This window comes from Brassica napus, chromosome C1, assembly GCF_020379485.1.
Source record: "Brassica napus cultivar Da-Ae chromosome C1, Da-Ae, whole genome shotgun sequence".
Taxonomy (NCBI): Eukaryota; Viridiplantae; Streptophyta; class Magnoliopsida; order Brassicales; family Brassicaceae; genus Brassica; species Brassica napus.
The window spans coordinates 34,514,145-34,573,098 of NC_063444.1; the positions used below are offsets into that span (position 1 = coordinate 34,514,145).

Here is a 58,954-nt window from a genome sequence, read left to right on the forward strand (position 1 = left end):
TTTAGTAGAGTGTTAGGTAACTCGCAAGTGTGTGAGATAGAGTTGAGAACCTCGTGGTGGTTCTACTTTTGGCAGGTCATTGCTTCCTCAAATTGGTACCACTAAGCCGGTCGTGGTCCGGAAAGTGGTGGGCTCGGTTTAGCTTGGTTGATCACCAAGGCCGAGTGTCACATGTCAATGTGACAGCCCCCGGCGAGTCCGATAGAGGACCGGGGCACGACGATTCCGATTGAGGACCGTGACCGGGTGATTCCCGAGCGCCTACGCCTGTGTGGTGTAATAGTGAAGGGATTGCCGGTTTCCCTTGTGTGGAGGAAGAATGAATTTGTCGGGCCCAATTAGAGTGTCGTGTAGAGTAAAGGGTTGTGAAACCCTAGAGTGAGTGGTAACACCGAAATATAGTGTTAAGAGTAAAATTCGAGTCATAGTTAATTAGTGTCTTGTTATTGTGAATGATGTGATTAAATTAAAGATTGGTTGTTGACTTGTTTTCATGCAGATTCCCGTTACTTGAAGTTAGATTCACGGCAGGAGGCCTTGTCTAACTTAGTAACGGTCTGATTAGATAATATTTTAGGTTATTGATTTGTGATCTATTGCTTAGCCATAGCTTTGATTGCATGCTAAGGCTAGATTGATTGTTATTTTGGGTTGTCCGGGTTAGAGTCTAGGTTGCGGGTAGAGGCCGCCAGCTCACTGAGTGACGTTAGGTTACTCATCCAACTCCATTGTCCTTTTTGCAGGTAGCCTTAGGTAAGGATGATCGGATAGCTTGGTGTTGGACGTTAGGACCGCTGGTGTAGATTTTCATGCCTTTTGTAAATGGTATTTTGATATTTGTTGTGTTGACTCGGTTTGGCATTAGGCCGGGCGCCAGTCTCGAATTATTTCAATGTATGGATATTTCTTGAATCAATAAAGAATTTGTTTTATATGCGCTTCATGAGTACTCTGATATTTGGCTAGTCCGGTCTAACACAACGTTAGGTTGTGGTACGGGTTGAAAAGCCTTAGGCCTCGATCTAACGGAAAACGCTAACTCTAGGCATGGGTTGCAAAGCCTTGTGCCATGACGCAGCGGGACGAGTTAGTGGATGAACTGGTCTACGTGGTGGAGTAAATTTTTGACTCTGACCGGATCGTCCCTAACCCGTCACGTAGCGCTTCCGGACCATGGTGTTGGGTTGGACGGTCAGTCAAGTTCTTGTTTGATTGTTGGCTGGCCGGTTGGCCTTTCATCTCCAACCCTTGGTGTGGGTCGTCCGTCGGTCATGTTCTTGTTTGATTGTTGGCCGGTGGGTCGACCTATGCTTAGGACAGTTCGGGGGTGTTACACTCACGCTCATCGAAACGTCTATCTCCGCTGCCATCACCATCAGCATAACCGCAATGCGCAGTGACCCGTTAAGTAAATGACAGATTGCAATGTCTCAGCGGAATGCATAAGACGTGATCAGTCGGTGGATCGGAAACCAGAGTTTCGTATGGTCTCCAAAATAGGATTCGTAGACACACTGGTAGCCAATCGGAAGCAACCAAGGACGCTGCCCATTAGAAGGAATGATGTATGTAACGCCGGCGCCTCCATGTCGCCTAAAAAAATCCTTCACCGTCTTGTGAGAGGAGCAAGAATCGAACACGTTCTTTCACGACTGACCGTCAGACCGAGGATCATGCAAGGATTCCGGCGGAAGTGGGGAAAGCTCCTCAAAGATTCCACCAGGATGGTAAATCGTAGGCCTGCAGTCAATCTGATCAAAGCGAACCCTTAGACGAACTCGCCTCGGAGGCGTTGAAGCCTGTCTTTATGCTGCAGAGCCGTCATGTTCCGAACTTCTCGAACCACCACTCCGATCTTCTCGGTCACTACCTCTACTACTGCTCGCGTCGCTACGTACACCAACGTCGGTACGACCAGCGGTTTCTTTGCGAATTTGCCTCTGAGACTCGGCGACTAGAAGACACTGACATAGACTCATATTCTCCGTATCCCGCACGTCGCGATGGATCAGATCAAACTCATCAAACGGGCTGCCATTCGCTGTCAAGTCTTTAGCTGGGCTCGGAGTGTTAGCAATGTTCTTCCCTTTTTCTTCGCGTGATAGTCGACTCTTCGTAGGCGTACTTGTCATTCTGAGGACGACTAAAATGGCGCTCGAAGCGCTGACTCACCAAAAACAAATCTAGAGAGAGAAATAAAAGTAGAGAGAAGGGACATAAAGCGGAATACCTGAGCTTGCAGAGAGAAATAACGAAAGCGAAAGGGAATGACCTATTTATAGCAAAAACAAAGGCACGCTTCCCAAACGCAATCATTAGGTCTAAGAGGGCCTAAATGGGCCTCAAGGGCCGCCTATATATCCAGAAACCTACTCGTGACGGTTCATTTTCTCGCCTCAACCGATTTCCGGTTGAACAGCTAAACCAGATCAATCTCCGATTTTTGATTTGAACCGGTTCTCACCCAAACCGGTCTCCGGTTAAATAGCAAAACCGGTTCTACCATTTCACGGTTCGCGAGTAACCTTTCGCCCGACTTAAGCTTGCCTTCCATCACGAAGACATCAAGAGTGGGGTAGGCGAGTCGTGATGAACTTTACTCAAGCGACTAAATGCGTCCAACAATGGCCAGAGAAACAAGAGAAAGAGATACCTTCTGTTGACCCCGAGTAAAAACGACATGCGACTAAAAACGCCTAACAACGACGGGGAAGACCGACTAACCGCAAGGTGCCTCTCACACTAGAACATGTTATCCGAACGAACTTGACCCACAAATTCACTGAGACCGCTACACTGCTCACAAGTGAACTGGGGGGGAGACTTATTGTAGGAGATGGATTACATCCCTCCACAAGGCCCATCGAATAACAAGGTCTAGCCCAACAAGCTACAAACTTACTCGGCTCGGCGAGTAAAGCTGTCAGCTCGGTCTTAGAGTGCTTTTAGCCGACGACCAAGCCAACCAAAAGCATCCAGCTCGGAGGAACTCCATCAAGGCCCATATACTCAGCCTTCTCAAGTTAAGGCCCAAAGGGGGACCGGATCTTGGGAACACAAGGATGGAAAGCCTATAAAAGGAAAGGAGACAACAACAAGAAGGGGATCGACACTTTTACACACACACTGAGCGGCTAGATCTAGGGTTTTAGTCTCTCTTTACTCCTAATCGTTCTGTACCTTTTCCGGTTTGCTCTTCGAGCTTCGACATGTTTCCTTGATCTCTTGTCACTCTTGTACCCCCTTTTGATCAGATCTAATAAAACGTCTTTAGTCATCCAATTTTCGAGTTCTTTCAACCTAGTCGACTTAATCCCGTATAAACAACTATCTTGTTTATCTTGTCTCTGTTAAACTTGACTCTGGTCTTGACTATCTATTTTTAATCTCATTTCTGTGTTATAGTAGCTAGTTTATATTGTTAATAGTCTCTGTGTTACGATTTTGTTAATGGTTCTTTGTGTTATGGTTTAGTGTGTCATTCTCTGTGTGTTTCAGTCAGTTAGTCTCTCCATTTTCATATCTTCTGTTAGTTTAATAAACTATGCTATTCATCCATTTAAAGCTTTTCTTTTTATCTGTTTATGCTAATGTCTTTGAAATCCTTGTAGTATGCATCCACCAAGAAGAAGAGGTTTCCCCGCAAAAGCTACCGCCGGACGAGGTGGACCCAGTTTCGTGAAGAACACAAACCCATGTGCTCCACCGGGATATCCACTGTGAAGCATTGAGGAACTACTACAAGCACCTGCACGAAGAAAGCAGCCAACTCTCCACCCTGAGAAGAAAGATGGTGCTCTTTGGTAAGATATCCTTCTGACAGCAATTTTATAAATTTGGATTAAAAGTTTCACTAACTAATTGTTTTTTTTTGGTTTTATATATTGGCCATATATTACTGTTATGTTATACTTCCTAATGTATAAAGGAAATATGCATCTTAAGTTATGATGAGGATATTCGTATCTTAGGTTTAACCGACCAAGAGGTGTTGTATATATACGTTTGTACTGCAAAGGTTAATAAACAAGTCATTGAATATCAAATCTACATGGTATCAGAGCAATAAACATAAAGTTTATCGTCTCTAGTTCTTGGGAAATTGTATTCCTTTAGTAATGGTGGAAACTGGTGCAAAAGAAGATGAAACTCCATCAATTTCGCCATACTCGTTGTCCGCTTCAGACAATCCTGGAGCTGTCATAACATATGTTCAGTTGAACGGAGAGAACTACAACGAATCATCGTCAGAGATGCTTAACGCTGTGCAAGCCAAGCGTAAGATAGGGTTCCTCAATGGGACGTTGAAGACACCAGTCAAAGGGAGCCCAGACCTAGACAACTGGCTTGCAGGTAACTCTATGTTGGTAGGTTGGATTCGTACGTCTATCAACCAAAGGTGCGCTCAACGGTGACGTATATCACAGACGCTTGTCAACTCTGGTCTAACCTCAAGGAGCGTTTCTCGGTGGGAAACGCTGTGAGAATTCATCAGATTAAAGCTCAGTTAGCCTCGTGTAGACAAGAAGGACAATCTGTGCTGGATTACTTTGGCAAGCTCTCAACCCTGTGGGAAGAGCTGCAGATGTATCAACCCATTCATGTGTGCTCCTGTGGAGCGGCAACAGCGATCGCAAAAGAAAAGGAGGCAGAGAAGATTCAGCAGTTTGTGATGGGCTTGGATGATGCAAGATTTGGAAGCATCTGTACAACTATCATCGGTACGGATCCACTTCCATCCTTAGGAGAAATCTATAACAAAATTGTTTGAGAAGAACAGAGGCTAGTTTCAGCTCGTGGCCACGAGCAACAGCATGAAGCTGTTGGGTTTTTTACTCGTCATGATCCCTCACAGACGAACAAGTCGGAAGCAAGACAAGAAAATTCGCTTTTGAAGCCACGAAACATGCTCTGTTCTTACTGCGGGAGATCTGGACACGAAAAACGTGATTGCTGGCAGATTATTGGGTTTCCGGAATGGTGGCCTGATTGTAACAACAATGGAGGTCGTGATCGCGGAAGGGGTGGTCGCAACTCTGGCTCGGGAGGTTCAGGTCGTGGTCGTGCCCAGGCCACTGCTGCATATGCTACGTCTGCACATGCTACGAGTTCTAACCCGCCATCAATTCAAGGGTAAACGTCGGACCAGTGGAAATTTCTCACACAAATGATTCATGAAAAGTTGGGTAGCAACAGTTCAGACAAGTTGTCTGGTGCTTCACACCATATGACAGGGTATTTTTCTCTGCTAACAAACGTCAAAGACGTTGCTCCCTGTTCTGTTGGGTTCGCAGATGGTAGCAACACCTTTGCTACGAGTGTTGGAATTTTTCCACTATCTGAAACAGTTCTGTTAGATAATGTGTTTTATGTTCCTGCATTAAACTGCACGTTGATATCAGTGTCTAAGTTACTAAAACAAACAAATTGTTTTGCAACAATCACAAATACGATTTGTGTTTTACAGGACCGTTTTTCGAGGACTTTGATTGGAGCCGGTGAAGAGCGTGATGGGGTCTACTATTTGTTGGGTCAAAAACGGTTACGACGAAGTTAACGTCCAAATCCCCGAAGAAGAAAAACATAGAAAACTTCTTCGACAAATACTTTTTCGAAATAGATTCTTCTTTACGAAAACCTTTGCGGAAGAAACGCGAATCATTGGACAAGAGCTCGAGAAGGATCGTTACGCAGCGACCAAACACGTGCTCCGCTCGGTCGCTACGTATCGACCGAGTTCGAGCCAAAGCTCAGTCGCTAAGTAGCGACCAAACGCCCATTCCGCTCGGTCGCTACGTAGCGACCGAGCTCTTTCGAAACGTCGATACGACATCAGTCCTTGCATTCTCGTCTACCCTTCGATGCTATCTCCCGAATACCGTAGCGATCCCATCTCACATTCCCCGCCATTTCTAAGTTATCAATCAAACTTTACCGTAAAAACCGCGGAAAGTTAATTCTTTATCGAAAGAAGCCGTAATAAATGCTTCAAGTCGAAAGACGGCCCAAAGGGACCTAAGACATGACTCAAGGCCCAACTTACGATTTCTTAACCAACAGCCCGTAAACCGCATGTCGGTTTACGCTTAGTTCGCAAGGAAAGATAAATGTCAAGTTTCCGCGGATAAATACGAAATTTTGAAGATAATGACGAAGATCGGACAAAATGGAATATCTCCATTTTTATGCTATGGCGGCTTAAGGGCAGAAGAGGAAAAGCGTAAACCGACCTTGGAGCCAGTATATAAGGGGTCCTAGGCGAGAGGCATGGGAGAAGATTTTTTCACAGCAAACTTAGCACTTAGAGCGATTTTAGGCAATTTTCTGTTTTTGTTATTCGAGCTGCGACTCAATTAGGTTTTTTCCGTCTTAGGGTTTTAGAACTAGGAATCTCGCCGACAGCTCTCGTAGCCCAGGCACTTACCTTGTTGTAAACGCTCAAACGCAGATTCAGAATAAGAACTATCTTGCTCTCTTTTTCGATCTCTTATTTTATTACTGTTCTCGTTTCGTGTTCTGATTGCTTGGCGTGTGGTGTTAGCAGATATCCGGGACCTCTGGGAAATTAGGGTTCTCCTACTTTCCTCATTTAAAAGGAAATCGACAGTGCGAATTTCGGTTCCCATAGTTTGGCGCTAGAAGGATGGGGGGTACGGATCAACCAGGCATGTCAACTGACGACATGGATAACGTGCAGACTCCTCTTAACGGAGGCAGCGGCACTGATCTCCATACTCCCGCATTGGACGTATCCGCGGCCAACGCACCAGCCAACGCTGCGGCGCTCGAGGAGTTTAAAAAGATGTTCGCCACCTACGAAAAAAGGTCGGAAGAACAGGATAAGCTCGTGAGCACCTTGACCAAACAAGTTGAAACTTTAACGGCAAGAACTCGTGCAATCCGCCCCCGTGGAACCACTAAAGTCCGCAGGAAAAGACTCGACTTTGCAACCCCACTCAACAGGCCTGGAGCCGCCCAGGAACGACCTTCTGGTCAAAACCCTAGCGAGAAGTCTCCCGTCGAAAGGGGAAACTCCGAAAGCCCTCCGCCTCCCGCGAAGGCTTCAGAGGACAACGGAGTCAAGCAAGTCGACCTGGATCCTAGTGATGTCTACAACAATACTGATGAGGACGCCGACAGACATCCAAGAAGGACCAGAAGCCGATTCACTCGGGAAAGCTCACCGTTCGACAAACCAATGACAGAAGAGGAGGAAATCCTCTATTGGAACGAACAGGAAGAGCTGGCTGAAAAACAAATCGAGCTCACTCGCAGTAAACACCGACAAGCGCAGAAATCTGCTGACGAGACGTCGGATATACGCGATCTTCGCGACTATATCACCAAGTCTGCGGCAGAAGTAAGAGCTGTAAAATCTCAAATCCATCACGCTACGAGCGCGGCCCCTGAGATCGACAGACTGCTGGAAGGGTCTCGGAAGACCCCTTTCCCGCTCGCATCTCAGATACGAGGGTATCCGATCCAGGAAAAATCAAAGTACCGAAGTATGATGGTACGACCGATCCGAGAGCACACCTTCAGGCTTTCCACATCACGATGGGAAGAGCGAGGCTGAAGGACGGCGAGAGAGATGTCGGCTACTGCCGCCTGTTCGTCGAGAATCTAGAAGGAGCAGCCCTCGAATGGTTCGCGCGCCTTAAATGAAACTCTATCGGGAGTTTCCGACAGCTCGCATCGGAATTTCTCAAGCAATACTCTATGTTCATAGATAGAGAAACTTCTGATGTCGATCTCTGGAGTCTGTCCCAGAGGGAAGAGGAACCCCTTGTTGGGGTCAAAATCAGTCACGACGGAATCAATGTCTGAAAGTCCATGTTGGGGTCAAAAAACGGTTGCAACAAAGTTAACGTCAAAATCCCCGAAGAAGAAACCGTAGAAACCTTCTTCGACATATATTTTTTCGAAATAAATTCTTCTTTACGAAAAGCTTTGCGGAAGAAACGCGAGTCATCGGACAAGAGCTCGAGCTCGGTCGCTACGTAGCGACCGAGCTCTTCCGAAACGTCGATACGACATTAGTCCATGCGTTCTCGTCTACCCTTCGATGCTATCTCCCGAAGACCGTAGCGAACCCATTTCACGATTCCTCGCCATTCTAAGTTATCGATCAAACTTAACCGTAAAAACCGAAGAAAGTTAATTCTTTATCGAAAGAAGCCGTAATAAACGCTTCGAGTCGAAAGACGGCCTAAAGGGACCTAAGACATGACTCGAGACCCAACTTACGATTTCTTAACCAACAGCCCGTAAACCGTTTGTCGGTTTACTCTAGGTTCGCAAGGGGAGATAAATGTCAAATTTCCGCGGATAAATACGAAATTTTGAAGATAATTACGAAGATCGGAAAAAATAGAATATCTCCATTTTTATGCTATGGCGGCTTAAGGGCGGAAGGGGAAATGCGTAAACCGACCTTGGAGCCAGTATATAAGGGGTCCTAGGAGAGAGACATGAGGAGGAACTTTTGGAGAGCAAACTTAGCACTTAGAGCAATTAGGCAACTTTCCGTTTATTTATTTCGAGCTGCGACTCAATTAGGTTTAGCCGTCTTAGGGTTGCTAGAACTAAGAATCTCGCCGACAGCTCTCGAGTCCAGGCTTATACCTTGTTGTAAACGCTCATACGCAAATTCGGAATAAGACTTATCTTTGCTCTTTTCTTACGATTTATATACTTTATCGTTGTCATTATCGTGTTCTTATTTGTTTGGCGTGTGGTATTAGCAGATATCCGGGACCTCTGGGAAATTAGGGTTTTTCTAGTTTCCTAATTGAAACAGTAATCGACAGTGCGAATTTCGGTTCCCACAGTTTGGCGCTAGAAGGAGGGGGGGGGGTACGGATCAATCTAACTCCCAGCCACAAAACGCTTGATCAAAACAATGTCTGGAAACACGAAAGACAAAATCGTAGTTTGCAATAACGCTGGTAAGACAACTCCAGCCGCCACTGCGCCTACGGTGAACGCTTAGGCAAACACCACAGTTCTTGAGAAAATCGAAAACCTAGCCGCGACTCTTCGCCACAGGAAGTGCAACGAAACAAGCTCGCGATTTCTCTGTCTAAACGTAAAGGGAAACGATAAATTTTATCAAACCCCGTAAGTTTGGCTCATTTCCGAGCTAAAGAAGTTTCAATGCGTATGGGTTTTACCAAAACACTTTTTCCGAAAAATTTTCGGAAGGTAAAACTTGTTCTCCCAAAAACCGCAGAAAACCCCTAGGTTATTCGCGGAAAAAGGAAGCGCAGCAAATCAATTACACAGCTCGGTCGCTACGTAGCGATCGAGCTCTAGCTAAGCTCGGTCGCTACGTAGCGACCGAGCACGCACAAGGCTCGGTCGCTACGTAGGGACCGAGCACGCACACAGCTCGGTCGCTACGTAGCGACCGAGCACGCACACAGCTTGGTCGCTACGTAGCGACCGAGCACGCACATGGCTCGGTCGCTACGTAGCGAACGAGCTCAAGCCAACTCTCCACTCGCTACGTAGTGACCTGCAAGGCCTCAGAAAGGTCCTCCTTTGCATTCTCGTTTGAATTCTCATCGAAACGCTTTTCGTTTCGTCTCAATCGGAGTTTCAGTTAAGATTTTACGACGAAAACAAGTAGGACTCTTTTTGGCTTGCTTCCACTCGCTACGTAGCGACCTGTCTGACCTTCACTCGCTACATAGCGACCTGTCAGCCCTCAGAAAGGTCCTCCTTTAGGTTCTCTTTTGAATCCTCATCGAAACGCTTTTCGTTTCGTCTCAATCGGAGTTTCCATTGAGATTTTACGACGAAAACAAGTAGGACTCTTCTTGGCTTGCTTCCACTCGCTACGTAGCGACATGTCAGACCTTCACTCGCTACATAGCGACCTGTCAGGCCTCGGAAAGGTCCTCCTTTAGGTTCTCTTTTGAATCCTCATCGAAACGCTTTTCGTTTCGTCTCAATCAGAGTTTCCGTTGAGATTTTACGACAAAAACAAGTAGGACTCGTCTAGACTCCTTCGCTTGCTCCTACTCGCCCTTACCTCCATCTTTGTGTTCTCCTTCAAATCTCGATCGAAAAGTCTCATGTTTCGTCTTGATTGGAGTTACCATTGAAACTTTATGATAAAAAAACGGCTAAGACTTGTTTTCTCGCTTGGATTCAGATTAATTGTATAAAACGGCAACGGTTAACTTAACACCTTAGCCGCCTCAACTATACGATTACGTTGAACCTTTTTATAAAAATTAACGTCGTATCTAAGGAGAAGATAAAAGCCAAGTTCGGAAGATAAATGTCAAGTTTAAAGGATAAAGACCAATATCGAAAATGGCGAACATACACGAGAAGAAGAAGGGGAAATAAGCAAGCAAAACTGAGAAGAGACAAAACAGCGTCTTCGAGAGAACTAAGGTATTTCCGACTTGAGATTTTTGAAATCAGACTTGGAATTTTCAAATTACTAAGAAATAAAAATGCCTTTGAGACTGCCATAGAACTTTAGGGAACGTAAAACCTAGGTGGATAGTCTAGCGAACTAAGTCTTAGGCGATTTTTCTTGTCTCGATATATCGTTCCATAACTGTTCAGCCAGATCTTGCAAACCGATCTAAACTCTCCGAAAATCGAGAAACGATCGCCACACATATCCAGCTCACTTCCTAAAGAGAGAAAAAACTAGAGACATGAACGTCGTCTTAAAACCGATTCGTTTCTAGCAATTTTCTCGGAACCGACATATTCCAAGTCGTCAAAGTGGAAACAAACCAAATCACAGTCCAAGCGTCATCTTTAAATCGTCCAGGATTATTGATCATTTCAAAACTTAGAAGAAGAAACGTACACAACCATTCAAAGTATCGGTTCAACTGTTTTCTTTCGTAAAAAAAAAAAAAAAAAAAAAAAAAAAAAAGGGAGTAGGTACGTATACTATACTCGTATACTCCCAAACTTCAAAAACTTTTGCAAATCGCCAAGAAAATGATTTTGTCAAAGCAAATCTTCTCAAATAGGCAAACGGCAATCTAAAATTCGTCTAAACGCTAGCAACATATCCAGACGATCATGAACATAATCTCAAAGACTATACATCATTTCTTGTCGCAATCATGCGTACAGAAAACATATACCAATATCAAACTGAAACTCGACGATTAGCCAAAGTATTGAAGCCCTTTCCAGTTTTAGAAAGCCAGTTTCATTTAAAAATTTCTACGAGAAATCTTCATTCACCAAAGCATTTCTTTCAGTTTCCGTTGTACCAAGTGAGCCACGGAAAAGGATCGAAAACATTTGTGACGAAGAAAACTCGAGAATAGATGTAGCATCGTGCACAAAGAGACGCTTTCCTCCCGATGGTGGCTAGATCCACCTCTGGTCGACCAATTCGTTCCAGAAACGAATGTGTCATGAGAATTCTTTCATAAAACCTATGAAAAACGTTCTGCGACTAGATCATAATGAAATAAACTTCGGTAACACTCCATGAGTAACTCCAAGCAACTTTCACCTAGGATCGAAATCATGGCAGAAACGTTTCTCGTGAAACCCACAGAAACAACGCTACTTTAACATATGTTTACATATCACCGATCTACAACCTTCGTAAAACCGGTCCCCGTTACTTACGCGAAAAATCCTTCGTACTATCAGACCAAGTCTTACGAAGAAACTTTCTAAAGTTAACATAACAGGCTTTATGAAGAACCATGCGGCTCGCTGGCTTCTGCTTTTCTTTTCCCTCGGTCACATCCGAGAAGGCAGTCGTCCCGCCACTGATTCCACACTGGTTATGTAGCAAACCTCTTGGGCTTCGTCTTCCTCGAGCAAAAAAAAAAATCGATTTTCATAAGACTATAGGTCACATTATACGAAATATTCGTCGTATAACTAAAACCTAGAGCGGAGAATCATTTTCTACGACTATCGGCCATATTAGCATGGATAACCCCGGCAAACTTGGCCTATCAATCTCGACAAGCGCTCATTGGCCCTCGGTCAATTACGCCTTCCACTAAAGGTCCAAACCAATATTTGCCATCCCCTTTAAGGACGGTCGTAAACTAACATGACCTTAAATGTTAAGTACCATGGTGTAATCCTTGACATGCAACATCCTTGGCTATATGAGTGAACACATCCCTCACGCCAAGCCAAACTATTTGAGAAATCATAGCTCCATCACTTAACGGCTAAACGACAATCTACGATCTGTCTAAAAACGTCGTGTGACTATTAAGAGAATAATTATCGTATAGCCTACAGTCGGAAGTCATATGATAAATTCTTCGTAACGAAACTCCGACCTAACAACCAAATGGTTAAAGGAGGATCTAAACTTTTCGAAAATTGACCGAGTTCAATACGCTCCACAATTCACTTTAAGCCCGCAACGTTTTACCCATAATACGCGGTATGTAAGGAAAAATCCGTAACAAAGCTTCTAGAGCTATACGAAACATCCTAAAAAATGCACGGAATAGATCTCGGAAAGCCAACACTTCACAAAGCACTATGAAGGAAAACGCTTCTTCCCATGAAAAAATTTACGCGACACCTCAGTCCTAATTCCTCGATTGCAAATCAAATTATTAGCATCCAAACAGGAACAACAATTTTGGCTGCGAACATCCGTAGTCAAACAAGAACGTTTCTCAAACACAGGGCTAAGACTAAACCCTTGCAACATCGCAAAACATCTTCAAGCCCGCTAACATTTCAAGCATGAAACGCGGCATACGAAAGAATAACAAATCTTCAGCCTCGCGAGACGTCGCAGACGCCTGAAGATTTGTTCTTCGACGAAATTTCCTTCCTCGATAAAAACACTTTCTTGGAAGACCAGACAGTCGTACGCACTAACATCTTCTCAAAACATATCCTTCGCGAAGACTCGAAACGGTATTTTTTTCCATTAAGTTTGTTGCTGACCACAACGAACTCTTAACGTCCTAAACAGACTTAGCCATCTCGTGGAGATGACTCTCGTACATCCGACACAAGGATAATAGCGCTATAAAAGAAACCTAAAAATTTTTGTCAGCACTTCCAGGAGGCTTAAAAATTGTCCTTGGAGAGATGCTCGGTTCCAACCATACAAGTCGTATAAGCCGAGAATCTAACGCGGACTTTAAATCGGTATGGAATCAGGATGAAACTGAAACGGGATACGTAAGTCGAATTAGTCATCGCACCCTCTAAAACCAGGAGTAAACCTAGGTCTTGCCCTAAACCCAGCGCACTGTTCTCTAACATCTCTAGGCATAGTATCAAAAACCTTGATACGAGATCCCAAAATTTGTCTCTTTGCCAATATTCGAGCGTCTTCAGAAATCCCGCAAGATTTACAGACTGCTGAAAACTCTCGAAACAGATCACGGATATAGCAATTCACACAGAGTTAGATTACGAGATGACAACTCATAATCTTCCTTCTACACCCATATAAAATGCCATCGGCAGCAACACGTCTGAAAACCGTTAAATAAAAACTAGACCGTAAAGGTCTCGCTGGAAAACAAGTCATAAGAACCTTAACTCCAAGACGAACTACGAAAGGCTTGATCCCTTCAACAAGGGTACGTAGGCAGCCATCATAAGGCACAGCCCCAATCTTATCGCGTTCTACTCTTAGAAGAGCGAGAAGACCAGTTACTAACCTTTTCGACCATTAATTCCGCCTAACTAACCTAACTTTCCAAGCCACTCGCTAAAACCTCACGCTAGAAGCTCATGGTTCTAACGAGTTGGGGGGCTAAATGTTGGGGTCAAAATCGGTCACGACGGAATCAATGTCTGAAAGTCCGTGTTGGGGTCGAAAAACGGTTGCAACAAAGTTAACGTCAAAATCCCCGAAGAAGAAAACGTAGAAACCTTCTTCGACAGATACTTTTTCGAAATAAATTCTTCATTGCGAAAAGCTTTGCGGAAGAAACGCGAGTCATCGGACAAGAGCTCGAAGAGGGTCGCTACGCAGCAACCGAATGCATGTTCCGCTCGGTCGCTACGTAGTGGCCAAGCGTTCGCTCGGTCGCTACGTAGTGACCGAGCGTTCGGTCACTACGTAGCGATAGAGCTCTTCCGAAACGTCGATACGACATTAGTCCATGCGTTCTCGTCTACCCATCGATTCAATCTCCCGAAGACCGTAACGAACCCATTTCACGATTCCCCGCCATTCTAAGTTATCGATCAAACTTAACCGTAAAAACCGCGGAAAGTTAATTATTTATCGAAAGAAGCCGTAATAAACGCTTCGAGTCGAAAGACGGCCCAAAGGGACCTAAGACATGACTCGAGGCCCAACTTACGATTTTTTAACCAACAGCCCGTAAACCACTTGTCGGTTTACGCTTGGTTCGCAAGGGGAGATAAATGTCAAGTTTCCGCGGATAAATACGAAATTTTGAAGATAATTACGAAGATCGGAAAAAATGGAATATCTCCATTTTTATGCTATGGCGGCTTAAGGGCAGAAGAGGAAAAGCGTAAACCGACCTTGGAGCCAGTATATAAGAGGTCCTAGCCGAGAGGCATGAGGAGGAACTTTTGGAGAGAAAACTTAGCACTTAGAGCAATTAGGCAACTTTCCGTTTTTGTTATTTCGAGCTGCGACTCAATTAAGTTTAGCCATCTTAGGGTTGCTAGAACTAAGAATCTCGCCGACAGCTCTCGAGCCCAGGCTTATACCTTGTTGTAAACGCTCATACGCAAATTCGGAATAAGACTTCTCTTTGCTCTTTTCTTACGATTCTTATACTTTATCGTTGTCATTATCGTGTTCTGAATTGCTTGGCGTGTGGTATTAGCAGATATCCGGGACCTCTGGGAAATTAGGGTTTTCCTAGTTTTCTAATTTAAACGGAAATCGACAGTGCGAATTTCGGTTCCCTCTCCCCTCCGCGAGTTCATCAGCCGGTTCAAGTTGGTGATGTCCAGGGTCAATAGGATATGCGACAAGGTGGCCATCCACGTGCTCGGAAAGGCGCTATGGTACAAGTCGAAATTCAAAAAATGGATATCCCTCGAAAAACCGCGGACGATCCAAGACGCCCTCCACAAGAAGACAGACTACATCATGATCGAGGAAGAAACGAAAATCTTATCGCAGAAGCATAAGTCGCTGAGATCATCCTTGAAAGATGTAGACCCAAAAACAAGGAAGAAGAACCCTCGTAACGACAAGTATGTCCATCACGAGGGGGAAGAACTCCAAGGAGCACATAATTACGCGATCGGCTCAGACAAGGGCCGAACCACGGGTAATACGTGGACTCGCAACCAAGGATATGACGAAAACACCTTCTGCGAGTTCCACCAATCCCGAGGACACTCCACGACTAACTGCAAGGTCTTGGGAGCGAGGCTGGCCGCGAAGCTACTAGCCAGAGAACTCTCGGAAGTAACCAACGTGAAAGATCTCATCCTCGAGACTGATCGCCCCCCGAAGCCGGACAGAAATCTTCCCGCGTAGAGATCTCCCCAAAGAAACCAATCCGGGGATAAACGCGGCAGGAGGCCAGACGACAAAGAGAATGATAACAATCGTCGTAGAGTCAACATGATCATCAGAGGATTGCAATTCTGCAACGATACGGTCTCCGCCATAAAGGCTTACCAGCCGAAGGCGGAGTCGAGCGCAAACTGGCCTACATGGTCTCCTACCAAAGATGATCAGAACTGCTCAATCACCTTCACAAAGGAGGAAGCCAGCGGGATAGATCAGCCTCACTGTGATCCGCTCGTCATAGACCTCGTCATACGAGATCTGGAAGTCGGAAGAGTACTCATTGACATGGGGAGCACGGTCAATGTAATCTTCCGCAACACTCTCAATCGGATGAGCATCGAACTCGGAGAAGTAACTCCAACTCCGAAACCGCTCACAGGCTTTTCTGGCGAAGTATCGATGAGCCTCGGATCAATTCAGCTACCTGTCATGACCAAGGAGGTCACAAAAATCGTAGAGTTCGCGGTCGTCGATCATCCTGCCATCTACAACGTGATCATGGGAACCCTGTGGCTCAACGCTATGCAACCGTTCCATCGACGTACCACCTGGGCGTCAAATTCCCGACCCCAAACGGAGTCGCAGCTATCTAGGGATGTCAGAAACAGTCGCGACTGTGCTTCCTCGTAGAACACAAGTTAAGACAGATGACAACCTCTGCAGCAGAAAATCACAAACGCACGAAGATCGATAAATCTTCGACCAACAACGTTTCGAGAAAAGACGATTTCACATCGCCTGCCGACGCAGACGCTTCGGGTGTCGAAACTCAACATGAGGCCGAAGCCGACACTACAATTCAACTGGAACATCCGGAAGAGAACACTGACCCTGCCATGATCATCTCTATCAAGGTGGTCAGCACGGCGACAACAGCCGAGTAAAAACGCTCGCGGCATAAAACAGAACTACGAGATGGCTTGATCCTCGAAAGGGGTACGTAGGCAGCTCGTCGAAGGACGAGTTCAGCTATCCCCCTCTCCAAAAAGGGGGGGGGAGTGGGTGCGTGTACTCGTATACTCCCACATAGGAAAAGCTGCGTTATTGTAATCGAATTCTATCAAGATTTTGAAATTTTTTACAAAATATGCGTCGCTCTTTTTAAGACAAAATCGCAAAACAATCTCACTTCAACAATATACGTATAGTCTTCGAAATAACTGCGAGACGTCGCCAAGTTAAAAATCGACATGATACGAACAAATTGTCCGAATGCGACCACTACAAATCTTTCATTCCGTTCGTTGATTGGCCCCGACGAACACATCAGCTGTCTTAAACAAACGAAACCTGATCACCCTTTTGATCTTCAAACGTCCAACACAAGGACGAAAGCGCTCTACAAAAAAAAATCTGAAATTTTGGTCTAGCACTTCCAGTTGGCTTTAAATCGGTACGAATCAGGTAGAAATCGCAACAGGAAAACCGATAGCCGGCTAGTCACCTCACAAACCTTAAAACCGAGAGTAAACCTAGGTCTTGCCTAAACCCATCGCATTGGTCTCAAACATCTCAAAGACATGATATCTAAACGTTACGAGATTCCCAAAACATGTCTCTTCGTTCATATCTCAACGTTCCCGAAAAATCGTAAATAATTTTTACGAAAACTCACGTCTCGAACGAACTAACAGATTGAACGCCTCAACGAAGATAAATATGAGACGGCAACTCATGTTCACTTCAAACCCACTCTAAACAAAGTAACCCAAACAGACATCCATTATATAAACCGCATAGCGATAGGGGTTCAAGGCCACCAACAGCCGGTCCCGATAAAAGCGGCCAAAAAAAAAGGCCCGTACAAAGTTCGAAGGCCACACTCGGCCAGACATATATGAACAAAGGCCACACTCGGCCGCTAAATATTAGATAAAGGGAAAATATCCTTCCCGTCAAAACACTCACAGGTCAAAGTTAGAACTCCTGGACAAGGAAGCTCCGAATGCATCCGCGGGAAAGTTCACTTCCTCATCGTCACCGGCAAAATCAGTCGTAGTTTCTACGGTATCAGGGGAAACCGGGATGGGATCCCAGAATCCCTGGATCTTCCCATCGATCGGAGGAATGGTCGCCTCAGTGTGAGCATGATCCTTCATGCCACCCTTCATTAACTCCATCTCCCTCTCGAAAACGTAGTCATCTTCCTGCGTCTTCCAAAGGCTCCCGACGGAGCCGCGACACTCACGGAAGTCGCCCAGCGAGTTGAAAGCACCCTTAAGATTCTCGTACTCAACCTGGAATTGAGAAGCGCGAGTCTTCATCACCTCGACAGTTTCCCTCTTGCCCTTCCGTTCCGCCCTGCGAACAGCCCTGGCATGATCACGAGCGAGTTGAGCGTCTCGCGCCAACATCTCGTCTCGCATGCGAGCAAGATCCTTTTCCGCCTTCTCCGCTTTAAAGCGATAGATCATGGCCTCTCTATGGCTCGCCTCAATGGCCGATCCAAGCAAGTTCAAACCCTGTAAAACCGATTGACGCGTTATTAGAAAAAAATAACAATAACGATCGTCAGAATTCTTAAAATTTATACCCCGTAAATGATGCGAGATCCTTCCGCAACAACTTTCGGCCTCCCTGACTCGCTCGTGGCCTGAGGAGCGTCAAAGCCCGACGGAAGACCAGCGAAGAAATCATCGAAGTCCGGAATAGGGACCTCGCTCGTACCACTTCCATCGCCGAAAGCAAGGTTCGGATCTCATCCTGGAAGCATGCAATCGTCCACCGAAAACTCTAGGTCGCCGAGATCAATATCTTTTCCCTTCGAAGAATTCGGCCCCGTCACAATAGTGGGAGCGGCGTTGGGACCGGCGTTGGGACCTTGGTCTTCAGGTTCGGAATCACTCCTTGTTTCTCCGCCCACAGCAGGACCAGGATGCACAAACCTCAACGCCTTACGAACTCTATTCGGCGTAAAAGAAGTCCAGAAAAAAAGACCATTCCTGAGCAGATCCCTCATCGCAATAATGTCCTCAGGAAACGGAGTAAGAGGGTTGATAGAGGGATGATCGTTCGGCGAGCTCCGAAACAGTGGGATACAACTCTCCTCAACGGACGCTGCGTCTACACGAACGAAGAAGAAAAACTTCCTCCACGAGTTGAAGTTAGAAGTGAACCCCTTTACCACTGACATGAAGTTCCGAGGAACCAACCTGTACGTGTCCATTTCCCTAATGATCTGTAATCAAAGAAGCGCTTCGAAGTGATCAACGGTCAGAGAAAGACCATGCTCGTAGCTCAGGACCAGGATCCCTATGAGGTGCTGGATGCCAAGAGGATTAAGTTGGCTTATCGCCACCCCGAAACGACCCAACATACGGACGATGATCTCGGGGATCGGAAACCATAAACGGCAACGCACTATGAATGCCTCGTAACAAGTAAAGAAGCCCTCCGGGGGACTACTAGCGCACTCTCCTTGACAAGGAACCCGGAATTTCACCGCTTCCGAAATATGGTAGAACGACCGCATGACCTCGAGGAATCCGCTAGTGCTCCTACTCGGCGCACATGCCTCCACCGGGCGATGGTTCATGACCGGGAATGATTTTTCTATGGGAGGCGTGATCGAACCGTAACACGCCACCCACCATGCCTCATTCTCGGCGGGGTCTACCGAATGAGGAACGAATTCCATCTTCGGCACTCGAAGCTCTTCAGAAACATTCGCGGGCAAAGACCCTTTCTTCGAACTCCTCTTCTTACTCGACATCTCGTGGTTTTTTTTTTTTCTTTTTCTTTAATATCAAGAAGGAAATGACAAAGAGAAAGAGAAAGAAGTTTTCAAGAAAAACCTCTCTATGAGAATGAGTAAGTGTGAAGATTGTGAAGAAGTTACCTCCCTTCTTATAGGCATGAGAAATTACTATTTACTTACGGATTTTTGGACACGAACTTCGCCCAAATACACCAATCTCGTCCAAACTCGCCATACCACGCATTGGGACCTTGTTAGAAATTCACGTTCCCAACGAGCTGGGGGGCTAACTGTTGGGGTCAAAAACGGTTACGACGAAGTTAACGTCCAAATCCCCGAAGAAGAAAAACGTAGAAAACTTCTTCGACAAATACTTTTTCGAAATAGATTCTTCTTTACGAAAACCTTTGCGGAAGAAACGCGAATCATCGGACAAGAGCTCGAGAAGGATCGTTACGCAGCGACCAAACACGTGCTCCGCTCGGTCGCTACGTAGCGACCGAGTTCGAGCCAAAGCTCAGTCGCTACGTAGCGACCAAACGCCCATTCCGCTCGGTCGCTACGTAGCGACCGAGCGCTCGTCTACCCTTCGATGCTATCTCCCGAATACCGTCGATACGACATCAGTCCATGCATTCTCGTCTACCCTTCGATGTTATCTCCCGAATACCGTAGCGAACCCATCGCACATTCCCCGCCATTTCTAAGTTATCAATCAAACTTTACCGTAAAAACCGCGGAAAGTTAATTCTTTATCGAAAGAAGCCGTAATAAACGCTTCGAGTCGAAAGACGGCCCAAAGGGACCTAAGACATGACTCGAGGCCCAACTTACGATTTCTTAACCAACATCCCGTAAACCGCATGTCGGTTTACGCTTGGTTCGCAAGGGAAGATAAATGTCAAGTTTCCGCGGATAAATACGAAATTTTGAAGATAATTACGAAGATCAGACAAAATGGAATATCTCCATTTTTATGCTATGGCGGCTTAAGGGCAGAAGAGGAAAAGCGTAAACCGACCTTGGAGCCAGTATATAAGGGGTCCTAGGCGAGAGGCGTGGGAGAAGATTTTTTCACAGCAAACTTAGCACTTAGAGCGATTTTAGGCAATTTTCCGTTTTTGTTATTCGAGCTGCGACTCAATTAGGTTTTTGCAGTCTTAGGGTTTTAGAACTAGGAATCTCGCCGACAGCTCTCGTAGCCCAGGCACTTACCTTGTTGTAAACGCTCAAACGCAGATTCGGAATAAGAACTATCTTGGTCTCTTTTTCGATCTCTTATTTTATTACTGTTCTCGTTTCGTGTTCTGATTGCTTGGCGTGTGGTATTAGCAGATGTCCGGGACCACTGGGAAATTAGGGCTCTCCTACTTTCCTTATTTAAACGAAATCGACAATGCGAATTTCGGTTCCCACACTATTTTATGGATGTCGTCTCAGCGAAGAGTCATAAGGCAGTTGGAGGATCAGACCAAGTCTTGTGGCATCAACGCTTAGGACACTCGTCGTTTTCAGTACTTTCGGATTTGAGTTTTTCTTCTTCTAAAGTAGATGGTTCTCGTCATTGTGATGTTTGTTATAGAGCCAAGCAAACACGTGAAATGTTCTATGATAGTATGAATAAAACAAAGGATTTTATTTCTCTTATTCATGTTGATGTTTGGGGTCCCTACCGGGTTCCATCTTCTTGTAGCGCAGTCTATTTTTTGACAATTGTAGACGACTTCTCTAGGGCTGTCTGGACCTATCTCTTACTTGAGAAGTCTGAGGTGAAACAAGTATTGTTACAGTTCTTTGCATATACAGAAAAACAGTTCAACAAGCCAGTTAAGATGGTGCGTAGTAATAACGGTACGGAGTTCATGGTTTTGTCCTCCTACTTCCGTGAACATAGAATAGTACATCAGACAAGTTGTGTAGCTACACCTCAACAAAATGGAAGAGTTGAAAGAAAGCATCGGCATATTCTTAATATTGCACCAGCTATCATGTTTCAGGCAAGCATGCCTATCAAGTTCTGGGGTGAAGCGGTGTTGACTGCTGCTTATTTAATAAACCGAACTCCATCTTCCATCCACAAGGGTCGGTCACCGTATGAGATCCTCCATGGCGTGAAACCAGACTACAAGCAACTTCGAGTCTTTAGCTCGGAGTGTCATGTCCATAAAGCATCGCGTGATAAGGACAAGTTTCGCGCGCATAGTCGCGTTTGCGTGTTTGTTGGCTACCCGTTTGGGAAGAAAGGTTGGAAGGTATATGATACCGACAGGAAAGAGTTTTTGGTCTCTCGTGATGTTTTCTTCCGAGAAGATATATTTCCCTTTGCGAACAAGAAAACCGTGTCTGCAGACCTAGTTTCGTCCATAGAAGAGTATGATGAAGATTGGCTGATACCGCCAGTCGACAGGGGGAGTAATCTGGTTACCGAGGATAATGTGTGAACTTGCTCCTCCTGTTGTAGTAGAAGGTTCCGCTGCTGAAGTCTTGCCATCTCAAGAATCAGGTGATACATCTGAGCAGTTGCCTCAAGAGAATCTCGGCAGAGGTTGTCGAGAAAAGAAACAGTCAGTTCGTCTGAAAGATTTTATCGCATACAATGCTACTCAAGTAGACCCCGACATCCATCACACGCTCTCTTCGTGCACACATCAATCCTCGATACCAGGTCCTCCAGGTACATCACTCTATCCGCTCAATGACTTTGTGTCTGATGATCAGTTTTCTCAAGGACATAAAACGTTTTTGACTGCAATAACCACTGCTTCCGAACCCAAAAACTTTAATGAAGCAGTCACACAAAAAGTGTTTCGGGATTCAATGGTTGTTGAAGTAGAAGCCCTTGAAGATCACCACACATGGGATATCACTGATCTTCCTCCTGGAAAAGTTGCGCTTGGCAGTCAATGGGTCTATAAAATAAAATATAATGCGGATGGCACTATCTTGCGATACAAGTCTTGTGTGGTCGTGCAAGGTAACAAGCAAGTGGAGGGCGAAGATTACTCGGAGACGTTTGCTACAGTGGTTAAAATGAACACTGTTCGTACTCTGCTCCGTCTTGTGGCTGCAAAACAGTGGGAAGTCTATCAAATGGATGTCAACAACGCATTTTTACATGGAGATCTCGAAAAATAAGTGTACATGAGGCTTCCACCTGGGTTTCGTCATAAGTTCCCAGGAAAAGTGTGTCGTTTGCGCAAGTCGTTATATGGACTCAAACAAGCTCCTCGGTGTTGGTTTAAGAAATTGTCTGATGCTCTTCAATGATTTGGGTTTGTTCAATCATATGAAGACTATTCTTTGTTCTCATACACTCGCGGAAACATGGAGCTACGTGTGCTTATTTACGTAGATGATCTTCTCATTTGTGGGAATGATGCTTACATGCTACAGAAGTTTAAAGATTACTTAAGTAGATGTTTTTCCATGAAATATCTCGGCAAGCTGAAATACTTTCTTGGTATTGAAGTTTGTAGAGGATCAGAAGGTATTTTTTTATCACAAAGAAAATACACATTGGATATCCTAGCTGAGACAGGAAATCTAGGATGTCGACCTGCTGCAACACCTATTGAGCAGAATCATGGACTCTCCACCGTTGTTAGTCCACCTCTTGAGGATCCAAAGAGGTATCACAGGTTACTAGGGCGTTTAATCAATCTTCTCAACACTCGACCGGAACTCTGTTACTCCGTACACATCCTCTCTCAGTTCATGAAATCCCCGAAAGTTGCCCATTGGGAAGCAGCGCTGCGTCTGGTTCGATTTTTAAAAGGTTCTCCGGGTCAGGGTGTGTTACTAAAGTCCGATACTGATCTCACTCTCACCATATACTGTGATGCAGATTGGTCCTCATGTCCTCTAACTCGTCGATCGTTAAGTTCTTTTGTTGTCATGCTTGGAGGGTCTCCGGTTTCGTGGAAAACGAAGAAGCAGAAGACTGTCTCTCATTCATCTGCTGAAGCAGAGTATCGTTCTATGGCCGCTGCACTTCGTGAGACAAAGTGGTTTCGAAGGCTGTTAAAAGAACTAGGTATTGATCAAAGCTCACTGACACGTTTCTTTTGTGATAGCAAAGCAGCCATACACATTGATGTGAATCATGTCTTCCTTGAACGTACAAAGCATATCGAGAATGACTGTCATTCGGTTCGGGATGCAGTCAAGGATCGCACCATTGTCACTGAACATATACGTACAAACGACCAGATTGCTGACATCCTCACAAAATCACTAGGCCGGGTTCAGTTCCAGAAACTACTGTCCAAGTTAGGTGTTCAGGATCTTCACACTCCAACTTGAAGGGGAGTATTGGCTATATATTACTATTATGTTATATTTTCTAATGTATAAAGGAAATATGCATATTAAGTTATGATGAGGATATTCGTATCTTAGGTTTAACCGACCAAGAGGTTTTGTATATATATGTTTGTACTGCAAAGGTTAATAAACAAGTCATTGAATATCAAATCTACATGATACGATATCAATTGACAATGAGGTCAAGTATGTTATAAAAGGGCTTTTTCCAACGATTTTGATGGAGCTTGGTGGAATCTCAGTGAGGTTCCTCCAGAGCAGCAAGACAAGTGGTGGTCCGATTTTGTGGTAAGATTCATATTGGTTGTTTCCCTTAACTACCTCTTGTTTAGATTAGATCTATTTTGACATCATATTTTGCTTCTTCTTTTTTTCCAGCAAAAGTATTATTGGGATTCAGACCACCATAATTTGGTGAAGGCTCTTTGGACAAAGCAACTCAAGAGAATGATCTCAAACAACATTAGCAAGGGAAAGACAAACAACAAAAAGCCCAACTTTGTCTCTGATAACAACTGGAAGTTGATGTGGTGACATTGGAACACTCCTCAGGCACTTTATGTTAGCAACGCAAACTCCAAGAACAGGAAATCAGAGCGTGATGGAGATGGTATACATCAACACATCTCAGGTTCCAAATCTTAAGCCAAGATCAAATATGAAATAGTATAATAAACTTATTCTTATTGTCTTATTATGTCTATTTGTGTTTCTATGTTTTTCTTGTGTGTGTTTTAATCCATTTGCCTTTTGTATATAGATGATGGAGTTGGGTGAGGAGCCAGCTATCACTGACCTGGTGCGAAGAGTCATATGAAAAGTGACGGCACGTTTGTAGACAAGCGTGCACAGAGGATTATTGAAGAAGTTGAGTCTATTGTTGTTTCAGAACACCCCAGCACTGATGAGACTGATAGCCAAGGCTCCAACTCAGAAGCATCAATCACACCACTTGTGAGAGATGAGGCTTTTTACAAGGTAAATGTTAGATTATTTTGTGGTTCCATTGCTGCGGTTGTTAAGGCTTTGTTTTGTTATGGTTGTGGTAGTGTTATGTTTCGTTGTATGTGTCTAGTGATTTTTGTTTCTTGTTTTTCTGCTTTTGTAGGTTGTTTGGACTTGGAACAACACAAATGGAGAACTATGATCACATTGCTCCACCTGCCGTCGTTCTTACTCGTCAAGCTCAATTGGAGAAAGAGGTGATTAATCTTACTGGAATAGTCAAGTTGATGAGCCAGCAGCTCACTGCTTTGTGTGAAGCTAGAGGAGTGACAGCCTCTGATGCAACTACCAACCCTGCTCCATCTTCACCTCCTACCACCAATGAGCCGAGAATCTAGATGGCGTTGCTGACTTTCTGATAGCTTTTTTCTGGAAAATTGAAGACATAACAGTTAGAATCTTTTTCGTGTTTTGTCTGTTAGTTTTCACATATCGGTTTCATATTCTGTTTCTACTAAATGAATGCTTTGTTTCCATTATGTTCCAAGTGTTTCAGTTTATTTTTATGTTGTTATAGTTTTAAAAAATCAATCTATATAGCTTTTTGTGTATTGAAAACAAAACAAATCAATTTTAATTGTCAGGATTCTATAATTTTTGTCATAATAATAATAACCACAAATTTGGCCGTAGCTATTCTGAATCCAATTCTTTAGATACAAATGTTTTGTAACTAAATTCGTAGCTCCATTTGCTATATCTTCGCTTAGGATAAATTGTTGCCAAGTTCTGTAGCCACTTAGCTACACTATATCTCTTGCTAAAAGTGTTGCTAAGGTGCGACAGAAAACTCCATAGCCATGTTGTAGCTAATAGCTACGGCCAGCGCTCTTGCTCATCCGTCGTGAGCGAGCTACGATATAGCGACGGATTGGAGTTAGCGTCGACGCTGACGCCACGGTTTCCGTCCGTCGCTTACTCCATTTTAGCTACAGATTCTCTTTTGTAGCAATGAATAAATCTTTAGCTATTTAGCTTATTTCTTGTAGTGCTTGTTTTTGATCATCAACTAAGATCGAGCCTTTCTCTCAAAGGAAAGAAAAATTATTGAAAACACTGCGATCGAGCCATATATTGTTTGTAACGACTTTTCTTATAAACTATCGATAGGTACTATTTTGGTTGACATATTCTCATTTTAATATATATATATATATATCCATAGTTTTGTAACCTATGTTTCTCTAAATCAACTTTGGGCCAGGCTGTCTGATTTGGCATGTATGATTACGTCTGATTTGGCATGTATGATTACGAAAATTTATGTTAGGGTGATACCAAAACCGTAAAAAATATTTAGGGTGTGATTGGTATATTCAAAGTAAATGAGAGTAATTTAAAATTTTAAATAGAGTAACTGAAAGAAAAATGATAAATGATGGAGTAAATAAAAGGAAAATGATAGAATAACAAATAATAAAAAATTTAAAAAAAAGTTAAACAAGTATACCTCTTCAAAAGCCGCGAGGGAATAAAGTAAACCACGTATCCTGAGTTAAACAGTACTGAGTGTAAAATTAATAAAAAATGATTAAATGCTAGCTGAACCGAGCGAAATCATTTTTTCGCCCTAAAATTCTCGCTATTAGTACCTCACAGTCAGAACCTTAGTACAAAAAATAATAGTGAGAACTAGGGGTGGGCATTCGGGTACCCATTCGGGTTCGGTTCGGATCTAATCGGGTTTCGGGTTTTCGGGTATAAAGATTTCATCCCCATTCGGGTATTTCTAAATTTCGGTTCGGGTTCGGTTCGGATCTTTGCGGATTCGGTTCGGGTTCGGATAACCCATTTAAATTATTTTTAAAATTTTAATATTCATTATATGCTTAAATTTTCTCAAAACCTATAAATCAAAATAATATATTACATATAAATTTGTATAATATATGTCAAAATACCTAAAATTAACATATAAATTGGTTTGATTTAAATATTTGGATAGAAAATCAATAGATATTTCAAGCATTTTGGTGTTTTGAATATATTTTAGCCATTTTAGACATTTACTTTTGACTATTTATGTATATTTTCAAGTATTTTAGACAACTTTAAAGTATCTTATATATTTTGGATGTTTTTAATATATATTAAATCTAAAAATAAGTAATATATTTTGGTATATAAATCTATTTCGGTTACATTCGGGTACCCGAGATACTTCGGTTCGGATCGGGTTCGGTTTCGATTTTTTAGATACCAAAATTTTGAACCCCTTCGGATATTTAATCAATTTCGGTTCGGGTTTGGTACTACTTTTTCGGATCGAGTTCGGTTCGGTTTTTCGGATCCGGGTTTTTTGCCCAGCCTAGTGAGAACTGCAAAATATTGAAAAATTGTGGCGAGGAGATAAATGATCTTTTTTTTGCTACGAGGAGATAAATGATCTTTGATGTTTTCAGTATCATTAATTGTTATCACTTTTGTGATTAGCCATAAAAAGAATACTATAAAAATAAAATACTATTTTAACCAGTCCAATAAAAATGGTTACTCAAAATTTATATTTGTTGCATGCTTCCTTACATATACTAAAATAGTTTAATTTTTCAGAATTTCACATCAGATGTATTTTGCCACATTTTCTATACCAAATATCAGAATTCTAACGTTAACACTCAGTCTATTTTATATATTTTCTGTTATTTAATTTGTTAGTAGTTTTAGTTTCGCATTATTTTGATTTGATGAATACAACAACTTATAAATTTAATTTATAACAATAAAAGTATAATGAAAATTATTTTAATTTTGAAATATCTTAGACACTTTGTATGGAAAACTAAAAATTATAACCATCGGACTCGTTTAGCCAGTTGTTTTTAACTCATGTGTTGGTGTTGCTGCGCTACTGGTTTGAAACCTAGTGAAAAAGAGACTTATACTATGTTTTGGTATCAAAAATGATTCCTTTCCCTGGCTTAGGGGATCATGTCCATGTCCAGACAACTTCTAGATAACAAAAAGAAAAAAAACTCTAAAAATTATAGGTTTTTTTCTGTCACAATCAATATAAATTTATATATTCGTTCATATTACTTATTTACGTTCGTCGCTGTCAGTTGAATATTTTAACGTTTGTAACAAAAATAAAATTTCAATCTTGTAAAATACACATAATTAAATTTAATTATGTCAAACAACATGACACACGTAAACATAAATATAAGCACGCAATAAGTGCAAATAGTTAGGTACGGATAATTATGTAAACCTTGACGTTTAATTATAGGATTACTAAAAACAATTGTACGGGTCATCATGTGCAAATCAAATTGTGACACCAAAATTAAATACACATGAAAACATCACTTTAATGATAATTTTTGGAATCATTTTAAAAAAATGTTTAGATACAGCCGATATGTTGAACTAATCAAATTGGAATCACATTAGTAGAAAAGAAAATGGTTCAAATCATAAATGCGACACATTGGGTCAAGTGAAATAAACCGGACATCTCTTGTCTTTGGTCCTGCTCAACAACATGCCATCCCAGCCGACCTCGATATAACAGTTTGCGTGCATCCTATGCATCTTACTGTGCCACGAGTACACCTTAAACCGTATCACGGAAACCACATCCAAACGAAACACAACCTTCCCTTGATTCCTCTCTCGTCCCATCTCCTTCCAACGGTCCTTATTCACCGCCATTGTGGGCCCACGTAAGTCTCCTTCGACCAAGCTTGTGTTCTTTGGGTCCTGGTATAATGGGTGAATGAGTTTAGTCGACCCGACCCGTTTCTCTTTGTAGTAAACGGATCCTTCCATGGAGTCGTAGTAAACACCAACTTTTTGGTTTGGGTTATGAACCGTTATTTTGAAGCTTATATGAGAGGTTTCAAACCCGTCGGTTTTTCCCAAACCGGGGAGAGAGAACTCGCGTATGTGGACACGGGGTCGGTGAGGACGTAGACTGATCCATAATATGAAAAAAACAATGCCTAAACATAACAAAAGAGATAAGAAAATGGCACATATGAATTTGGATACTCTTGTTGTGAGGCTTTCTCTGACCCTATCAATGTAACTCGTTGAGTGGTGACGGGATATGGGTCGGGCTGATGGTTCGGATCTGACCGGTAGAGAGCCAATCTTGTTATCCATTTTAGTGGAATTAATAGGCAAGTAATGTGATTTGTGTTGTGGCTTGTGAGGTTTATGTAGTAAACTAAAAGTAAAAAACGTATGTGGTAGCTAAGTACAAAGCAAAAGATACCTTGGAAAATTTAATGGGTATTTCACTTTGGGAAGAAAAGAATTGACACTAAAGTATATAATTGTGTACTTCTTTTCTTTATATGCATGTGCAAAGATTTCAAATTTGACCACCAAGTTCGAATTTTTAGATATTGAGTTACCTGACTTTGGTATGACATGATACAGTGGTTTATGTAGTGTTTGATGTGGTTTATTAGTTCAAATAGACATGGTTAAATAGTATACTATGGTTTGATCCTAAACCATGGCTCTTATATAATAGTAATGCAGATGGATTATTTTTTTGAGGGAATTTTTTAAATTGGTATAGACTTGGTTAGGAGGATTTGAGGTTTCTTCCTGCAAAAGTGTATGTGTTAAACAGATTTTTGTTTTGCTAACATATGATATGAAGAAGTGTGTGCTCAAAGATAAAATTTTAAAATAAACTGATTGTTAACTACACGAACAATACATTACATATCTGGACAAAAATAATATATTTAAAGCTACACGAACTATATGAAACACATGATAAATCCCTGAACTATTGTGTGTTATCTTGTTAATCATCAACATAATTTTGATAGCCATAAAAGTCAATTGCACTTATAACTTGAGAATTTTTCATGATGCTTAACATATTTTAACATGTTTGAACATGTTATCTCATATTTTGTTGATGTATAAAATTGCGTTTTGAATGCTTGTTTTATTTGTTTTCATTTTTTTTTTTTGATCTTTTGATATGTGTTATGATTTGTTTCTCAAACATTTTTGCACTGGTGATGCCAAAATCCAATTCCGACACATTTTTCAGATATCAAAATTATATTTATGATATCAACAATATAACATATATTATTTTAGAGATGTCATGTGATTATATAGTTTGTGTAGTTTTCTATACATTATTTACATCTAGATGTGTGGTTATTTGGTGGTGTATTATTCATGTTGAAAATCAATTTTCATAAAATAAAAGAAGTGCAAGAAATGTTTGAGACAAGAAACAAAGCTAAAAAGACAAGAACCGGCAAACTAAACGAAGTCTTTCCCTAAAAGAAAGAAGCTCTAACCTCTATCTTCACAGCGGCAAAACCCTAACTCCGGCCTGGCTATTCCGGCGCCTGAGGCATCTCCCTTTCCCTCAACTTATTTTCCTTTTGCTTTCCTAACCTTCATTCTGATCTAGCCGACATGCTTGCCACTATGGGTTCGGGGAACCCACCCGAGGTTTCATCTCGAGACTGACAGTGTTGAATCCAGAGATGCTTTGGAGTTGCGGTGAGGCCATCAAGATGGCGGGGGTGAAGAAAGTCGGCTTTTAGGGTTTGGAGAAGCCAGATATGATTTTTCTTTTTAAGATCTCAGGGAACTCCGATTCGACGGCGGCACGTGACTCTGGGAGACGACTCCTTCCTCATAGATCTAAGCCCATGTGCGGTGGTGAGACCTGAAAAAGAGTTTTTAACGCAAGTGGAAAGAGTTCGGGTCCTGGTTATCGGGATCCACACGAACCTTATGTTAATCTATTTCAAGACCAAGACCTAATTTAGATTTGACTTAATTCAATCCTAACTTTCGATTAATGAATTAGAATCCGGGTGTATTGATAACCCTCCTACTTTACCTTATATTCATAAATGTCCTTAATCTCATAATTATATAATATATGTTATATATATATTAAATAATGGTATATAACATATATGACTATACGTTGTGGTACGGTTATTATATCAAAGAGTTATGTTGGAATTATGGAGAGTTGTGTTGCTTAACACACACAACCGTTTGCCTAATATAAAAGACCTTATGCATCGTCTTTTTTATTCATGTAAGAAAAGTGAGAGTCTTTCAAAAACACATAATAATAATACTGATTATCAACAAGAGAGATTAAGGGAAGGTTTGGGGTTTCTTCTCCATCAAGGAAACCACCAAAAAAAGGAAGGTTAAAGAGGAGAACATCAATTGGAGGGATTGCATCCAAGCATGGATCAAGGTTAGTGTTCCTATCTTCTTTAGAATCATGTTAGGATTGAATTAAGTCAAATCTAAATTAGGTCTTGGTCTTGAAATAGATTAACATGTGGTATCAGAGCCATCTTAGATTTGATTAATTCATCCTTGACTGAATCTGTTTGTTAAGTGATGCTTGTGAATCGTTCGCATTGAATTTTTGAACTTAAATGATCAAGTACGACAACAATGAAAATGAAAGTGTATAATGATGCAACACGGTTAATTATAGTTGTCGTAAAAGGTGTTTTGCATGGTTAATTTTTAAAAAGTCACGACTGTTCATGTGTGGGTTAATATGCTTGTTTGAATAAAACTGTTGAATTTTGAAATCTGGGTTTTACTGTTGTTACCGTGAAGTAAATTAGTGAATTTCCTTAAATATTTTGGAATATTGTTAATTCACGAGGTTTACGTTTTCGGTAATAACCGTAAAGGAATTGCACTCATAATATTAACGTTTGGCATCATGCGATAAGAAATATCTGGATTATTAATTAAGTCATTCATGAATGAGAGTAGATTCATAATTAATCAGAGTTCATTTGAAGTTTGAATCGTTACGTAAGACTGCATGCATGAAAGAGTGCGTTCTGTTATTCATTAACATTTGATTGCATACGCATGACTGTTAGCACATGGTAATTCATCTAGTATGCATAAACGGAAATCATTTATCAAAGTAAATGCATATTTGAATTAATAAAGGTGTTATTTTATTAAATTAAAATAAATAGTAAAAAAAAAAAAAAAAATGCTTCCGCTGCATTTTAATGATCAAGTAATTGTGTTATGAAATATTAACACAATTTAAGTAGTTTTCCCATAGATATTTTAATGTTTATATGTATATAATATGATAGTCACCAAAGTGACCTTGTTATATGACATATAGATATTAAAAATAATTATAGAGTTTATAATTGATCAAGATCAAGGATGCTAAATGACATAAAAGTTTGATTGATCAATTAAATTATTATTTATATTCTAGGAGATCACCCAAAGGTGGATCATTGAATATAATTAATAATAAGAAAATAATTAATCATTTTTCTACTATAGTGAATAATATGTATATCCAAAGATAACATATTTATTTGACTAGTGTTGATTTAATTAATATTAAAGAATATATAATTAGCATCAATGAAAGTACTTATATTTAAATATTGCCCAAAGGTTATTTAAAATATAAGTGTTAAAAGTTTCTATTAGTCTGAATATATATTAAAGTCTCAAAGCACTAACGGGTAAACATGTATGAATGCTTGCAGCTTCATCAAATGTGTTTGCTTCTGCTAACTCTGTGGTAAAGTTTAATGGCCTCAACTATGGTGAGTGGTTCGAGCAAATCCGGTTTACACTGGGTGTAATGGCTTTGGACTCTGCCATACTAACTGATGAGGAACCCTCAGCTATTACAGTAGATAGCTCCGAATCTGAAAAATCTTGTTATGAGAGATGGGAGCGATCTAACAGGCTGAGCTTGAACCTTATGAGGTTGACGATGGCGGAAAGTATTAAGCCATCAATGCCTAAGACAGAGAAAGCAAGGGAATTCATAGAGAAAATTAAGGAGTGTTCACAATCGGAATTGGCTGACAAGTCGATTGTAGGAAGTCTCATGAATGAGCTAACTACAAAGAAGTTTGACTGGTCTCAGCCAATCCATGATCATTTGACGCACATGTCTAATCTGGCAGCAAAGTTAACGACCTTGGGAATGGAGGTACATGAGCAATTCTTGGTCCAATTCATCATGAACTCTCTACCTCTTGAATTTAGCCAGTTCCAGGTGAATTACAACACCATTAAGGATAAATGGAACTTTAAGGAATTAAAGGCTATGCTAATTCAAGAGGAGGGGAGATTAAGGAAGATGAAAGATCAAGTTGCTAACCTCGTAGGTCTTGGAAGTGCCAGTAGCAGCAAAAGAACATCAAGTAGGAAAGGCAAAAGGAATGTTAAAAACTTCGTGAAAGGACCTCAAAGTCAAATCCAGAAGGAAAAGAAATGTTTCTTTTGTAAGCAAGTAGGACACTTCAAGAAGGATTGTCCTAAAAGGAAGGATTGGTTCGACAAGAAAGGTAAACATTACAGCTTTGTTTGCTATGAAATGAATCTTGTTGAAGTTCCTGATAATACTTGGTGGTTAGATTCTGGTGCTACTACTCATGTGTCTCATATTAAACAGGGATTCAGTTCGATCCAGCCCATAAGAGGACCTGAACAGTACTTGTTCATGGGAAACAGGATGAAGGCACAAATAGAAGGAATTGGGACGTATAGATTGATCTTGGACACTGGAAGTCATGTGGATCTTGAAGGATGTCTCTATGTACCTGAGTGTGCTAGAAATCTTGTTTCTGTTAGTAGGTTGGACAATTTAGGTTTTAGTATTAAGGTTGCACATGGTGTTTTCACATTGTACCGAAATGATTACTTTTATGGTAGTGGTATTTTATTTGATTCACTTTATAAGTTCAACCTTGATGCAAAGTTTTCTGAATCCTTATTTAATGTTGAAAGTCGAGGCATTAAGCGTAGCGCAATTAATGAAAGTTCTGCTTTCTTGTGGCATCAACGACTAGGTCATATTTCCAAAGAAAGAATTAAGAGGTTAATAAAGAATGAAATTCTTCCTCAGTTGGATTTCAGTGACTTAGATGTATGCATAGACTGCATTAAGGGAAAGCAGACGAAACATACTTTAAAGAAACCAGCCACAAGAAGCACTCAGCTTCTTGAGTTAATACACACCGATATATGTGGCCCTTTCGATGCTCCTTCATGGAGTGGCGAAAAATATTTCATCACATTTATTGATGATTACTCACGGTATGGATATACCTATCTACTGCATGAAAAGTCTAAGTCTGTGAATGTTCTAGAAATATTCATTGACGAGGTAGAAAGGCAGTTAGATAAAAAGGTTAAAATAGTGAGATCTGATAGAGGTGGTGAATTTTATGGAAAATTCGATGAAAGTGGACAATGTCCTGGTCCATTTGCAAAATTACTTGAAAGTAGGGGCATATGTGCACAATACACAATGCCTGGTACTCCTCAGCAGAATGGTGTAGCTGAGAGGCGGAACCGTACCTTAATAGAGATGGTTAGGAGCATGTTGAGTAATTGCTCATTACCCCTTTCTTTGTGGATATATGCATTAAGAACTGCAACGTATGTGCTGAACCGGGTTCCTAGTAAGGCAGTTCCTAAGACTCCTTATGAGCTGTGGACGGGAAGGAAACCTAGTTTAAGACATCTACGTGTGTGGGGTTGTCCAGCAGAAGTAAGGCTATATAATCCACAAGAAAAGAAACTTGATTCTAGGACTGTCAGTGGATTTTTCATTGGCTATCCTGAAAAATCAAAGGGGTATACATTTTATTGTCCTAACCATAGTACGAGAATAGTTGATTCGGGTAATGCTAGGTTCATTGAAAACGGTGAAACTAGTGGGAGTGGTGAACCACGAAAAGTGGACATTAATGAAGTTCAGGTTGAAGTTCCTTCACCTGTAGTTCCACCTGAAGTAGTTGTTCCTATTGTTGCATCAGACTCTAATGACACAATAGGACAACATAATGATGAGCCAATTCCACTAGCTGAAAATACTGTTGATGAACATGTCATAATTCAAGAAGAGAATAGTGAACCACAAATACCTTTAAGGCGATCTGGAAGAGAAAGAAGATCTGCCATTTCAAACGATTACGTGGTTTACACTATTGAAAATGAATGTGACTTAAGCATGGATGACGATCCGATCTCATTCAAAATGGCCATGGAAAGTGACAATTCTGAAGAGTGGTTTGATGGCTCAAAAGAAGAAATGAAATCTATGGATGATAATCATGTATGGGACTTAGTAGAGTTGCCTGATGGTTTCAAAACCATTGGTTGTAAATGGGTCTATAAGACTAAACGTGACTCGAAAGGTAAACCTGAAAGACGCAAGTCTCGCCTTGTTGCTAAAGGTTTCACCCAGAAAGATGGCATTGACTATAAAGAGACCTTCTCTCCGGTTTCAAAGAAGGATTCTCTTAGAATTGTTTTGGCTTTGGTGGCTCATTATGATCTTGAGCTTCACCAGATGGATGTGAAAACCGCCTTTCTGAATGGAGATCTTGAGGAGGAAGTATATATGGACCAACCAGAAGGATTCGTGGTCACAGGAAAAGAAAATTTGGTGTGTAAGCTGAGAAAGTCAATATATGGACTAAAACAAGCTTCTCGACAATGGTATATAAAGTTTAATGATACCATCACTTCATATGGTTTTGTAGAGATCATTGTTGATCGATGTATCTACATTAAGATCAGTGGGAGTAAGTTTGTGATTTTAGTCCTATATGTTGATGATATTTTACTTGCTGCAAATGACATGGGTATGTTACATGATGTGAAGAAGTATCTCTCTAAGAACTTTGAAATGAAAGATATGGGTGAGGCATCTTATGTGATCGGAATAGAAATATTTCGAGATAGATCACAAGGACTGTTAAGTTTGTCTCAGGAAGGATATATCAATAAGATCTTAAAGAGATATAAAATGAGAAATGCTCTGCAGGAATAACTCCAATTCAGAAGGGGGACAAGTTCAGTAAAATGCAATGTCCTAAAAATGAATTGGAGCTGAAAGAAATGGAAAGAATTCCCTATGCATCGGTGGTTGGGAGTTTGAACTATGTTCAAACATGTACTCGACCTGATATCAACTTTGCTGTTGGAATGTTGGGTCGATATCAAAGTAATCCCGGAATGGACCACTGGAAAGCTGCAAAGAAGGTTCTCAGGTATTTGCAAGGCACCAAAGAGAACATGCTTACATATAGGAGATCTGATCAGCTGGAAGTTATTGGATATTCAGATTCAGACTATGCCGGATGCGTTGATAGCAGAAAATCGACGTTTGGCTACTTGTTCCTATTAGCTGGGGGAGCAATATCATGGAAGAGTGGAAAGCAGTCTGTCATTGCTACTTCCACTATGGAGGCTGAATTTGTGGCATGCTTTGAGGCCACAATTCATGCACTATGGCTGCGGAACTTTATCTCAGGGCTTCGGATTGTCGACACTATAGCCAAGCCGCTGAGAATTTACTGCGATAATTCAGCAGCTGTTTTTTTTTTCAAAGAACGACAAGTACTCGAAGGGTGCTAAGCACATGGAGTTAAAGTACCTGTCTGTTAAAGAAGAAGTTCAGAAACAGAGAGTGTCATTCGAGCACATAAGGACGGACATGATGGTAGCGGATCCGCTAACTAAAGGTTTACCACCCAAGGCGTTCAATGGCCATGTAGAACGTATGGGTATTATAGATAAGGCTTTGCTATTTTAGTTATGGGATGCTCATTATGTATTTGACACTGAGAATTCACATAAAGTTATGTTTCTGATTTATTTATTATGTTATCATTAAAGTATGTGTATACACTTATGGTTTGTAGATAACATATGGTTGGTTTGAGAAATAAAAGTTCTTCTCATATAAGGATTGATATAAAATTGGAATTGATTTGTGATACATGGAAGGGACTATGTCGTTTAATGGCATACAACCGCCATGATTCGATCAATTCAAATTTTTAGTAAAGATCAAGTGAATTTGATATAAAAGTGCACATTAAAGTTATTGAACCTTTAAGTAGACACAAAGGTCAAGTGGGAGAATGTAAGAATATTTTATATTCTATGTGACCTATGTATCTATTGGTTTAATATAAAGTTCAAGTTCATATTAATGTTTTTAGATTCTAATCGAAACCGATCCATCACGGTATCGCTTTATATTAGAATCTAAAAACATTAATATGAACTTGAACTTTATATTAAACCAATAGATACATAGGTCACATAGAATATAAAATATTCTTACACCTTAGGCTATGCAGACAGAGCGGTCAAACGGAGAAGATAATCTAACGACGGTTTGTGGCAGAGGAGCTACTACCCAGAGCCAGAATAGAGATGATTTTTACAAAGAGGTGGTATGAACTCTTCTTTTCGGGAAACTTAGATTTGCTACACCGGATACGCTCATTCCTTGAGACCCGTCTTTCATTCGGATCTAGGTGTCCGGTTTAGGCTGAGGGTCGCAGCCTTGAACACCATCAGGAGAGCCCTAGTTTGATGTTGCGCCTTTGGTGAAGGTGTTGACGGGTCAAGCACGTTAAAGATTATTTATTTTGATTTATTGGCTAGTTTAAGAATGATCTCGGATATATGTAGTTGTTAGTCTGTTGTGTTAGTAAAGGTTGGTCGTACCATTTGGTCGAATGTAGGTGGTTTAAGAGGTGGTCACTCCGAGTAGCGGGGGTGATTCATTCTCATTGTGGTTCAAAAATGCATTGAGTTAAAGATTAGGTTGCGTTGGATCCATTTAAGTGATTCAAGGTGTTACTAAATCAACTTAATGTATTAGTTGTATAAGTCTCTTGCGGTCAAATTTTTTTATCGACATTGGTGAAATGAATGTTCGAAGTTGAGTTAAAAAAATAGAAAAAAATACAAGAACCGGCTAGAATTGAGTTAAAAAACGCGAAAACGTGAACTCTATTTTATCAGAGTTTTGAAAAAGCCCATGAACCCATATTGGATCCGCCAGAATCTCACAATCAGATCTATTAAAAACTGTTTGAATAAAGCCCACAAAACCACTGAATAATCTTTTATATCTTATTAAATAATTTTATAATTTTAGTTAAGATTTAGTGTATATTATTTTCTTTGACTGTTAAATTTATTATTATAGTCTTTATTGAGGTCCGTGAAAATGTTTTAAGTTTCATCTTTTAAATCTTTTGGTAAACTGTTGTGAAGATTCAAAATTTCAAATTAAATATTTTCAGTATTAAACGATATAATATTATAGGTTTTTAGATACCATTTATTAATTTTCAAAAATGCAAGAAAAAACGTACAATATATAAACGGACAGAAATGAAAATAAAAGCAACAGCAGAAGATAATAGTGGGACAAAAGGAAATCATTTGCTTGTGATTTGCTAGGTAGGAAAAATTCACTATCATGATTGGCGGGTATTGAAGATGAGGCTCGAGACGAGAGGACATGATCAATGCCTAAGAGCTTTTGCTCGAAGGATGGTTCTAATTAATTTGACATTGACTTCTGCTGACTGAGAGAGGAGTTCGAATGTAATGTTTTAATTTGTTTCTTACCGTCTAAATGTTACTCCAGCTTTTTACGCGGAGCTAGTGACCTCAGCCAGCGAATTACATCCTCAAAAATGACATGCGCAGAGAAGAGGTTATGATTGAAGAAAGCAGTCCATATGTCTTTTGAAAGTTCACATTTGAAGAACATGTGTTTTCTACTCTCTAAATTTTATCAAACAAAGCAGACAATCATGAGGACATACATACTTCACTTCTTATTGTTCCCTAGGAGTTAGTCAATTTCGAAGAACAAGCCAAACAAATAATGAATATTTAGGAATTCATTCTTTGACTCAAACAACTTTAAACCATTCAACTAACAGATCCGAAGGGTGCAAAGAATCCCAAGTTTTTGATATTGAGAATAACCTAAGTGGATGATTTAATGAGTTTCTCCAAAGGTAATAATCATATGAACTTGAGTCCAGTAGCGTTGGAAATGAGTGGATACACTCACTTAGCAGCTTAACTAGAGGATGTTTTGTTGAACAGGGAGGACGTGGTTGTACTCATACCATTTATATAGTGGATTGTTGAGTGGACTACGGTCCCGTGGTTTTTCCTTCTCACATCGAGGAGGTTTTCCACGTAAAAATTGTGTGTCTCATTTAGTTATCGCAACTTTGATATCTTGCCATCGTCGAAGTATTTTCCTCACAGGTTCGCACAAGGTCAGGGGAACACGACCATTAGTATTTCCGCTGCGCCGTGTGACTTTCCCCAACAGAGATGTTGGGGAAAGTCACACGGCGCAGCGGAAATACTAATGGTCGTGTTCCCCTGACCTTGTGTGAACCTGTGAAGAAAATACTTCGACGATGGCGGGATGTAATATGCAGAAAAACGTAAATGAGACACACAATTTTTACGTGGAAAACCTCCTCGATGTGAGAAGGAAAAACCACGGGACCGTAGTCCACTCAACAATCCACTATATAAATGTTTGTGAGTACAACCACGTCCTCCCTGTTCAACAACCAGAACAGAACAGAGACACTAGCTTCAAAGAGCTATCTCCAACACAAACAACAACAATAAGAGAGCAACACAAAGCTTCAAAACCGGCAGCAACCAAACGACCTCAGCTCACAAAGATTACGGCTTCCAGAAACTAATCCAACTGTACAAATCCAAGATAAACAAGTCTACAATACCTCTACCAAATTTCAGCTCAATAAGAGAAGATCTCACCGTTGGATTTACCAAAAACCCAAGACTGCTCTGCTGAAGAACTATGGCGACCAGCTTCAAGAAAACCCAGACAACAGAAGATCCAACCGTTGAATTCCAAATCCCTTCGGTGGACCTCTAACCCACTGACTGAAGAAGCTTTCCACAAAATATCAGCCCGATCAGGATCCGTTTGACCCTCCAAATCCAGTCTTGAAATCACCTTACGAGTTTTCTCCTTCTCTCTCTTTTTCTCCTTCTCTCTCTTTCTCTCTCTTTTTCTTTTTGTCAAAACTCTATTATTGTGAGTCTACAGTGCAAAGGGTCATGAGAATTATTATTATGTCTCATGCCCACTTGGTTCTCTCCATCTAGGAGGGACCCAACAAACTCCCCCTCCGACTAGATGGAAGAAACAGTCATTCCGGCTATCTCTCGGCATACCTCAAGCTTCCCCCTCGGTAATGACTTCGTCATCATATCAGCTCCATTATCATCCGTATGAACTTTCTCAAGTTCCACTTCCTTAGAAGCAACCACATCACGTATCCAATGATACCTCCTCTGAATGTGTTTTGACTTCGAATGAAATGTAGAATTCTTCCCGAAACAAATAGCGCTTTGACTATCACAAAGCAACACATACTTTTCTTGCTTGAAACCGATCTCTTCACAGAAGTTCTTCATCCACAACAGTCTTTACAAGCTTCAACTGCAGCAATGAACTCTGCCTCAGTGGTAGATAGTGCAACACACTTTTGCAACCTTGACTGCCATGCCACAGCTCCACCCGCAAATGTTACCAAGTAACCCGAAGTAGATTTGCTAGAATCAGCATCTCCCGACATGTCAGAATCAGTGTAACTGACAAGCAATGACTTCTTACCTCCAAATGTAATCTTCAAATTAGAAGTCCCTCTGAGATATCTCAAAATCCACTTCACAGCATTCCAATGTTCTCTTCCCGGATTGGAGAGAAACCTGCTGACAACTCCAACGGCGTAGGCTAAATCCGGTCTTGTACAGACCATGGCATACATCAAACTACCCACTGCAGAAGCATACGGAACCTTCGCCATATCTTCCTTCTCCGCATATGTCTTCGGACTTTGTTGACTGCTCAGTCTTAAGTGTGGAGCAGGAGGAGTACTCAACACTTTAGACTTGTCCATGTGAAACCGCTTAAGTACTTTTTCAATGTACTTCTCCTGAGATAAGTGAATCAGCTTCTCACCTCTATCCCGAACAATTCTCATACCGAGAATCTGTTTTGCTGGACCCATATCTTTCATGGCAAAGGACTCACTGAGCTGCTCTTTCAACTCCTTAATTCTGTCCATGTTCCTGCCCACAATCAACATATCATCGACATACAACAACAAGATGATAAAATCATCCTCACCGAACACCTTCACAAATACACAATGGTCTGAATCAGTCTCTGCATAAACATGCTCCCCCATAACAGACTTGAACTTCATGTACCACTGCCTTGGTGCTTGCTTTAATCCATAAAGGCTTTTCTTCAAGCGGCATACCAAATTTTCTTTGCCCTTTTTCACATAGCCTTCCGGTTGTTCCATGTAGATCTCTTCCTCCAAATCATCATGAAGGAAAGCAGTCTTCACATCCATTTGCTCAACCTCTAGATCAAGGCTCGCTGCCAATCCAAGTACAACCCGAATGGATGACATCTTCACAACAGGAGAAAAGATTTCATCATAATCAATTCCCTTCTTTTGGCTGTAGCCTTTCACAACCAATCTAGCCTTGTGTCGAGGTGGCAAATTGTCATCCTCATGCTTAATTCTGTACACCCACTTATTAAGCAGAGCCTTCTTGCCCTTAGGCAATTCCACCAACTCAAAAGTATGGTTCTCCTCAAAAGAATCCATCTCCTCATCCATGGCTCCAAACCACATATCCTTGTGTTCATCCTCCAAAGCTTCATCATAGCTTTCAGGCTCTCCCCCATCAGTAAGTAATACATACTCACTAGGATCATACCTTGTCGACGGTTTAAGACCTCTCTCGGATCTTCTAACAATAGTAGGTTGGTTCTCAGCAGCTGGTGTCTCACCATGATCGTCACCATGATCACCACTACCATCTTCATGTGCGGGAGCATCTGCACTGGGTGCATTATCCTGAACCTCAACCTCAACCTCACCGTGAACCGATGTAGAAGGAGTAGCCTCTGTATCGATCAAACCCTCAAAAATCTGAGTTGGGTTTTTGGACTTGTCAATGTCCTTAATCGTTTGATCTTCCATAAACACAACATCTCTGCTCCTTACGAGCTTCCTCTCAACGGGATCATAAAATCTGTACCCGAACTCATCATGACCATAACCGATGAACACACACTGCCGCGACTTCATCTCAAGCTTCGATCTATCAACCTTGGGAATATGAACAAATGCCTTACACCCAAAGACCCTCAAGTGACTGTAAGAAACATCCTTACCAGTCCAAACCCTCTCTGGAACATCACCATCCAATGGAGCACTTGGTGACAAATTCAGCACATGAACCACCGTGTTCAAAGCTTCTGCCCAGAAAGTCATCGATAAGCCTGACTGTGAGATCAAACATCTCATCCTCTCGACAATCGTTCGATTCATCCTTTCAGCCAACCCATTTAACTGTGGAGTATGAGGTGGCGTGAATTGATGCCTTATTCCATGCTCTTTGCAATAAGCATCAAATGGTCCAAGATACTCTCCACCATTATCACTGCGGATACACTTCAGCTTCTTCCCCGTTTGTCTCTCAACCAATGCCACAAAGTGCTTGAAATATCCCAGCACCTGATCCTTCGTCCTCATAGGAAATACCCACGACTTCCTTGAATGATCATCAATAAAAGTCACATAATATGATGCGCCACCAAGAGATCTTGTCTTCATTGGACCACACACATCTGAGTGTACCAAATCCAGTACCTCGGGTTTCCTAGAAGGTGCGGAAGACTTGAAAGATACCCTGTGTTGTTTTCCCGCAAAGCAATGCGAACACTTCTGTAGGTGCAAACCAGAGATTCCTGGAATCACCTCATTCTTAGACAACACAGCCATTCCCTTCTCACTCATGTGACCGAGTCTCTTATGCCATAACTCCATGGCATTATCATTCTCCACCGCATTAACAATATCTTTGGAGACCTTAGCCTGCATCCAATAGAAAGATGAAGACTTCTCACCTCGAGCCACAATCAAAGAACCGCGAGAGAGCTTCCATTTACCACCACCGTGCAAACTGAAATAACCCTCATCATCAAGTCTTCCCGTCGATATCAGATTCATCCTAATATCAGGAACATGCTTAACATCCTTAAGCACCAGCCTAGTACCAAGACTAGTCTCCAAGCAAACATCACCAATGCCAGCAACCTGAGCCATCGCATCATTCCCCATCTTCACGGAACCATAATTACCCGTAGTATAGGTAGAAAACAAATCCCGCTGTGATGTAGCATGAGTAGTAGCTCCACTGTCAATCACCCAACTGGTGTCCTGGCATGCGACATTAATGGCATCACCCTCAAGAAGAATGAGAAACTGATCTTCGGTGAGAGTCACCCGATCCACTTTTTCTTCTTGATTTCCTTGCTGCTTGTTTTTCAACTTCCAGCAATCCTTCTTCATGTGCCCTTTCTTATGACAGAAATAGCACTCCATATTTGCAAATCGATTAGACTTGCTCCTGCTCCTGTTCTTGTCCCTCTTGGAATCTCTACTTGAACTTCTCCCCCTTGACTCAGTAACAAAGACATCTGAACGCGAACTGCTAGCATTCGACTGCCTTCTTGCTTCCTCATTAAGAACACTGTTCTTCACTGAATCCATCGAAATAACACCTTCCGACGCGGAGTTACAAAGAGACATCCTGAAAACCTCCCAAGAGTCCGGTAAAGTACCGAGAAGCCACAGACCGTGAATCTCATCATCAAACTTGATGCCCATATCAGACAACTTGTTGAGCAATCCCTGAAACGCATTCAAGTGATCTGTCATCGGAGTCCCCTCCTGATACCTCAGCTCAATCAACTTCTTGATCATGTACATCTTGTTGTTTCCGGTCTTCCTAGCATATAACTGCTCCAGCTTCTTCCACAAAGAACGAGCATCCGTCTCAGTCTCAATATGATGCAACACATTATCATCTACCCACTGCCTTATCAACCCACACACTTGGCGATGCTGCAGCTTCCACTCTTCATCCGTCTTCTTCTCAGGTTTCTGCTCCTCGAAGACTGGAACATGGAATTCTTTAACAAAGAGCAAATCCTCCATCTTGCCCTTCCATAGATGATAGTTAGCACCATTCAAGCTTATCATCCTGCTCATATTTTCCATCTTTCACACAAGCAAATAACAACCCAAAGTTATCAAAACCAAAGCTCTAAAACCAGAAGCTCTGATACCACTCTGTTGGGGAAAGTCACACGGCGCAGCGGAAATACTAATGGTCGTGTTCCCCTGACCTTGTGTGAACCTGTGAAGAAAATACTTCGACGATGGCGGGATGTAATATGCAGAAAAACGTAAATGAGACACACAATTTTTACGTGGAAAACCTCCTCGATGTGAGAAGGAAAAACCACGGGACCGTAGTCCACTCAACAATCCACTATATAAATGTTTGTGAGTACAACCACGTCCTCCCTGTTCAACAACCAGAACAGAACAGAGACACTAGCTTCAAAGAGCTATCTCCAACACAAACAACAACAATAAGAGAGCAACACAAAGCTTCAAAACCGGCAGCAACCAAACGACCTCAGCTCACAAAGATTCCGGCTTCCAGAAACTAATCCAACCGTACAAATCCAAGATAAACAAGTCAACAATACCTCTGCCAAATTTCAGCTCAATAAGAGAAGATCTCACCGTTGGATTTACCAAACACCCAAGACTGCTCTGCTGAAGAACTATGGCGACCAGCTTCAAGAAAACCCAGACAACAGAAGATCCAACCGTTGAAATCCAAATCCCTTCGGTAGAACTCTAACCCACTGACTGAAGAAGCTTTCCACAAAATATCAGCCCGATCAGGATCCGTTTGACCCTCCAAATCCAGTCTTGAAATCACCTTACGAGTTTTCTCCTTCTCTCTCTTTTTCTCCTTTCTCTCTCTTGTTTCTTTTTGTCAAAACTCTATTATTGTGAGTCTACAATGCAAAGGGTCATGAGAATTATTATTATGTCTCATGCCCACTTGGTTCTCTCCATCTAGGAGGGACCCAACATGTTTGAGCTTCAATCACCCAAAAATCTATGCCACAAAAAATGTTCCTATGAATCAATGCCACCTGAAAAGAGCCGTTCCTTAAGAATATAAGCCATATTAACTTTAGTCCAAACACCTGATCGAGTCTTCCAATTTTACGATGCATAAGCCTCCTTCCTTTTTCGCGCAGATGGAGTCCCAAGAAACCTTTGCTCATTTATCTGAATGTGAAACTCCATCCCTAAAAAGGCGTTACAAATTCTCTCAAGCTCTTCAAAATAGCACTTAGGTAACAAAAGTTAGAATTACTGATTGTATCAATTGAAGTCTTTATGTGAAGGAAAGGCGTCTAACTGTCCAAGATGAAATTCGATTTCGGACCTTATCAATCAAAGGTTGGTAAATTACTAATATCCAAGCCCTACTTGTGAGGAAAGAGAAAAAGTCCAAGATATTTTTTTCGGAAGAGCACCTTGTTCAAACCGAACTGAGTTGCAATCTCAGGAGAGGCTATATGGTCATTCTCATCTAAAAATAGATATATGTTTTAGAAAGGCTAAGAGCAAGACCCAAAATGTTATCAAATTCTTTCAACAGTTGCAATAAGGGCTGGCATAAAATCCAGAACTCGAGGAACCAAACCCAAATCAAAAAATTCAACGCGTTATCCGATCCAAAATATAAAAATATCTGAACGGGTCTTGTAGGGTGGTACGGAATATATTCGAGCTCGAAGTGTTATTAACCGAACCCGAACGGAAAATCTAAAAAATTCAAAACTAATAGTCAATATAAATTTTTGAAACATATAAGCATTTCAAATACTCAATTCAATGTTTATGTTGATATGCTATATAAAAATAAATATTAAAATTAAATAAATACCTTAAATACTCAATTAGTCATAGATAAATACTTCATAAATTTGCTTGTTTAAATAACAAGTCTACTCTATCTATAAGTGAATGAATATTGTTTATAAATCATGTTTGATTTAGCATTTTTTTATTATTTTATCAGTTTGATGTGAGTTGGATTAGTTTCTATTCAATTTAAGCAGTTTTTTTTATGTTTTGCTTTCAAAATTTGTCTTTTATTCCGGATATATATGAACCGAACCGATATAACTCGAATCCGAATGATATATAGTTAATTTATGGGGTTTATAATGTATTACGAATTCGAACCTTATCTGATTCGTACTTATAAAATATTAGAATAAGAGCTAGGATGATAGAACCTGATGATGTCTTGAAGAGATCTCTCTCTGTTCCGTCAAAAGATGATAATGATATCATAAAAAGGACAAGTGTGTAATTAAAGGGATCCTTACACATGGATGAGGAGTGAAGACGTCAAAGTTGGCTGCCAAATCGAGATCCCTAAAAGAATATCCAAAGCTAAGACGAATTTAACGAAGATGAGACAGAATATCTACCTGAAGCCTTTCAAATCTGGAAAGAAACTTACCAGCTCTCAATTCAGTGCAATCAAATAGTTAAGGGAAAAATACATGTATCCTTTGTTGAATAAAACAAGGCGGAAAATTAAAAGCTTCAAAAATGCGTACATATGAAAATGGTATAAAATGCAAATTCTTCGTAAATAGATAATCTTGTTAACTTATGATAAAAATTAAGATTAAGAAAAGTAAAAACTAAACTAAATAAAGAATAGTTCCGTATTTAAGTAAAAGTAAGTAAATAACGAAAACTTGTAGTAATTTTAAACGTTTCATCAAATCGTCCAAAAGGAAAAAAAAAATGCAAGTAAATAGCTTACAGTATTAAATTATATATTAAAATAATCCTATTATTTAGCACGATACTCTACAATTATGAAGACTATATAATAATACCCAAATAAATCTCTCACTCTCCATTTCAGTTTCCCAATTCGCAGCGAGAGAGAGAGAGAGAGATGGCGCCGCCGGCAACGGAGCGGTGGTGCTGGACATTGATTATCGTGTTGCTTTCTCTGTTCGTCCGATCTTCGACGGCCATTTATTGCGGCGAAGATGATTGCTATGCTCTCCTCGGGTTCACCTTCTTTTCTTCAAATTCAGATTTTGATTTGAATCTTATCTATCTATCTTAATCTGTGTGCATTTTCAGAGTGGCTCAAGATGCAAACGCATCGGATATAAAGAGATCTTACTACAAGCTTTCTCTCGAACAGTAAGTATTGATTTGGATTTGATTCATCCGATTTGATCTTCTTTCTTAGGCTAATTGTGCGTTTTGGTGGATTAGTCATCCAGATAAGAATCCCGATCCTGAATCCAAGAAGCTCTTTGTCAAAATCGCCACTGCTTACGAGGTTCTTACCAATCCTTTATCGATGAATAGATTTTGTATCTCATTATACATTATCTTATGGATTTAACAAATTCATGATATCAGAAAATAGATTTGATAGTCTTCTATGAGGAAATTTGATTGGATCTATGAGATTGTTGTGGTGGTTTTCGTTCTAAATTACCAATTAAAGATACCATTTAGTGGAGAAACTACAAATCAGAGGTTGATCTTGATTTGTTATATCAGTTTCTTATTGCATGCCTAGAGGCATACTAGTTACTATTCACAAAGTTTTCAAAAGGGTAGTTTTTGAATTGTTTGTATGTTTATAATGTTCTTGTTGCAGATTTTGAAAGATAACGAGACTCGTGCACAGTATGATTATGCAATTGAGCATCCAAGTGAGGTCTGTCCAACATTTTCTGCGAAATGTCATTCTTTGTTTTCTACATCTCTTAAAACCAATCACGTTGTGTTTCTTTTTTTTTAGGTATTTTACAACACTGCTCAATACTACCGAGCCAAATATGGACATAAGTCGGTAAGATATTGTATGATGTTACTGATTACTTCTCTTGCAAAAGTGGCATTTTGAATTTACCCAACTGCCTAATGTGTTTCCAGGATCCTCGTGCTGTTCTTATCGGTCTACTGGTAGTTTTGTCTGCGTTTCAGTATCTGAACAACGTTGCAAGGTATAATGAGGTACGTATCATAGACAGGGGGTTTCTCTCACATTGCTAAGCCTATCTTATTATATACTAAGCCTCTCTTAAACAACAGAACTACTCATCTGCATAACTCTGTCAAACAAAATCAAGTTTCATGGGGTATAACATGTATCATAACATGTCATTAAACGTACGAAATGTGATCTGTCTTAAATGTTATTCATATACTTTTATGCTTGCAAACAACATACGAAAATCTACGGACTCTGGGCACTTTTTCTTAATGGGACCTGCGCCTTTCGTTTTGATGCAGGCTTTGGCAACAGTTAAACGAACTCCTGCTTACAAAAACAGGCTCAAGGCCTTAGAACTCGAACGCACTGGTGGAGTGTCTAGCAAGAAGAAGGGTCCGAAGCAGATCGACCAGTATGCTCTTCTATTGCTCTTTTGTTAGCTCTGAGAATGAGTCTCTTTGGGGACTGTTACTGTATCATATTCGTTTCTTCTTTTGGCAGGAAACTACAGGAAGAGCTAAGCAATGAACTCGACCTACAAATCAAAGGAGCTGAAAAACCGTCAGTCTGGGATCTTCTCGGTGTTCGATTTGTTCTCCTACCTTACACTATCATCAAGGTTTCATGCTTTGAATAATGTCCACGTTTTTTTCAGACTCTCGTTTCAGTTTCTCAAGATCACTGATTTAACTTTCTATCTCCTTGCAGCTTCTAGTTTGGTACAGCAGTTGGGTATGGAGATATAAGGTTAAGAAAGCTCCTTATTCATTTGAAGACGCATCTTACCTAACCCGAAGATCACTTGGGGTGCCTCTCGACGCATGGACTAATCTCGGTATCCTTCTATTCACCTGAACCAACACATGAATAAAAGATTTGATTCTAATGCAATGTTGATTTATCAGATGAATATAAGAAGGAAGATCTGGTGCAGAGAAGGCTATGGGAGAAGCAGAACCTTGAGAACTACTATGCAGAGATGCGTAAAGAATCAAAGCGGAGAAGATAGGTCCACTTACCACTTATCACTTACCATGCAAGGAGGGGGATACACATGAGAAGTCAAGTTTCTGAAGCACTTTTGTTACCATTATTACTTTTAATGTTGCTAAGATATCTGAACAAACAAACCAGTTACAAGGAGAGGCAGTATAATTGTATGGTACACGGAACCAAATCTCAATTTAGCATATATACAAGTTGGATCATGTCTGATAATGGGCATGGTCCGGTTTTGACTCAACTTTTGTTTAACCAAGTTTTCTGTGTGGTATTATATTCAAAACTATGTTTGATACTGAAAATTGGATGGTAACAGAGGAAGGTGATAACTTCGTGTTCACCGAAGAACATAGAGAAACAGCATGATTATGAAGATATAAACTTCCTGGTGTTCGGCTTCCGGTCAAGCGATTCTTCTTGCCTACAAAATAAATGAAAATCTTCTTCAGAACATTTTTAATCTCATTCCATATTTTACTTTAAAATGGAGTTTGAAATAAGAAATATTCCAACCCGATTCTATTTTTCTTGGCAGACTTTGCTGAGCTAAAGTCTCTTCATCTGTTCAAATACCTTATTTATGGGAAGACGCATCATTCCTAACCTAAAGATCACTTTGGATGCCTCTCGATTCATGGACTAGTATCAGTATTAAGCCTGGGCAAAAAAACGGAACAGAAGAATCGAACCAAAATACCCAAAACCGGAGCAGACCAATACCCTCAAATATTCGAATAGTTCCTATATTTGTTATATCTGAAATAACTGAACCGAATGGAACCGTACCGAGAATCGAACGGATACCCGAATATATAAATATATTAATATGTATATAAATATATATAAATAACATAATTAAATGTATATTTATAATTGAAAAATCTATTAAATGTATCTGAAAAAGTTTAAGGAAAACTAAATTATTATAAAGTATCCAAAGTAGCAGAAAGTATCTGGATAGTTTTATCAGAAATATCCAAAGTAATATGAAATATCCGAGATTTTATCTAAATCATCATAATTATTTGATATTTTATCCAAAATATTCGAGATTTTACCCGAATTACCCAAACTACCCGAAATAATCTAACCGAAACTGGAACCAAATGAGAACTGAATTTTTAATTATACTATCCAAACCGAGCTTGAAACTATCCGAACCAAACCCGGATCGAAAATATGTCAGGTAGTAAATGAATCTTCTAGTCCCCTACGAACTACCTGATACCCGAAATACCAAAACCGAACCAAACTGATATCCGAAATACCCAATCTTAATCGGTATCATCCTATTCACCTGAACCAATGCATGAATAAAAGAGTAATTCTAATATAATGTTTTGGTTTATCAGATGAATATAAGAACGAGGATCTGATGCAAAGAAAGCTATAGGAGAAGCCGAACTTCGAGAACTGCTATGCAGAAATGTGTAAAGAATTAAAGCGGAGAAGATAGGTTCACTTAGGCCTCGACACATTTATTTAGAACCGAAGAGCTGAACCGAATTGAACCAAATCGAACAGAAAAATGAAGTTTAGTTCGGATTTGGATATTATGAATTATCGGAGCGGATCATGTAGGTGCACTTAGGCTTGGACACATTTATTTAGAACCGAAGAACTGAACCGAATCAAATAGAAAAAGAAAAACAAAGTTTAGTTAGGATTTGGATATTATGAATTATTGGAGCGGATCATATCCGTAAAACCAAAAACTATAACTGAATTGAGAACTAAATGGGTGCCAAAAATTCTATAATATGAAATATTACTTATAAACCTAATTACCCAAATACTTTTAGTTCAAAATATTTAAAATTGTTCGAATTATATGATATTTTTATTCAAAAACTCAGTTTTTTATATGTAAGTTGAATTATCTGATTTTTAACCCAAATTAACCGAAGAACCGGAACCAAATTGGATTTAAAATTTCCAAACTTATTACCCGAACCAAACTGAAAACTGAAATAAACAAACCAAATCCAAATTTCTAAAATACCCAAACATTTAACCAAAAAAATAAAATAAACCGAACCATACCTGAAACGCATATGTCTAGGTACACTTAATACTTACCATGCAAGGAGGGATACACATGAAAACTCTAGTTCCACAGCCTCTTTTGTTATAAGTAATCTACACAAACGGACCAGTTACGAGAAAGACAGTATTACAAGTTGGATCCTGTCCGATAATGGGCATGGTCCGGTTTTGACTCAAATCATTGTTTAACAAATTTCTCGGTGGCTTCAAATCTATCTCTGATTAAAATTCGAATTCTAAGAAGCAGGCGCACAACATAATTAATACGAACGATAAAGACCATCATGATCACTAGGAACGAAAGAGACAGGTACAGAGAATAACACATGACTAAGATCGTTAAGGGAGCTCAGGCTTAACACGAGATAAGTCGTCCCGGTTATGCAAGTTGACATCAAAGGGATTGAAACTAAAATGTGAATGAAAGCTATCAGGTTTTGGTTATACATCTTTGTGTCTAACCAAATCATACAAAATACTAAATTAGAACTAGAATATTAAATTTAATTATGTTAATATATGTAAAAAAAATTGAACGGCATGTATGATGAAAAATTAGGAGTATGATTTAGTACAAATGGTTTAAAAACTAGAAAAATGACTAGCATATTCACAGTAGACTAGAGTTTATGGATTTTAAGATCTTTGTAATATTTTCCGAGATGTTAAAATGAATTTTGAGCCAAAAGTTAGTAATGAATTCGTCGCAAAAAAAAAGTTAGTAATGAACAGCATATACATTTTTACAAGAAATGCACACATATCAGAAACGATGCTAACTTTTATATGAACCAAGTCGGTGTTATACATGTAAATGAGGCAAGATGTAGAAAATCAAATGGGCGATGAATTAAAGTTGACCACGTGATAAATTAACATGAGAAGCTCTTAAGCTGCAGACTGTTAGGACGAATCAAAATTTCCCACGTGGATATGGTAGCCAATAAAAACCTTCCATCGTGGATAACCAGCGAGATTGGCAAAATGAAGAGCTTGGTAGACCCTCTTCTCCAACTAGAGGCTCTCTGGTAAACGGCAATGCCCTCGTCTTTCACCTTTATCTCCTCCTCCCGAATTTGAACTCACCTGGACACAAAACAATGGCGATCAGTAAAGAACTCTTATCTCTTCTACTCCTCGTATTCTATCTATCATCAATCGCATCATCATCTTTCTCAGATCCAGATTCCGATTCAGATCTCACCAACGAACTCGTTTCCCTCAGATCAAACTCCGAATCAGGCGTAATCCATCTCGACGACCATGGAATCTCCAAATTCCTCATCTCCTCTCCCACACCTCGTCCCTACTCAATCCTCGTCTTCTTCGACGCCACTCAACTCCACAGCAAAACCGAGCTCCGTCTCCAAGAGCTCCGCCGCGAGTTCGGCCTCGTCTCCGCCACCTTCCTCGCCAACAACAACGGATCCGATCTAAACAAGCTTTTCTTCTGCGAGATCGAGTTCTCGCGGTCCCAATCTTCCTTCCAGCGATTCGGCGTCAACGCTCTCCCTCACATCCGTCTCGTAACAGGTTCAACATCGAAACTAAGCGACGAATCTGGTCAAATGGATCAGTCTGATTTTGCAAGGTTAGCCGAATCCATGGCTGAGTTCGTCGAGCAGCGAACCAAGCTCACCGTCGGTCCGATCCAGCGTCCGCCGTTTCTTTCCAAGGCGCAGATCAACGTCATCGTGGCGATGTTCGTTATCGCTACTCCGTTTGTCATCAAACGGATTCTGAAAGGAGAGACTCTTCTCCATGACCATAGGCTTTGGTTATCAGGCGCTATCTTCATCTACTTCTTCAGCGTCGCGGGAACAATGCACAACATTATAAGGAAGATGCCTATGTTTCTTCAGGATCGTAACGACCCGAACAAGCTTGTTTTCTTCTACCAAGGATCTGGGATGCAGCTTGGAGCTGAGGGATTCGCTGTGGGGTTCTTGTACACTGTCGTTGGGTTGCTCTTGGCGTTTGTTACTAATGTGCTTGTTCGAGTTAGGAACCTTAATGTTCAGAGACTGGTGATGCTTGTGGCTCTGGTTGTATCCTCCTGGGCTGTGAAGCAAGTTGTTTACTTGGATAATTGGAAGACTGGTTATAGTATTCATCCCTATTGGCCATCGAGTTGGCAGTGATTTCACCTCGTTTGAGGTGATGGGGGTTTAGTTTTCAAGACATTTTCTGGAACTGAGTTATTATTATATGTTGGACGTTTTCTGTTTTGATTCTAGTACTTTGAATCAGTGTAGTACAATTTCAGATGGTTTAAACTCATTTTTCTGCTTTCCTTGTTACTTTTTTAGTCAGTGACAACCATTGCTCCCTGTTCTGTAGGCTCTGTATAGGAGGAACCATACTCAGAAATTTCATATACTTTTGGGCTGTCTATCTGCATATTGCCAAATCGTTAGGATAAGTGATATATAGAGTCTGGAGATCACTCTTAAGATGATTATTATAACATTCTACTTATCATTCCCGATTGTTTGTTTGCATTGTGCGTTTTAATGTTATAATGTTCTACTTATCGTAAATGCAAAGAAACAGCAGGCTTCTTACATTACTACGTAGAGTTTATATGTGCATCTAGTGTTTCGTAGAAAAATTATTTTGTGATAGAAGATGATGTAGCATTATGGAAATAGGAGGCCTTACATAACCATCTCAATCTCATGTTGCTATCGGTTTAAGTCTATATTTGTTTGCGAGTATGAGCTCTCTGTACTATCTAATTTAGCTTCTTCACTTCTACCTCCATGGCAACCATCGTATAATCCCAGATTCTTTTGATACTCTACATACCCCAAAAATTCTTTAAAGTTAAAATCAACTTATAAAATGTTTAATATATACAAAACTAAATATGTAGGTCAATTTTTTTTCCAAAATCTAATTCTAAATACAAACAATACTATAACAAAGTCTTCTCAGAATCTTCCTGGTTTTATAATCAAATAACTAAGAAAAAATACTTCCTTAAACTTAAAAGATACTTAAAAAATATTTAAATCAAGTTATTAGATAGTCACTAAACACACATAGGTCAAACTAAAAAAAAATTAAAAAGATAAAAATTTCAAAATCTCACCCTAAAATACCAACAATATTATAACATATGTTATTAAACCCTAAACCAAAAACTATCATGATTTAATCTACATTCACTTATCTATCTTAAATAATTCAATTTTAATAAAACTAAATTTTCATAATTTAGAAATGTTTATTAATACATGATTTTGATTTTTTTCTCTTTCGAATTTTTTTTATAAAATTTATTAATTACTTTTAAGATCTACTACATGAGAAAACTTCTAGAAAACTTGTAGAAGATTTCGATTTAGGCGAGAAACCCAAATTATTCTAAAATCTAGGCGGAATATGTCAGAAGCATTCTGTGAGTCTTCCAGACCCTATAATCAAATAACTAAGCAAAAACACTTACTTAAGCTTTTAAGATACTTATAAAGTGTTTAAATCAAGTCATTAGATAGTCATTAAACATAGAGCCGGGCTTGGGTTCGTGCTGATCGATGAGGAAGCTCCGGTTCTGTTTGGTGCTACCGGTATTCGTGACATAGCTTCTCCTCTTCATGCAGAAGCTGAAGGATTGATGTGGGCTATGCAGGAACTGCTGAAAACAGGACACAGAGAGGTGAGGTTCGAGTCTGACTGCGAACAACTGATCAAGCTGCTAGAGAAGGAAGAGGACTGGCCTGCAATGGCACCGGAGTTAGATGAAATAAAAGCCCTATCATCAGATTTTACAGAATTCTCTATATCTCATATTCCAAGATCGATGAATGTCCGTGCCGACACCCTCGCTAAAGGTGGAAGATCACGCGTATTTGGATCTCCTTTTGTCAACTGCTTTGCACCGAATTGGCTAGTTCAAACTGGCCAAGGGGCTGCTAGGTAGTCTTTAAAAGTTTCTATTCGACGTCAAAAAAAAAAAAGATAGTCATTAAACACATATAAGTCAAAAAAAATTAATAAGAGAAGATAAATTTCAAAATCTAACCCTAAAAATACCAACAATAATATCACATATGTTACCAAACCCTAAACCAAAGACTATCATGAGTTAATGTACATTCACTCATCTATGTTGAAAATAATTCAATGTTAGTAAAACTAAATTTACGTCATTTAGAAATGTTTATTATTACATGATTTCGATTTTTTTCCCATCAAAATATTTTTTATAAAGATTTTAAATTATTTTAAAGATCCAATAGGACTATCATGAGTTAATGTATATTCACTCATCTATGTTGAAAATAATTCAATGTTAGTAAAACTAAATTTACGTCATTTAGAAATGTTTATTATTACATGATTTTGATTTTTTCACCATCAAAATATTTTTTATAAAGATTTTAAATTGTTTTAAATATCTACTCAACGAGAAGAATTACAAAGAAGTTTTCTTAGAGAAGACTTCTTTGTAAGTCTTCTCACGCGGAGGGTTATAATAGTAAAACTCAATACATGTTTTTTGTTTGGTCATAAAGATGTTGTTGTAATTTCACTAGTCTTTTGGGTTACTTTTGCATTTGATCTAATTTGGGGTACACTTTTATATTTAAAATCAAATTTTGAGTCATTTTTGGAAATTTGCCAAAGTTTATTACCTTTTTAGTATTTTTTTTGTTTAGATTAATATAAAATATAAAATGTAATCATAAGCTAAATTTTTAATTAAAAACAAAGTTAATTTTGGGATTATGAAAATTTTCATGTACAGTAAAACCTCTATAAATTAATAATGTTGGGACTTTAGAATTTTATTAATTTACAGAGATATTAATTAACCAAAGTTTTCTTTTTAGATTGTATCCATTTTTTGAATGTTTTTGTTTATAAAAAAATAAAATATTTGACTTTTATATTGTTTAATTATCTTATTTGGTATATATTTTTATGTTGTTATGTGGTTTTCGATATAATTTTACTAAATATTATCAAAATATAGTAAAATGTTAAGAAAAATAGATATATTTTCATCGTTAATATAAAACCAATAGTATAATTTTTAGTTTGTACTTACATAAAAACATATATAGATATATTATTAATTTATGATTTTAATGGGATTATATATTTACATGAAAGTTTTAAAAATATTATTATCTTATTATTTTATCGATCTCTATCATATTTTACACCGGTCCAAATTGGGATGGACAAAATTTATTAATTTATAGTGATTATTAATTTATCGAGTATTAATTTATAGAGGTTCTATTGTATATTAAAAGAGAAGTATTATCATTTAATGCTTTCACACTACATTGGACACATGATAACATCATATCAATTTCAATTTGAGCATGCTGACGTGTCAGCCTCACAATCATTTAACAATTAATGGGTTGGCATACTAATATTTTGTTTAACTCCACCGAAGAAAATTTATTGTGTTCACACTAATTTGTTTCTAATCAGTTCATTTTTAGTTCCTGTATTTTTAACCTTTGTATTAGTGGATGAAATTATCTATGTACAACTACTGAATAATATCATTTTGAAAGAAATAAATTACAAAATCATTAAGATTCACATCAACTAAAATGCTGGAATGAAAATGTCTTTAGAAATTGAAAGTTTCGTATCTTGCCGAATTTAGCCGACTATTGGTTATGAATTAAGAAAATTAAGGTAAAAACACCACACACAAAATCGGATCTTTAGTTTAGCCAACTATTGCTTTTTTTTTACGGAGTTTTAATATCAGACCAAAAATTCGAAACATAATCAAATTGTTAGAAAAAAAATTAGAAATCAGAAATGGTTTAAAAGAAAAAAAGTTCATGAAATCGATTGAAAAACATAATCCAGGTGCCGACTGAAGAGATCACATTATTTTTCATGCAACTCTAACACTTTTCACTCGATGCAATCGTGTTTTTATTACATGCACCAATATTTTTTCTAAGAAAATACACATGATTGGTTATAGACTATGTCATGTTTGTAACATGCCCAATAATATTGACACGATGTCTAACCATTTTTATTGGTATTCTTAAAGTATGGTCCAATTGTTATATATGTTAAATAAGCACAAACTCGAATCCGAACTCGAACTCGAATCCGAACCAAACCCTCAATAATTTGAACCAAATCCAAACCAAAATTTGTAAATATCTAAATATGATTTAAATTTCTAATTCTAAAAATCTGAAATCCGAACAGATCAACTAAATCCAAACAAATATATGAATGCATGTCCCTAGAAAAAACTATACAACAAATCATTTAGTACAACATATAATAAATAATCTAATGTATTTCACTCTGGCTCAACGTCGATTACTACCTAGTATTATACTATTAGAACAACTTCATGTTGGTATTATACCAAAAGGATAAATAGGCTGAATTTTTGTTCATTGTGGCAATTGTCCTTTTACTAAAATTAGAAAATGAAATATTTAAAAATTAAAATCTATTTTCCACCGTGAAATTGATTTAACCGAAATGCAAGACTTGTCTTGAAAATGACAGCCCAATTTTTAACCGATATAAACAAAAAAAGCACAGCTGTGTCACCTAGTCACATTGTATGTGGTTACAAATTTACAATTCAAGACAATGACGATTGCATATATAAAACGTGAAGGCCACAATAATTCTCTCAACATGTGTAGCTTTCAAAATTTATAAATACGGTAAAATCTTAACATGAAGGCAACAATAATTCTCTCAATGTTGTGAAATTGATGAATTAGAATGCGTAAGTTCTTATTATTATTCATAACATAAGGTGTTTTTATATATGAAAATTACAAAAAGATAAATAGAAAGATACAAATATGGAAAATATACAAATACAACTAAAAAGAAACTAGGGTTTGCTGTCTTTCCTAGCCACCTCTCTCTCTCTCCTCTTGCTGCGGCCGCCTCTCTCTCTCTCTCTAAGTATTGTGCCGGCTTATGAACCGGGCCGGTTATGGATATCTATCATATGGTTTATAACACTCCCCTTTGGATGTCATAACCATTCAGAGTTTGTAATACGCTTTGGATGTTGCCTCATTAAAACCTTATCAGAAAAATCCAGTGGGACAAAACCATGATTAAGGAAAAAGAGTACAACACGTATTACTCCCCCTGATGTGTACCTCCGTATATGTCCTTCAAGTTGGTGCATCCCAACCTGATGGTTGAGCTTCATGGACGCCAATGACTAATGGTCTCAATACCAAGGTAAAGTAGTGCTACCGCGTTGCAAAGACATAACTTGCCTGGGATCTATCATTGTGGATCCGAGAGATAACCTGTATCAATCAAAACATATTAACCCTTCTTTGGGTTTTGGTTAGTATAATGTAATCTCAAATTCTTAGTTCCTTGTAGGTAATATATGATGTATTTTATCATGTCCCAGTCCCTTCTGTTCGGACATGACCTAAACCTAGACAATAGGTTTACATCAATACTCATGTCCGGATGTGTATGACATGACAAATACATCAAGGCAAGGCGCCAATAGTACTTAAGGTAAGGGACGTGTATGTCTTTATTTCCAGTGCCTCATCGTCGAACATGAGCTAAACATATATAAGAGATTCACGGCAAGAACCCATGTTCGGCCTAGTATGGCTTGCCTATTACATCAAGGCGCCAATGGCACTTGGGTAAGGGACTTTACCGGACCAAGGACATATTTCTTGTCCTTCTTGGGACCAAAGGATCCGTGTCCAAGTTAGGGGTACTCACGACCATGTCCTTCTTGGGACTTATAATGGGTTTGTGTCCGGACCAAGGGACCTTATGGGACAACTCAATGGGCGAGCTTTGGTCCATGTTAAAACCGTTTGAATACATTTCTATAAGTCCTTTGATGCACAAGGATTTCATCTTTTAAGACGTTCAATTTGTAATCCTAAACAAAACTTTGTTTGTCCCAAATTTTCATTTCAATCTCTTTCTTTAGATAATCGTTTGAAAGTCTCTCCAGAAGTTCCTAGGATATTTTAGATCATTAACATATACTTGTATACTTTAGTTCTCGAGAACCTGTTGCATTTGACAACTCAATACCCTCTGGAACTTTTATATATATCTCATTATCCAGTGGACCATACACGTAGGCGGTTTCTACATCCTTTAACCGCAAGTCTGTTTTTCTTCTTTTATGGCCAGACTTGTTAGGAATCTAAATGTTTGTTGCATCCACCACAGGGGAGTATGTAGCTTCATAATTGATTTGTGGTCTTTTTGGAATCCTTGTGCATATGGTCGTGCCTTAGATCTTGCTATCTCGCCATGTATCATTTCTTTCACAAAGACTCATTTTTGTCCAACTGGTTTCACATCTAGAGGTGTCCGAACTATGGGACCAAAACCTCTCTTTTCTTAATGAACTTAACTCCACGTCTCCTTTCCATTTGATCTAATCTGATTTGTTGAGTGCACTCATGTATGGACGTGGGTTCATGATCCTCATTCATTTCATAATCTCAAGTGCTACACTGGATGCAAATATATCATCAACGTCGACCTTCTTTCTCTTGTTCCATTTGTGTCCAGGACATGACATAACTTATTGAGGTTTCATTATG

At 39.8% G+C, this 58,954-nt stretch overlaps 5 protein-coding genes across 5 annotated transcripts; 4 read left to right on the plus strand and 1 right to left on the minus strand.

Annotated features, from left to right (window-relative positions):
• Positions 1 to 27,862: 27,862 nt before the first annotated feature.
• LOC125580742 (NDR1/HIN1-like protein 26) lies at positions 27,863 to 28,968 on the minus strand. The gene has a single exon (XM_048745788.1). The coding sequence runs from the start codon at positions 28,635 to 28,637 to the stop codon at positions 27,966 to 27,968; it is 672 nt and encodes a 223-aa protein (XP_048601745.1). The 5' UTR covers positions 28,638 to 28,968; the 3' UTR covers positions 27,863 to 27,965.
• A 6,440-nt stretch (positions 28,969 to 35,408) lies between these two features.
• On the plus strand, positions 35,409 to 35,927 carry LOC125579959 (secreted RxLR effector protein 161-like). The gene has a single exon (XM_048743880.1). The coding sequence runs from the start codon at positions 35,409 to 35,411 to the stop codon at positions 35,925 to 35,927; it is 519 nt and encodes a 172-aa protein (XP_048599837.1).
• A 10,239-nt stretch (positions 35,928 to 46,166) lies between these two features.
• On the plus strand, positions 46,167 to 48,573 carry LOC106415306 (chaperone protein dnaJ 50). The gene is made up of 10 exons (XM_013855966.3): positions 46,167 to 46,384; positions 46,460 to 46,522; positions 46,598 to 46,664; positions 46,992 to 47,051; positions 47,136 to 47,186; positions 47,270 to 47,350; positions 47,630 to 47,742; positions 47,832 to 47,949; positions 48,039 to 48,165; positions 48,236 to 48,573. Exons 1-10 carry the CDS (start codon positions 46,266 to 46,268, stop codon positions 48,337 to 48,339), a joined length of 903 nt encoding a protein of 300 aa, XP_013711420.1. The 5' UTR covers positions 46,167 to 46,265; the 3' UTR covers positions 48,340 to 48,573.
• A 2,783-nt stretch (positions 48,574 to 51,356) lies between these two features.
• LOC106415305 (probable dolichyl-diphosphooligosaccharide--protein glycosyltransferase subunit 3B) lies at positions 51,357 to 52,671 on the plus strand. Its single transcript, XM_013855965.3, has one exon. The coding sequence runs from the start codon at positions 51,479 to 51,481 to the stop codon at positions 52,517 to 52,519; it is 1,041 nt and encodes a 346-aa protein (XP_013711419.1). The 5' UTR covers positions 51,357 to 51,478; the 3' UTR covers positions 52,520 to 52,671.
• A 1,094-nt stretch (positions 52,672 to 53,765) lies between these two features.
• On the plus strand, positions 53,766 to 54,303 carry LOC106412990. The gene is made up of 2 exons (XM_013853849.2): positions 53,766 to 53,781; positions 53,879 to 54,303. Exons 1-2 carry the CDS (start codon positions 53,766 to 53,768, stop codon positions 54,301 to 54,303), a joined length of 441 nt encoding a protein of 146 aa, XP_013709303.2.
• The last annotated feature ends 4,651 nt before the right edge of the window (positions 54,304 to 58,954 follow it).

Coding starts and splice junctions, on each gene's coding strand:
- LOC125579959 (XM_048743880.1), top strand. CDS start 35,409: ATGGAAAGAATTCCCTATGCATCGGTGGTTGGGAGTTTGAACTATGTT.
- LOC125580742 (XM_048745788.1), bottom strand. CDS start 28,637: ATGGATAACAAGATTGGCTCTCTACCGGTCAGATCCGAACCATCAGCC.
- LOC106415306 (XM_013855966.3), top strand. CDS start 46,266: ATGGCGCCGCCGGCAACGGAGCGGTGGTGCTGGACATTGATTATCGTG. Junction 46,665..46,991: donor AAATCGCCACTGCTTACGAG/GTTCTTACCAAT, acceptor TTCTTGTTGCAG/ATTTTGAAAGATAACGAGAC. Junction 47,052..47,135: donor CAATTGAGCATCCAAGTGAG/GTCTGTCCAACA, acceptor CTTTTTTTTTAG/GTATTTTACAACACTGCTCA.
- LOC106415305 (XM_013855965.3), top strand. CDS start 51,479: ATGGCGATCAGTAAAGAACTCTTATCTCTTCTACTCCTCGTATTCTAT.